The sequence below is a fragment of the Cotesia glomerata genome, linkage group LG6 (genome assembly GCF_020080835.1).
Source record: "Cotesia glomerata isolate CgM1 linkage group LG6, MPM_Cglom_v2.3, whole genome shotgun sequence".
Taxonomy (NCBI): Eukaryota; Metazoa; Arthropoda; class Insecta; order Hymenoptera; family Braconidae; genus Cotesia; species Cotesia glomerata.
The window spans coordinates 6,947,869-7,019,957 of record NC_058163.1 but is presented as its reverse complement, the minus strand read 5'-3'; the positions used below and the strand labels follow the sequence as shown (position 1 = coordinate 7,019,957).

Sequence of the window (72,089 nt, the reverse complement as noted above, 5' to 3'; positions counted from 1 at the left end):
TTTAAGTTAGATTTAAGTACTTAATTGTTGTGGCGGTACTAACGACGTCGGCCACGAACCCGCGAAGAGAAACAACGAGGATCATCGACGTGGGTAACCTGCAAGATCATCAACGACGGGAGGATGGCTGTCTCGAGAGCGAGCGAAACGACGGACTGGTCGGAACTCGAAGTGAGCAATCGACGCATGCGTGAAGGTGTAAAGCTAGCTGTCGAGTGCGCCAATGCTCCAGCCAATACATCATTCAAAACGTCGATATTGGAAAATTGGACTTACGGCGCCATCTCTGGAGTTCACAGCTAACGACGGACCCAGCAGAGAGGGGAGAGACGAAGAATGCGACATGTGCTGATGTTTCCTATTTCCACGTTTTCGACTTGCCGTGTGCGGACACGTTTTTTTTATGATACTTAGTTTTTTTTGGTTATTTTTGGGAAAAATCCTTGAGTAATTCTTGCGTTTGAAATCTAACGTATATTTTAATTAGCCACGACGTAGTGTGCTGATTTTGGGTTGCCGAAAAATAAAGGCAGTGCGACGATAATTAGCTGTTGCTAATTAGTTACGCGACGAAAGCGTCATAAAGTACGACGCGTGTTTTGGTGTGATTGTTAGTCGACGTGTACGTGTTCCGAAGAATCAGCAAGTATCCTCGCCGAGGAATCCATTATCCAAGAGTCCGACGTGGAAGCCGAGAGTGACTTGGTGGCAGAAACAACTCAGGAATAACTTCAGGTCGACGCTGTGACCAGGGTGAGTGGCTTTGTCTCAATTGAAGTAGCTCGTGGGATTCGATTTTGTTAATTAAACAGTTGGATTGGGTTCATTAAATAATTAATTTATTTATTACTAATTGTACTCGACACTAGTCGAGTCATAGTGTAAAAACGTCAAGGCTAAGTTGAGTCAGTCAGCAGAGATAATCCCACGAGGTATTTAGGTACCGCCATATTTTTTTTTTGTGTGTGTTTACGGTTGTATAATTATTATTGTTCGTTATAAGAACCCTGATAGCCACAGTTTCAAACCAACCAAGTTGGTGTCAGATAGTTGCCACCAACTTAGCGACAACTTGCGGTCAACTTCCGAATTTGTAACTGTTGGCGCCAAGTTGGCTACAAGTTTCTGAGAAAAAAGAGACCAATCTACTGCCGCAATATGTCGCCAAATTTCTTGAGAAACTTATCGTCAACTTGGTGTGAAAAAGTTTCAGAGCAACTTTTGCCGACAACTTGGTGACAACTTGGTGAACAAGTTGACACCAACCGAGTTACTTTCCAAGAGTTGCCGCCAAGTTGGTGACAAGTTGCGGCAGTAGATTGACAGAAAGTTGCGGCCAACTTGGCTATCAGGGAATTACGCTGGTTGATTTTGTACTCCCGGGGTAATCAATGAGTTCGATTCCCCATTGATCGAGCTTCGGGTTCGTGCGATTTACCGACGTTGAGTAAGAGGTTCGCCTACGGAGAGGGAACCCGAGAAACGGCTGCCGCGTCCGAGACAGGCAATCGGACGTAAGTTGCCCACTCTCAGCGGAGCGTTTGGGACTTAGAATAGAATTTGAACTGTGTGAGACTCAGTGACAGAGAACTGAGTGATTATTTAATTTTCTTTTACTTAAGTATTTAATTTAATTATTGAGTAAATTCGACGATTGAATTTTATTATTAAAGTTTAATTAAATTCGGTGACTAGATTATTTAAATCTTGAAATTTAATTTAGCTATTCTTAATTGAATTTTGGCGCATCGATTATCGAGTTTACTCATTTAATTAATCGTTATTAATGAAAGCAAGCGGAGATTTATTTTTTTTTGTGTTGTTATTAATTTTAATTAATCATCATTAAATAAAGCCGGCGATTCGACTTATTTCTTTGAGTTAATAAATTGTTATTAACTGAATTTAGCGAAGATTAATTTTTTTTTGTTAATTTACTGAAATTAACTGAATTGATGCAACGATTTATGTTTTATTATCTTGCTTAACTGTATTTACTTGAGTTCAGCGAAGATTATTGTTTTATTTAGTTAATTAATTGCCCTTAATTAATTTGAGCGAAGATTGATTGTTCTAATTCGATGGTTATTAATTTAGCTGAGCGAAGGTTCATTATTTTTTTTTGGTATTTAGCGAGTGATTATTGAGTGGATTATTATGATTAACTCATTGTTATTATTGCGGCGACTTTGGACTTTTCCTTGTTCGGATTGCGAACTGCGAATCGACGACAGCGTCGAAGATTATTGTTATTAATTTTCTTTGCGTTTACCTTCTTGATTTGTCAATATTAACCAATCGTTGTCGGTTATTGTTAATAAATTTATAATTTAATTTTTTTTTATTAATTTTTTTAATTAATTGCGAATTAATGCGAGCAATCCCGAGTACTTTCCTCGTTTCTCTATAATTAAGTCGTACCCTTAAGGCCCGCCACCCGACGAAGAGAGTCCCGGACCGGAATAGCCGGAAATCGACGTGATCGGAGCAAAGCTCCTGGCGCCCAACAACAGGTAAAGCAGGTAGGCCAGATTATTTATTTCGGACTTCGTCCTCGCTAACGCACGGGGACGAAAATACCCGTTATATAGTATACAAAATATCTTAATTCCGTGAACTAACAAGGCTACAATAATAAAAATAGTTGCCGAAATGAGGCGAAATAGTTATTTACGATACATATGCGTAAAGGTAGGGATTTTGACGGCTTGAAGTGACGTTACAAGTTTGAGGCTACGAGCGCATTATTATCAAGACCAAGTTATTTCGCTCACTACGCTTGTCCGGATGTAGTAGGAGGTCTTGATGAGATCGTATCCATAGTATCAAACGTGTGCCTTCACTTCAAGTTTGTCAGGGTTCGTACCTTTGAGCATAAAGTATCGAACATAATTTTTTGTCATATCAATTGCGGAAGTCGGATTTGAAAGAACAGTCAACAATGTTCAGTTACTGTTTATTTTATTTAAAGGCACAATAATTATGTCACACGAGATTAAATAGCGATGGATTAAACGCACGTATATGTTGAAGTTGTTTACAAGATTCGACTGTCGCTAAGATTCTTTTTGCGATTCTTACTCCACCCAGCGGACGTTTATCGAATTAAAAGATAATTTAACTCATCTATAGTGTACTAGCTGTTACCCGTCCGCTTCGCTGGGCACTTAAAATTGTATGTAGAATTGAATAGAATGGTATTTTACACGCTTTATATTAGCTTCACTTGTATGTCAGTTTGTCAGTATGTCAATATGTAACTCTCCGTGGGTAATCTGCGCGCCTGCGGCCTTCCTTGGTCTGGTAGCCGTTTCTCAGGCTCGCTCTCCGAAATCGAACTCTGATTCCCCGTATTTATAATATTTATAAATAATTATTTTTTATTAGCTTCACTTGTATGTCAGTATGTCAGTATGTAACTCTCCGTGGGTAATTTGCGCGCCTGAATATTTTTGATAATCAACAAATAATAGTTTAAAAAAACTAAAAAATCACGCTTTTATAAATAAACCAAACTTAATAGTAAACAATAAATAATAGTTTAAAAAAACTAAAGACGCGCTTTTTATAGAAAACCGAGCTAAAAAATAGAAAATAAATTTAAATTAAGAATAGTGTTAAAAATTTCAATAAATATAAATTAATAATAGTGTAAATAAAAAAAAATGTATTTTATTTTAAAAAAAGCGTGGGGTGCTTTTTAAGATATTATCAAAATGATAATCACTCTACTCATATCTGTCAATAAAATATTTATAACTATTGACACCATGCACCTCACGCTTTTTTTAGAATAAAATACATTTTTTTTATTTACACTATTATTAATTTATATTTATTGAAATTTTTAACACTATTCTTAATTTAAATTTATTTTCTATTTTTTAGTTTGGTTTTCTATAAAAAGCGTGTTTTTAGTTTTTTTAAACTATTATTTATTTAGATCTAGACTTGAAATTTAATTGGAGTATTGTTTTGACTTGCACAGATTCCAAATTCCATCGGATTGACCTGTACCTTTTATTCATGTGACTATTCTAGCTAATATTTATTGTAGCTTTCAATGTGCAATCACCATAACATTCCCGTAGCTATCTTCCAAAAATGAATAATAATTGACATGGAGAAAAAAATATTTAAATCGGTTGACCTTGAAGGCCATCCCTGTAATTTCCTGTTTCTCTTAAGATTCTATCAAATTTTATATCTGTTGGAACTGAAGAATATGAATTTTTTAACAATTATCACTCTCGCACTCCTATGTTAGGGAGGAATTTCGTAAGATCCTATTCACAAGATGATTTATACATTATAAATAAAAGGTTCCAACAAAATTTCGAGTCCATAGAAACTATTGTTTGTAAATGAGAAATTTTCATTGTTAACGCCCCCGCAATCCCTTTTGAGGTTAGAATTCGAGAAAATCCATTTTCAGCTGAACTTGACATTATTCACGAAGATTCTTACTAAATTTGGAGACTGTAGAAGTTACAGTTTAGAAATGAAAATTTCAGATTTTACCACCTACCCCCGCAATCCCTGTCAGAAGTAGAATTTTTTTAAATCCGTTTTGAGATGATCTCCTGGTGAAAAATAAAAGATTCCTACTAAATTTACAGCTTTTAGAAGCTATGTTTTAGAAATTAAGATTTTTTATTGTTAACCCACCTCCGCGATCCTTATTAGGGGTGGTTCGTCGTAAAATCCGCTCTTAGATCATTTCTATATCATATATAGAAAAGAGAAAACTCCTACCAAATTTGGCGACTATAGGAGCTATAGCTTGGAAATTAAAAATATTAATAGTTAACACCCACCCCTGCAAACCCCTGTAAGGTAAGCTATCGTAAAATTCGTTCGTATATTATTTCTACATCTCTCACAGAAAATTCCTACCCAATTTGGAGTCTATAGAGCTATAGTTTAAAATCGAGAATTTTTTATTGTTAACGCCCCCGCAATCCTTTTCGGGGTGAGATATCGTAAACTTCGTTCATAGATTATTTCTACATCTCTTACAGAAGATTTCTACCAAATTTGGAGTCGATAGGAGCTATAGTTTAAAAACGTGAATTTTTCATTTTTAACGCTCCCGCAAATCCCTTTGGGGGTAGAATTTCTTAAAATCCGTTCTTAGCTAACCTCTACATGGCAAAAGTAATATTCCTACCAAATTTCAAGTTTCTAGGTCTGATGGCTCCCGAGGATTCGTGATGAGTCAATCTATCTATAGAACAGCTCCTATATAGATATAGAATTTAGCGTAGTTGTGCAGTAATGTAGAGACAGATAGAGAGAGAGAGAGAAGTTACTTTTTGATACTAGTGTGAGGTAAATTAACTAAACTATAGATTACCAGAAATCTTATTCTCTGCTCCCTCTGTATGTTGCTCGAGAATCCAACTTCCTCGGTTGATATGTGAATAATTACTGAAAGAGCGGAAAAGCGGGGATCAAGTTTAGGTCTGGATATCTCAATTAAAACGCGTAAATTATTATCAAAAATAACACTAGGAATTTATTTACATTAAATACACTCAATATTTAATATGTTTAATAGCGGATTGTTAAGATAAAAGCGGATTTATAAATTACAGCGTGGTTTGCAAAAGCGAAGCCGGTTGACACGTGGTTGAACACTTTGCCGGCACTGAAAAAGCGGTGAAAATAATGCACAAATAACACAACTTATCTGAAACAAACTAAAGCAAATTATTAACAATTAATTTAAGCAAATTAAATTATTAAATAAGCGAAATGCGGTTTATTAACGAAAAGCGAAAGTAAAGAAAAACTAATGGCGACTTGATGCAGCGAAAGCGTAGAAGCGAAAGAAAATAACAATAGTTCGTCTTCTTCCTCGTTGAGTTGGGGAAGAAGGCTATTGCGCATGTCTAGCGGGAGCGATCAGCCAATAAAGCGGTCGATTCATGGCGTGATCGAGAGGCTGATTTTCTATTGGCGGTTCGATTTTTGCGGGAACTAGCGGTGGACAGGTGCGTCTCTTGAATTTAGGAGTCCCCCAGGAGCGAGTTAATCGCTACTGGGCCTTGTTCACCGAACAATATGACAATAGAAATATTTTGATCGTAAAGCACTCTCTGATGCTTCGTATCATGAGTCATGCAATAATTATATTTTTTCAAATGATACTTTGAGCATCCTAAAATGTGATCTCGAGAACGAAACATGAAATATAATTATATGATCGAGCGAGCCCGCCGAAGGCAAGCCATGCTCGATCGTAATTATATTGATTGTTTCGTTCGAAGAGATCACACCCCACTCTCTATTTGTTATTATTCAAAAATCATTGCATTATCCATCCCGTGATTACTTTTAGAAACAACTACTTTAAACTGCATGATGTTGAATATATGACAGCGTTACAACGGAGCTAACTTCATCAACAGACTCGATAGAGTCTGGCGCCAAGTTCCGTTCTCAAGCCAGACTACCGAGTGTGTATATACCGTAAGCAGAACGGTTTTTTGAGGTTACAAATTTTTTTTCAAATTTATTTTGATTTTTTTTTTTATATGATATTTTATAATAGTAGTTCATACTTTTTATTACGCGTATTACTTGATTATTATCAATTATCTTTATAATTTCTATTTAAAATTATTAAAAATAATCAGCACAAACTATAGCGACCCAGATTTTTAGATTTTAACTTTTTTCTTATGTAAAAAGCGGACGGCCAGAGACTAAATAATATAAGGATGCATGCTAATCTTATAATAGATGGGAAACTACAGTGAAAAAAAGATATTTGACAGCTTGCAATTACACACGCCAGGCGGCGTAAGAATAACTTTTGCATGAATTATAGCTTAAAGAGGATAGTTTGCCACCGGAAATGTATTAAATTAAAATTGTCAATTTTTATTATAATTACAAAAAATACTGAAATCCGAACAAAAACAGTTTCACTGTAAAAAAATCACGCCAGGTCCACGTTCATAAGACTATTAAGAAAAAAAAAATTTTATTTCTTTAAAAAAGATATAAAATAAAAAATAAAAAAATCCAAGTAACCGATATGGTTGTATATGATTTTCGGAAATTAAAAAAAATTTTGTTGTAAATTTAAAAATTAAAAGAAACAATTTTGGAACGTACTTGGTGTGCATCATTGTGTACTTCAATTTTTTTTAAAAGTCCTAGTAGATAGATTTTAGGAATTTCATAAAAAGTGAAATTTTTCGTAACCACGCACACTAAATACGTTCCAAAATTGTTTCTTTTAATTTTTAAATTTACAACAAAATTTTTTTCAATTTCCGAAAATCATATACAACCATATCGGTTACTAGGATTTTTTAATTTTTTATTTTATATCTTTTTGTAAAGAAATAAAATTTTTTTTTCTTAATCGTCTTATGAACGTGGACTTGGCGTGATTTTTTTTACAGTGAAACTGTTTTTGTTCGGATTTTATTTACAGCTTAAGGGCGGGGTAAGGGTTTTCACTTTCGAAAAATCGATTTTTTTTGTTTTATCTTATTGTTTAACATTTCAAGAATATGTCCTTAAAATTTTAATCCGATCTAAGCAATATTCTTGAAGTTATTGTTTAATTAGTCTCGGGGCCTTTAACGCTCTAACTCTAACAGCTACGGGCGGTTGGGATTGCAGTGCAGCTGTCGAGCAGGTATACAGGTTATTCATTACTATTGTCCTGATCCCATATCCAGTTTTAGAAATATTTCATTTAGTAAAGCCAGGTAACTAAAACCATATAGATATATTTTATATTTGTATGTTTACTATACACTACATTATTTTAAAAAAAGAAACGAGCTTCAGTTAGTGGTTAGACGTTCGACCGTGCACTTGTAATTTTATTTTTTCAAAAAATTTCCTGAGCAAAAATGCCGAGAGTAAGTAAAATTTCGCGAGAAGACCGTCAAAGTGGAAGGACCTATTTGTGTCGATCAAAAAAAAGATCAAACCCGAATAAAAAAATAAAAGATGAGGCTACCACCAAAAGTGCTTCGGCGAAGAAAATAAAACTAAATACGAGTGCTAGTGTACCGGAAGATGTTGAAAAACATTTTAGAATCATAGATTTTTTGCTTGTGTTTTCAACCATCGCAAGTGTAGTAAAATGTGCTCAGTGTGATGGTTCAATCGTGTTCAAGAGCTGTAAAAAAGAAGGACTTGGCTTCCAAATCCAAGTCAAATGTACAAATTGTGATCCACGCTTTATACCGTCGAGTGAGAAAACTGGTCATCGCTATGAAATCAACACTCGTTTTGCCTTTGTAATGCGTACATTAGGTTTGGGTTTAGTAGGCTGCAATAAATTTTGCGGGCTCGTGGACATAGCAAGTAGTTTTCTATCAAAACAATCTTATTTGGATCTCATGAAATCTATTTGCTGCAGCATCGAAACGACTGCTGAGAAATTTCTTGTCTCCGCCGCAGACGAAGAAAAACAGCTAACACGTGCAAATTCGGAGTCAGACACTTTGACCGTTTCTGGTGACGGCACGTGGCAGAAGCAAGGCTTTAGCTCTTCCTTTGGCGTCACTTCCTTGATTGGATATTGGTCTGGAAAAGTTATCGATATTTCCGTAAGTAGTTCGCACTGCCAGGCTTGCAAATTATGGAGAAATCAATTAAATACTTATGAATTTCAAGATTGGTACGAAGAACATGTTGGGAAAGATGAATGCCAAGCAAATCACACTGGACCATCAGGTAACATGGAAGTAAATGCTGTCATCGAACTGTTTCGCCGATCAGAAGAAAAATACGGAGCGAGATCAGCAACTATATTGGAGACGGAGATAGTAAAACTTACGGCAATTTAGTAAAAGCTAAACCTTATGGTGAAAATGTTATTATACATAAAAAAGAATGTGTAGGTCACGTGCAAAAAAGAATGGGTAAACGTCTACGTGATCTAGTAAATAAAACTGTTGAACATAAAGTTGTAAAAACCGGAAAAAATGCTGGTAAAACAAGACAAAGTAAATTACTCGGTGGCAAAGGAAAGCCCACTGGAAAAGTCCTTGATAATTTGAGTCGATATTACAGAGCAGCAATCAGACATAATTGCGATTCTTCAGAAGGAATGAAAAATGCAGTCTGGGCAACGTTCTACCACCAGGAGTTAACAGACGATTACCCTCAACACCATAAGTACATGAGCGGTGAGAACTCGTGGTGTTCGTATCAAAAAGCTTTGGCCACAACAGGAGTGGAAAATTTCAATCATGACTACACTCCACTTCCACAAGATGTCATAGAAGCGATTAAACCGATTTATGAAGGTTTGAGTAAAGACGAACTTCTAGAAAGGTGTCTTGGAGGTTTTACTCAAAATGCCAACGAAAGTTTGAACCAGCTGATTTGGAGAATTGCACCGAAAAAATTATCTGGCAGCAGACAAATTGTTAAATTTGCATCTTATGTAGCTGCATGCACATTCAATGAAGGTGCTGGTGCTCTTCTAACTTTTCTGTCTGACATGGACGTCAGTGTCGGCCCAAGTGCTCACGAGTATGCATCATCTACAGACAGCAATCGCGTTGATAGGGCCGAGTTCCAAGCTGTGCAGCAGAGCAAAGAAGCCAGAATAAAACAAAGACTTGAAAAAAAACAGGCTGAAGACATCGACAATGCTGAAGGATGTGTGCTGTATGGAGCTGGAATTGATGATTCTGTGTAAGTTTAAAAAAAAATTTTTTTTCTTCACTTTTTTGCTTCATAAACTTTAAACGCGTTTTTCTCAAAACTACTTTTTCAAAGTCCGTGTTCACTGCCATTTGAAAACTACTCGACCGATTCATTTCAAACTTTGTACACATTTTCTTCATATAAAATACCTCCCCCCTACGTTTAGTAAAAATTTTTTTTTTAACATTAAGGGTGTTTCCCACCCACAAAATGGCGGAAATTTTAGTCGAAAATAACGGTTCACACTTTAGATGGCCGCCAAAAATTTTTAAATAAAAAAAAAATAATCAGAGAACGTTGGGGGGAAGATTTGTTTATAATTTAACTAAATTTTTATGGTTTTTCATTTTCAGATAATTTCCGGCTGAGTTACAGTGAACACCGCAAATTGTTTTTTTTTCAAGACGTCCTGGGGGAAGCTCTGTCACGGGCTAATGGTTTAATATTTTTCCATGAAAAATTTACTGAACATAGTCAAAACTATGCTCAATAATGTATAGAAGGTTTGAATAAAATTGCTCAATCGATATTTGAGATAAAAAATCACAAAAAAAGTGTTTTTTTTTACGTTGAAACCCTTACCCCTCCCTTAACTTTGTGGTGATAATTGGTGTGCGGGGCAGTACTACAATGTGATCTTTAAATAGGAAAATCTAATTAAATAGATTTAATAGATCCAATTGAAAAAACTTATTAAATTAAAAGATTGATAGTTGTATTATTTAAAACTATAATGTTTGTAACGGGTAAAATTCGTGATAAAAGGGATTTTAACCCCTTTTATTATCTAAACAGTTAAATTAAACCGAGTCTAGTTTTCATGATCCGAAAGTCCTGGAATAGACCGTACTAGACAATATCAATAAAATCCCCGGCTCGAATTTAGAGCTCGCCGATGTCCAGGGTCAACAGGGGATTGTCCGAATAAACCAGAACTAAACGTAATAGAAGAAACAATAGAAATCTTTTATTTAGTAACAATAATTAAACATTGTGGTGAAAAGAACACCCTCCTATCACCTTTACAAAATGGTAGTCACACTCATTCGTCCAAATCCGCGCTTTCCGGTATTTTTCTGTTTTACCGACTGATGGTAAAACAGGACTCTGCTTACCAACTTTTTAGTATGATAGTTTTCTGTTTTACCGACTGATGGTAAAACAGGAACCTGCTTACCGACTTTTTAGTATGATCGTTTTCTGTTTTACCGACCGTCTGGGAGTTTCCAAAATTCGCGTTATCCAGTTCGCGGCGCTAGTGGGTCAGTTTCCTACTCGGGATTCCCCCGGAGAAACGAGAGGATAGTCTCCAGCTCCCTTCTCCCGCGGTGCTGCCCCCCAGGTCCCCGAAGTCGAGGTATCTAGCCGACTTCCTCGACCTCCTAATCGCCGTTCCCAAGGATCGAGAGGATAGCCTCCAGCTCGATCCCTCCTACTCGACTATGATCACCTGCCGCACCCTGACAGAAGGTCGGAGTACGGGGAGTCCGTAGTACCCCCAAGAGATGAGCTCCACTTACCTTGGTACAGTCGTACTCGGGGTAACTTGAGGTCCTTAGCGTTTTCCCTTCTGGATAGCCTCCACAGGGAAAATCGTCTCAGTGGTACTCGATGATTCTTCCGCGATAGGTTTGGGACTTTATCATTTTTCCAAAAAGTCACTTGCAACGAAACGGAAGGATCGTTTTAGACACCTATCGCCAGGTTTGGAAGCTCGATAAACGTCAATTAATTCTAAGTTTTTAATTTTCACTTTGAAAATTAAATATCAAATGCATTCAATCAATTCAACAGATTACTTCAATTTTCAACAGAATACGTTTCCATACAAATTTTTGCCCGGGACTTAGAATAATTTTGGGCGTTCTTACAGCTATTCTACGGCGCACTAAAATAATTTACACAGCGTTCTCCAGGCCAATTCTTATGATTTTGGATTCTCCAAAATTCGAGCCTATCCGGGCGGACATTTAGCGCATACCAAAATTAAACATAAATAATCGTTACTTAACAATAATTATAGTAAACAATCCTCGTTGTGCCCAAAAAAACGAAACACCCGAGGCAAAATAATTTTCCCTCATCGGATTTTATCGGCAAAATTCCGAATTCCGTATCAGTTTATATCAATATATGGTCTTTAATTAAACAATTAAAAAAAATGACAAAAGATATAAATAAACAATAAAATTTCGGCTCTTTAATGCCCTCTCGTGCCGGCTCAGCCGGCAGAATATACCCAATTCGCCGGGTGCGTCACACAAATAACAAAAATAATAAAACATACTTTAAACAAAATTAACTAACGAAACACATTAAATAATACATATAATAATTAACTAAAATCTGGATATAGTGTTGGGTTCCTGGGGTCGCCACGACGGTATCTATGTTGCATGTTTGCTTCATCTGGAAAATAATGTCATATTTACAATTTCGGAGTTAAACATCATTTTCTGCTATCTAAAACTGTAATGAATACTCAGTATGAGCTTACTTCTTCAACTATCTTTATTTCTATGTCCTATGAATGGTAAGTTTCTGTCCTTTATTTTTATCAGAAGGGCAAGCTTCATAATTGGGTTCCTGCATTACTAAAATAGAACTAAACTTTCTATTGAATTGGGAAACTATTGAGAGCTCTTTCAATTCAGTCTTTCATTTATTCGCAGAAACCGGATACTCATGAAAGTATATTGCACACTCTGAGTATGGTTTACACATAGCATTCTCTCTATAATTGGATTGGAAATCAATCTGACGGCAATTCAGATTGTTTCGAGAACTTTAATATGAGAAAAAGTCTCCGAACTTCAGGATTTTCTATTTTTTAGCGTTATCACGATCATCTGTAGTTTTCATTATCTCAAATATCCCAGTCATATTTTATGGCTTTGATCCATCAAAATTAATATACTATTTGCTTTTTATTGCTTCCATGAGGGTTTACATGGGTTTGGAAGCTTCATGAAATCGGGTTTTTTTTTTATCTTATTAAATGCTACAAGATGTCTAGAATATTGTCTTAAATGTTCAAGTCGATCGAAGTGAAAATTTAAGAGATAGAGCCTTGATAAGTTTAGCTCTTAAGGCCAGTTTGCCTTTAAATGCTTAAAACTTAAAACTTTAAACGCTTTTTTTCTTGAAACGGTATTTTCAAAGTCAGTTTAGCAAGAGTTTTCGCGATACTATTGACAAAAACTTGGACAAAGGGTTTTTTTTAATTGTAACTAATTAAAAAAAATCAAAATTAAGTGCAAATTTGAGCAAAATTTGATTTTTTTTTTAAACTGACAAAAATCTAAATTTCAATTTTTTTTTTAACTTTCAGATTCTAGTTTTAGATATTAAATAAAAGACCCAATTTGATTTTTTCCGGAAGAGATATCCCAATAACTGAGTTTTAAATATTTTCCTACGAAAATTTCAGAAGATATTAATCAAATATGTATCTTCAATTTTAAAAAAGTTTAGATTAAAAATTTATTTATTTATATAAAAAAAAAATTATTGAATATATGCTTCTATTCTTGGAGTAAACCCATGTAACTTCTTAAATCAGCTCGTGGAAAAATTTTCACACATTTTAGAAATCCTCGAAGTTTCCGATGTTTAACAAATACTTAATTGTTTTTTTTTATCGTTTGATAAAATGTCAATTAAAAATTTTAGTTCATTAAATAGTTTTGTTGGCTCAAGATAAGTTGCTATCATTTTTAATAAATAAAAAAATTGCGGTAAAAATATGTTTTGAAAATTTACTTTAATTCGATTCTTATCGCTAGATTCCAATGCAAAGAATGATAATTGCTAACATTAAATTAATACTGCGGAGGCACGGAAAAATCCGTCCAACTAGAATTCGGAAAAAAAAATTTCTGGTGAATTGGTTTGTTTTTTTGAAGATTCTAACACATGATAAATTTTATAGTTGTTTTATTATTTTTTTATCAAATACATACATAATCAAAAGTAATGATATCAAAAACTTATTAAGATAACTAGTAACGATAATAAAAAAAAAAAAACTTATGTGCAGAATAATATCATTAAATTTATAATTAAAAATTAACTGTCGGTGTTAAGTTCTAGCTTCAACATTAAAAATATTTCACACGCTTTTAATTAGCTTCACCTGTATGTTTGTAACCAACTTCTTTGGATTTCATTTTGACTCTCTTCATTAACTTTTCAGTTTAGTTTTCTATAAAAGCGTGTTTTTCGTTTTTTAAACTATTGTTATTATTATAATATACAATTATATAATTTGAAAATGGCTAATAAATGACTATTTACATAAATTTGATAATTTCTAACTAACGAATCTTCCATTTGATTGAATATCTTATCAAGTTTGATTGGAAGCATTCTTTGTACGATTATTCATGTCTTTCCATGCTCAGTGCCCTGTAAACAATCGAAAATAATTATAATAAGAACAAAAATAATTTCACATGTAATATTGTAATGATTAAGAATCCGGGTCGAAAAAAAAATCTTAATTTTGACTTAGTTTGTCTTAATTTCCTTTGAAGCTGTCAGTTTGCCGATGATTTTACCTCATATGTTGACTTTTTCAACTAAAGTTATTTCATTGCCTTAAATTCGACTTATTTTTGCCTTTATTTGACTTAAATTTAATGGAAGACTAACAATGAAAATTAAATATTTGAAAGATGAAATAAATACAGATCTTTCAACTACTTCAATTGTAGGGCAGATGACTTCAATGCTGGCATTTAAGAAATCCAATGTTAGCGTCTTACAGAAACCAGGAATTTTTTTATTAATAATATGTGATTCGATTAGCTATCTAAGCTATCTAACATGATTAATTACTACTATGATTAAAATAATAATACCTATACTATTATAATATAGATAAAGATGACCGCTGAAATGCCCATATACAAAAAATCGACGATTACATGATTATTAATTTATTATTTTTTAACATACATGAGAAACAAACTGTAGGAAAAATTACAATGGTATCATGGTAATACCCTGGTGTCGGTATTATCGGTTATGCGATAGTTTTCTTTCATTTGGAGGGGAGTTATTAAAATTAAAAAATGGTAATATAGAACCAAACTTTCAATATCTTTCCTTTGATAATTTTACATTTTAAAATTTACGATGTTACAGCGTAAAAATTCGGACATTTACTAATTTTATAGAGATTTTTACGATGTAACATCTCAAATTTCCGAATGTAAAATTATCAAAGTGACCGTACTGAAAGTTTGGTACTGAATTGCGATGTTATCATTGTAATTTTTCCTACAACTTTCTGTTCCGTGCACTGAAAAAAAAAAAAAAAACTGTAGCTGCTATAGGTCTTAGGCCTGTAGCGTGTTCCTGTAGCAGCAATAGGTTAGGCCAGTTGCAGCTACAGAATAGCCTGTAGCAACTACAGAATAGCCTGTGGCAGCTACAGACCTAGTTTTGTAGCTGCAACAGGAAAAGCCTGTTGCTACTACAGGCCTAGTTTTCTAGCTGCAACAGGACAAGCTCCATTACAAGTTTAAAATTTAATTTAATTATTAGGAATCAACAACATATTAACATCAATTATTAGTTTTTTTACATAGATCGGCTGATACCCTAGTAGAAATGTAATCAAGTATCTGGCCAGTAACTGGCTAGTTTAACTAGACTTAAACTAGGAACTGGCTGGTATAATATCCAGTAACTGTCTAGTTATTATCCAGTTTTACTAGACATCAAATAAAACATGGTGACACTTGTAGATTTTGAGGTTATTTAAAATTAACTATGGATAAGTTTGTTACAATTCAAAAGAGTAATAATATTAATAATAAAAATAGTAATAATTAATAAACGGAATAATTATAAAATTTATTTATGAATTTAACATTTAACTGGTATATAAAAGTTTCATTTATAAAAGTATTAAGAACTATGAAATAAGTTATTAATTTATTATATTATATTCTTAAATATAAAACTAAAAACATTAATAATATAAAAAAATAAAAATAACAGTTATTTTTAAAAGTGTTTTTGTATTCGGTTATTATGTCAATTTTTAAAATTTCATCCATTTTTTTAAATATATTAAAAACTATTTTTATATTGAAATACTCAATTTTTTTTTAATTATTTACACTGTTTCTGAATATTATTATTATTATTTTGAATTGTAACAAACTTATCCATATTTAATTTTAAATAACCTCCAAATCTACAAGTGTCACCATGTTTTATTTGATATCTAGTGAAACTGGCCAGTAACTAGACAGTTACTGGATATTATACTAGCCAGTTACTAGACATGATCGCTAGCCAGATACTAGATTTAATCGAGTAAAAACTTGATCATTTCTACTAGGGTAGTTAATTTGTTAATATGATAAAACTCATCGTACAACTAAGTTTCATAATCTTGTAAACAATTTATCGGGTATTTTAGTTCACTGCAATATTGATCTTGGACTAAAAGACGTGATTGCATGTATTTGGAATTTTGAAAAATTTTCAAGGAATAATAAATAAGCATAAAGGGTCACAGTGATAAACAATTAAAGTTTTTATCGAAATACAAATGTTAAGTTTGTAATGCACAATACGACTAATTACTTTAATACGAATAATTACTTTTTAATGTAACTATCAGTTTTTCAAGTTGTGCGACAAATTTATTTTATTATTATCAATAATTCCACTTTGTGATAATGAATAGCAAAACAATCGTTATTTAAATATTGGATTGATTTGCATTTGTTAAACAATTGAATAAAAAAAATATCATTTGTTTAATAATTTCAATAATAGTTTGGTGGAAAATTATTTAACATATTAAAAATTATCAATCTCCTACTGTTCGGTGAACAAGGCCCAGTAGCGATTAACTCGCTCCTGGGGGACTCCCAAATTAAAGAGACGCACCTGTCCACCGCTAGTTCCCGCAAAATCGAACCGCCAATGGAAAATCAGCCTCTCGATCACGCCATGGATCGACCGCTTTATTGGCTGATCGCTCCCGCTAGACGTGCGCTATAGCCTTCTTCCCCAAGTCAACGAGGAAGAAGACGAACTATTATTATTATCTTTCGCTTCCACGCTTTCGTTGCAACAAGTCGCCATTAATTCCACTTTACTTTCGCTTATTGTTAATTAACCGCATTTCGCTATTTTTATAATTTAAATTGCTTAAATTAACCGCTAATAATTCGCTTTAGTTTGTTATAGATAAATTGTGTTATTTGTGCTTTTATTTCACCGCTTTTACAGTGCCGGCAGAGTGTTCACCCACGTGTCAACCGGCATCGCTTGTGCTACCCACGCTGTATATTATAAATCCGCTTTTATTTAAACAATCCGCTATTTAACATATTGAATATTTAGTGTATTTATTATAAATAAATTTATAGTGTTAATTTTGATGATAATTTAAGCGTTTTAATTGAGATATCCAGACCTAAACCTGATCCCCGCTTTTCCGCTCTTTCAGCATTTTACATTTGGTCCCTCGAGCCGGATCAGGCGGGCTCTATCTCAATTAATTTAAATTAATTATACCGCTAATAATTGTGTTGTGAGAGTGAAGTTTATTACCGCTAGGAAGGGTCGAGTGTCAGGAGCATCGCAGAGCACATCGGGTGCTGCTCCTGATAGTCATTCGTACACCGGTACGCTGAACTTTCCGTTTATTAAGACTGAAAACTCGACTTCGGGCCTTAAATAACCTCGCTATGGAGAATTACACAAGATAGTTAAAAAATGCAATTTGTGCTTCAACTTTCGTGTTCCGCACCGCGCCGTAAATTGCAAGACCGCTCAAGATTGCCGAAAATGTGGTCAACGTCACCACATGTCCATCCATTTTGGATGCACCAACGAAACCAGCTTCACCGCAGTCTACATCTTCCGCACAGGCAACTAATCGTTCCCTTTAGACCGTTTACAACTTGAAATTAACTGTTGATTATTTCAGATTCGCTTTCCGCTCAAGTTTTGCTAGCTACCGCTTTAGTCCAGGTCAGTCCGCATCATGGTAATCCAATCACCGCTAGAGTTTTGATTGATCAAGGCTCAGAGCTCTCATTTATGAGACAGACGCTCTTCAAGAAGCTTGGACAACCGCTACAACGCGACATGGTCATGCTCAAGGGCATTGGCAATGTCTCCGCAGGAAGTTCACTAGGTGTGAGCACAATTGAACTTCATTTGCAGTGTACACCCGCTTCAATGCATGTCAGCATGCATATTCTACTAACACTGACTGTAGATCTTCCATCGCTCGTGATCGCTGATCCGAAATGGCCGCATCTGGAGAATCTCCAACTAGCTGACCCGCATTATCTACAGCCACGACCTGTAGATATTATTCTAGGTGCATCACCAACCGCACAAATCATGAACGCAGAGATTAAACGGGGACCTCGCAATGCTCCTATTGCACAATCCACCACGCTTGGTTGGATTGTCTATGGAGCCGTCACCGCTTAATACGCTTCCACGTCACACGCAGCATTATATGCGTCATTAGATACAGAATTACAAGACGCTATCGCTAAGTTTTGGAAACAGAAAGAGGTTCCATCAGGAAATTCACCGCTCAACACCGCTGAAGAAGACGAATGTGAAATTCACTTTCGTCAAACGCATTATCGACAGCCTGATGGACGCTACGTAGTGAGATTACCGCTTAAAGCCCCCGAGAGTCATCTTGGCGACTCTATCAACGCAGCCATGGGGTCACTCCGCAGATTAATAACTCGCTTGTCGCGAGAAAGAGAATATTCTGATATGTATCGTGCATTCATGGCAGAATACATTCAACTAGGACACATGGTACGAGTACCAGTCAACGAATTGCCCGCAAACGCTTACTTCTTGCCTCACCATGGGGTATTGAAGCTTGATAGTGCCACTACGAAGCTCCGCACAGTGTTCAATGGTTTCTGTGCAACATCTACAGGAATTTCATTGAACGACATTATCCACGCAGGACCCAAAACGCAAATTGACATTTTTGACGTGATGTTGAGAATCCGCTGCAACAAAATTCTATTCGCTACTGACATCACCAAGATGTTCAGACAGATTGAGGTCGACTCGCTTGATTGGCCGCTTCAGTGCATTCTCTGGATAGATGAAAATGACTTAATAGACGCTTACTGTCTCAAGACAGTCACATATGAAACCGCTAGTGCACCTTTTGACGCAGTACGTGTGCTTATCCAACTAGTAAAGGATGAAGGACACCGCTTTCCGCTAGCTGTTGCTCCAATGTTGAAAACACGCTACGTAGATGACATCTACGGTGGAGCAGACAATGAAGAAGACGCTATCAAGGCTGCAGTACAAACAAAAGCTCTGTGTGCAGCAGGCTGCTTCCCGCTTGCCAAATGGGCTAGCAATAGCCCACGGTTACTCGCTGAAGTCGCTCCAGAAAATCAGCTGGATACACCGCTTAAAGAAATCAGTGATGCACCAGTAAAAGTCCTGGGCATATACTGGAATTCACGCACTGACGCTCTCCAGTTCAAGTACACGCTACCGCCAGAGACGCCTAAGACAAAAAGAGCTATTTTGTCTGAAATCGCTAAGCTGTATGATGCTAGGACTTCTCGCACCAATAGTCGTCAAAGCCAAGATCTTCATGCAAGATCTGTGGCTAGATAGAGTGTCATGGGACGAACAATTGTCACCATCACTCATTCACAAATGGACTGGATACCGCGAGGATCTTCGAAACATCGAATCCATCCGCATTCCACGCTGGAATAATATAGCACCTGGAGCAACTATGGAATTGCACGGGTTCTCAGATGCTTTGAAAAACGCTATGGCTGCCGCTGTTTATTTGAGAGTCACTGACGCTGATGGGAACACTTTTGTGTTCAAAAACGCAAGTAGCACCGCTGAAGACCATGACAATTCCACGCTTGGAATTATCTGCTGCATGGCTGCTTACACAACTGATACATCATGTCAAGGAAGTTCAGTCGCTTAAAAATGTCAGGATAAATCTCTGGACTGACTCCGCTGTGACTCTCGCATGGATTAAAAGTCCAGCAATCCAATAGAAGACATTCGTCCGCAATAGAGTGGGAAAAATCCAAGAAACGCTTCGAGGTGTCTCCTGGAAATTTATTCCAGGAAAACAAAACCCCGCTGACTGCGCTTCAAGAGGTATACCTACGCTAAAACTGAAACAACACGCTCTCTGGTGGCATGGACCAACTTGGCTTCATGAACCAGAATCCTCTTGGCCCACTCTGGAGCCTCCAACCGACAACGCAACGCATCGAGAAGAACGCCAAGGTCTGACACTAGTAACTTGGAAAGCAGAAAATTGCCTGCTCCAACAATTAGTGTCGCATTACACGCAGCTGTTTCCACTGCTACGGAAACTCAGCATCTGGCATCGCGCCATCGACCGCTTTAAAAGAGTTCCACAATCTTCGCTGGCCTACCCGCTTACTCCATCAGACCTGGAGCGCGCTAAATTGACCTTGATAAAGTTCACTCAAGGACATTACTTCGCTAAAGAGATTCACACGCTGCAAGATGGTGATGGTCTGCCTAAAAATAACAGCATCACTAAGCTGACTCCGTTCATCGACCATCAGGGGGTCCTGAGAGTCGGTGGTCGCTTGAAAAACGCATTGCTGGACCCAGAAGAGAGGCATCCAGCGATTCTACCGCGACAATCACCGCTTACTTCAATTTTGATTGATGATTCGCACCGCAAAACGCTTCACGGAGGTACTCAGCTTACACTCGCTGATTTACGTAAGAGTGTCTGGATCATTGGAGGCCGTGTTCCAGTCAGATCATTTATTTTACGCTGCGTTATCTGCACGAGACACCGTGGAGAACGCGCTCAACAGTTGATGGGTCAACTACCCGCCGCACGACTACAGCCAACTCGAGCCTTCTTGCATACAGGACTCGACTACGCTGGACCTATCACGCTGAAAACGTTTCAAGGACATGGAGCAAAAACATACAAAGGCTGGATTGCAGTCTTTGTATGCATGTTCAGTTCAGCTGTACATCTAGAGCTAGTAACTGACTACACCGCTGCCGCTTTCATCGCCGCTTCACTAGTCGCCGAGGTATCTGCCACACGATATATTCAGACTGTGGAACCAATTTTGTAGGAGCAGATAAAGAGCTGAAACGACTATTCGCTGCAGGATCCCGCACATTACGAGAATTATCAACCTTGATCGCTCAAGATAGCACGAACTGGAAATTCAGGATGGTAACTACTACAATTCAAATGGCTTACATATTTATTCAAATAATATTTACTACTATCGAATTCAGTTAATAGATTTTACCATAACTAGATAATAAACTCTACCATAAAATTTTCTCCGTGCAGAAAGTTAGAAAGTTCATATTCGCTCAAATTTGCACCACATTCTAATCTTTTAAAATTAGTTAAGATTTGAAAAAAAAAATACTTCCTCCAAGTTCTTGTCAATAATATTTTAAAGACTCGTGCTGAATTTCACCAAAATCGGTTCAGTATTTTTCGATAAATCTTGACAACAGACTATAAAAATACCATTTCCAAAAAAACGCGTTTAAATTTTGAGTTTTGGGCGTTTAAAGGAAAACCGATCTTGAGAGCCAAATTTTCCAAAACTCTATCTCCTAAATCCTTACTCCAATCGTCTTGAAAATTTAGGACAATATTTTAAACATTTTGTAAAATTTAATCAGATAATAAAAACCGATTTCTTGAAGCTCTAAAACTCATGTAACCCCTTAATCATGACTTTTTTTGTTTTAAAATAAGCTAACTCTAAAAGAAATCCAAGTAAAGTTAAATTAATTATGACTTTTTTCATCTTAAAACAAGCCGACTCTGTTACAAAATCAAGTGATATTGAATTTTTTTCTGTCTTAAATTTATCCAAAACTAAGCCGGAAAAAGTCAAAAGTAAATCATATGTTATGGAAATTTTATACTTACAAAAGAAAATATCTTAGTTAAAATTGAAGGAATTTTAACTTAAATTTCAAGTCAAAATTGAGATTTTTTTTACAGCCCCGTAAGGTACTAATAAAATGTATAACTTACCATAATCCTTATTTACAATTATGGGCAATAGGACAATAAAGTATTAATTGAACATGAATTTAAACAACATTCGTTTGCAATACCAGTGGGTTTTATATTATTTTGATTGTCAGCTCCTGGATTTTTTTGTTCTAAATTCGATTCAAATGAATCGTAATTAGGCTCAAATAAAGAACATACTGAGATTAGATACGATGATAATCTCCGGCCACAAATTTGAACATGAGTAGGCGGATTAACTTCTTCCGTATTAACTAGTGATTCCTTCATCATTAAAATTAACAAAATACAACATAAATTAAACATTTTTAGACGACTAATTGATAACTTTTAAGCTTCTTCTCACTTTGAATCAAAATTGGTTATTTTATATATTGTTCATACCGCTCTACTTAAGAGTACACACTGGAATAACTTTGAGCTCTCAGTGTAATTATTTCTAACGCAAACATCTAACAAACCTAGCCACGTTGAAATTTATCAACATTAATTGATAAATTTTCTCTTATCTAAATTACGTTTAATAGCTCAATGAAATCTTTAGCAAAACCACAATTCCATTGTTAAAAACTGTTTGAAGTAAAGACTTTGACTGCTTCGGTTTTGTTAAAAAATCATATCTAATTAGTTATAAATCTCAAGATAAAATTTATTTTAATAGTTAAATTCTAAAATTAATAGCTGTTCATCGTTAATCTAAAATAGACATAAAATCCGCTTTAATAATTTCAGTCTTTTGAAATTTTTTAGCCGTAGGCGATTATTAGCTAACAGAACATCTGTGTCAATAAAGTATTTATAGATTGATTACCCTTCTGATGGATTGATGGAATGATGGGAAAAGCCCATTTTTAGTAGTAAAACTTATTAATAACTCGATAAAAATATACTTGTTGATAATTCTCGGTGCCCAATGAGTCGTTTTACTTAAATTAATGGCTATCAAGTTAAGTAATATGTGGGTCGTTCCATTTATAACTGCCTAATCTAAAAATTATATCATTTTACTAAGCTGATTCTCACTTTTCACATTACAGAAAAATAAAAATTTTTTTTAAAACATCAATTTTTTTTTCTTCAACATTTTAATAGTATTTATCTTATTTCTCAAAAATATTTTTTTATGCTTAGAATTAATTAAAAGAATGTGAAAAAATTAAAAAGAATTTTTTTGGGGAAAAAATTTATTAAAAAAACTAAGAATTTAAAGAAAATGCAGTGCCATCTGTTGACAATCCATACAACAATATTGAAAGGTTGAAAAAGATGCCATCTATTAAGAGTCAGTTCAACGTACATACACAAAAAAAATTAACTTAACTGCATGCACCCATACAAAGTTGCCGTTGATGGCGACAAAGCTATACATCGGCCGATGTTAGGCGACGAACGGTCGGCCAAGCGTTGGCAATTTTTAATGGCCCATATCTGGCAAACTGTCATTAGCCATTCAATTGTAAATAAAAATAGCATGCGATCAACAGCCGTTCATCGGCCGATAATCAAATCCATACGTCCTTGCGCATGCGCCAAAAATCTGTTTCTTAGTTCTCAGAGCACATTTATTTCATTTACATGTCTTATGTTGTAGGTTGTATTGACCAATTAATTTTGTTTTCACAATGTCACAAGCATATCAGCGATTAAAAAAATTTAGAGAATTAAAAAAAATGTAAATAATGATGAACAATGCGATGTAAATATTTCTGTACATAACTCAAGTAACCTAAGTGTCAATAATAGTGTAAATGATAACAGTGTAAATAGTGATGATATTTGCATTCATTCTGATATTAGTTGTGACAATGATATTGATAATGATGAGAATGATACAAGTAATAAATTAAGCGACAAAAATAATGAAAGTGATGACATTGAAGATAAAACTGGTTCAAATAAAAGTTTTCAAGAAAAACTTCGACAGTGGACCTTAAAAAATTTAAACAGTCTTCAATTAAATGTAATTGCTGAACTTTTATTACTACTAAGAGAAGAAGGACATCCTGAGTTACCAAAAACGACACAAGCTTTGTTAAAGACCAAATCCGCGTGCACCAAGTTTTCTCAGTCAACGTATGTGTGTGAGTCGCTGTATTAGACCGATAGTCGGGTACTATGCCTAGCTACAAAAAACAATAAAGCAGCGCCACGCGTATCATGTACCCAGATAGCAAAATGACGTATTAAGTTATTCCGAATGAGCTTAGATTTCTGATTTAGACGTCAGAGTCTACGTCTAAAAGACGTCTAAGACCTTCTGAAGAGGTTGAATGCGCCGCTTATTGCAGACTTTAAGAACTCATCAAAACGAGCTCTTTTTTCTGAACTCGCACAAATGAATGATTTTTTATCTCTATACACTATTATAATGATAACAATAATAAGAACACAACAAAAATAGTATTAATAATAATAATTATAATAATAAAAGTAAATTATGAAAAATAATTCAGAGTTTCATGAAGCACCGATGCTGATTTCGAATGTTTATTATTTTAGTTAGACCTAATATTGTCGGTTTAAAGAGAGAAAGTGAAAATCGCAATTGCCGTAACTAAAATTTGAACCCGAGTCGCGCGCGTGCTAGATCGATACCTAACCCCCTACACTGTTCAAACGATATGTCGTTACACATCTCATTATTCTTATAAGCTAAGTTTATATAGTGATGAAATGTTGCGATCATTGTCTATATTATTTATTCTATTTGATACTCTGTATCGATAGAGAAAAAGTAACTTTTACGAATATTTATATACTAAAAAATATTCAAAAGTCTACCTGTAATATTTTTTTAAATAGTCTATATAAATTTTGTTTACTTTTCACAATATAAAATCTAATAGATAAATTAATGAATATTAAAAATTCAACAATAATTAATAAGTATATAGTTATAAGATATCGTTAAATTCGAATAAAATGTTTAAAATTGATACATGCAAACTACTCCTTAAATGTAGAAAGTTCACATAATTTTTTCAGATTAGAATCCAATTTTATTATTTTATCTAAATTAGTTTGATTACGAACCAGATTTTAACATTATTGCCTATTACTTCATAATATAATTTAAAATTTTTTAAAAATTTAATTAACCTGAATTAAGAGAAATGAGTTAACCTATGCCAAGTGTATATCTATATATTAATCTATTCAAATTGTTTTAAATCATTTAATTCAAATTATTTTTAATCATTTTCAATTTAATTTCTCAATCAGGAAAGTAATAAATGAAAAATGAATAAGATTTTGACAGCTTTATATTAAAAAGAAATTTGTGTTTTTGTTTATAATGTCTATAAGCTCATTATACGCAACTCAAAAAGAAGTCCAAAAAAGGGACTCAGTTAGATGTCAGAAAATTGACTCCAAACTTATGAGTTCATTAAGAGCTCTTAGTTCTGACCTCGTAAAAAAGAGCTCCTTAAGACGTCACATTAGGACTTCTATAAGAAGTTTTTTAAAAGACTTCATACTGAAATCTTTCTGACTTGGATGCTGACTGGGTATGTGTAAGTGTGTATTTCTTATTTCAGTTTATTTGTGACATCGTGACTGACCGGTTCGTACGTATTTAAATTCGTTTGTTTAAATATTGACTATTATAATAAATGTAATAAATAATTTTTATTATAATAATTATTATCTTCATTATATCCATTATTATTAAGTGTGAAAGTAAAACTTGGTTTATTGAATGAACTAATAAAGTAAAAAAAGTAAGTAAATTAAAAAAAATAATTTTAATACTGATAGTTATATTAAAAATAACAGGTACCTAACAATTGCAAATATTTTACAAAATAAAACATACAATCATTTAAAAAATGTACAAAGACAAAAGGTTTATAAAATTGATTCAAGCTTTTGTTCTAGTGAAAATGATTTAAATACTGGGAGAAAATTATTATAAACTATTATAATTATTTCCAGCTTGCATTTTTCCGGATCAAAATTTTTGGCGAAAAAACAGCGAAAGGATGCATTTGTAAAATGGCATCTGCACTGATGACCAAAAATGTTGAAAAAAATTACTCTGGTACTGAGAAAAGAATAAAAGGCGTGGGAAAACTTAATTTTAGCGCAACAGAAACATTTAAGTGTATGGAAGGTATGAAAATGATTTTTATATAATTGTGTTTTTTAATGTATCGAATTATTTATTTATTTTTTTATTGCAGATGTAGTAAATGAGAAACTTGGTGACTGTGAAGATTGCAAAAATTTTGCCGGAAAAGTTGGCCGGTGGTTGTCACGGCAAGGAGATCGAGAACAGGGTCGAAAACAAAGATCCTTATCTTTATAATCTATTTAATATAATAATCCTTATCTTTATAATCTATTTAATATAATAATATTACAATAATATTATTATTAAAATAATTAATAGTAATATAATTATAATTATTAATTATAATTAATATAAAATTAATATTAAAATTAACATTAAAATTATTAATACATAATAATCCTTATAAAAATAATGAAGCAATAATAATAATTTCAAAGTGAAATATAAAGTGTAAGTGATTAATTAATTATAATTAATCAGGGCCTGGAAGTTGAGGTAAAACAATTAAAAATAAAAAAAGAGCGAAATTCACACGACAATGCCTAGCAATAAAACAATAGCGAGCAAATTCACACGCATAATTCATGTCATAGCCTAGAAATTAAATGTCAAAACAAAATAAGTTTGGCAACAAAAACACGTGTGTTTATGTTGAAGAACTCTGAAATTAGCTGTAAAATGAAATATAAATAAATTTATTACTTGGTGCGTTTGCAGACAAAAAGTAAGACAAAAAATAATACAAAAAATAAGACAAAAAGTAAGACAAAAAATAATACAAAAAATAAGACATGAAATAAGACAAAAAGTAAGACAACAAGTAAGACAAAGAATAAAACAGAAAATAAGACAAAAAATCTGGAAATCGGTTGACCGCGCAGGCCAACCCTAGAATTTTCCGCTAAGTTTGGATTTCAAGCGCCTTAGAATGAGTTTTTTGGTTAATATTTGAGCTTTTTAAGCTTAAAGCACCGTTTTTCATATATTGAACTCTTTGAGCTCAAAATATATTTATTAAACTATAACTTTTGAATGCGTCGTTCGATTTTCATTTTTTAAAAAGTATTCGACGCAGTTTTTAAAGCACAAAAAGAAAATTTATAGGTTCATATTGATTGGCTGAGGAATCTCAGATATTTTTTAAAAATACCGAAAAATAATTTTGTGAATTTTTAAACAACTAAAACATTTGAATGCGTTGTTCTATTTTAATTTTCAAAAATGCATTCGAAGCAGTTTTTCAAGCACAAAAAATGTATGTATAACACAAAATATTTATAGTATAAATTTATATTATAATATTTATAGCTTAAAGAGCTCAATATATGAAAAACGGTGCTTTATGCTTAAAAAGCTCAAATATTAACCAAAAAACTCATTCTAAGGCGCTTGAAATCCAAACTTAGCGGGAAATTCTAGGGTTGGCCTGCGCGGTCAACCGATTTCCAGATTTTTTGTCTTATTTTCTGTTTTATTCTTTGTCTTACTTGTTGTCTTACTTTTTGTCTTATTTCATGTCTTATTTTTTGTATTATTTGTTGTCTTACTTTTGTCTTATTTTTGTATTATTTTGTGTCTTACTTTTTGTCTGCAAACGCACCAAGTAATAAATTTATTTATATTTCATTTTACAGCTAATTTCAGAGTTCTTCAACATAAACACACGTGTTTTTGCTGCCAAACTTATTTTGTTTTGACATTTAATTTCCAGGCTATGACATGAATTATGCGTGTGAATTTGCTCGCTATTGTTTTATTGCTAGGCATTGTCGTGTGAATTTCACTCTTTTTTTATTTTTAATTGTTTTGCCCCAACTTCCAGGCCCTGATTATAATAATAACTGTTATTACAGCAATCAGCGATTGAAGGACAAACGATTAAAATCATAATTGGCGCATTACTGTTTGCCGTTAATGGGCCGATAGTTCAAATGATGTCTGGCGCATTACTGTTTGCCGTTAATGGGCCGATAGTTCAAATGATGTCTGGCGCATTACTGTTTACCGTTAATGGGCCGATAATTCAAATTATGTCTAGCCCATTGCTGGTTGCCATCAATGGCCCAATAGTTTAATGCCATTAATGGGCCGTGGTTATCATGCCAACTGTAAGCCGTTTATTGGCCATTGAAAATTGCCATTACTGTGCCATTAATCGACATTTTTGGCCCAGCAATGGCCCAGTCTAGGGCCGATTTCCAAACTTTGTATCGGCAGTTAACAATTTCATGAAGAATTCATGATTAAAAAAAATGTGCGTGTGCAAGTCACACACGGTAGAAGTGAAACTTTCGAAAAGTCCCTGATTAAATATACTCATTGAAAAGTATTGAAAAAATAAACAGTCCTTTCATGTAAACTGTATATTAAAAATACATAAAAAAAAGAATTAGGATTATTGAAAACAATTCAAATCTCATCATTTTCAATTAGTATTTTCAATCAAGGGTAGGCTACGAGAAATTGGGATAGATATAGTGTCAGGAGTATTAGGATAAATGTACGATAAATGTAGGGTTTATTATTTTTCACCGAGGCTAAAAATTATTTAATATTTTAATGGGCTTGTTCAAGTTTACTTTTTATCAAGATAAAAAAAATAGTTCCCTTGAGAAGATTCTAATTTTTGGATCTCCCGGTGAAAAATTTTTTAGACATAGTTCTCACACAATTCCAAGCAATAGCACGAAAAAACACATTCGTAATTTTTTTGTACTCTCTTTCTTGGTTTAGGGATTCAGGAAAATTTTTTCAAGTTGAATGATCTTGTAGGCCTGAAGATCTTACTTTTTAAATTAAATATCTCACAAACCCACCAAATTATTTTGAAGAAATTAGCGGCCTCTGACATAGTTTTCTGAGCATTGATAGTTAAATTATGACATCAAAAATTCTCCGAGAATAAATTTCGAAGTTATTTGAAAGACATTCTTTTAGAATGGTTAGTTTACACAGAAAAAAAGGTTCACTTGAGCCAAGAAAATATGTATCTTTATCCAAGAAAATTTATTTAAGTCAAGAAAATCTTCTTGTTTTGAGAAAATTCTGCCTCTTGCCCCAAAAAATTAAATATAAAGATAGAAGTAAATTTTCATTAATATTTTTATTGATTAACATATCAAATGGGAAGATCAAATAATGTTGAATCATTTTTTTTTCATTCAATATGTATAATTGCACGCTAAAATAATATAAAATGGGTATCAAATATTCAAGCGAAAAATTTTCTCAAGATGAGAAAATTTTTTTCTCAGCTGAAGTAGGTGGCACTGCTTCCCTAAAGTATCTAAAAATCTTGATCAAATGTAAAAATTTATTGCATCAAGTATTTATGATAATTTGAATTAAGAAAAAATTACTTCCACCAAGAATAGAATTTCAAGAAAAATTTTTATTTCGGGCAACACAACTTTAGTCTTCCTTCAGGCACCTGAAAATTTTCTTGAGCCAAGAATTTTGTTCTCCAGTCAAGAAATTTTTCTTTCTGTGTAAGATTTTTCTTCGACACATTAGAGGTTTACACTCACATACACTCACGCCGACAGATATCCTCGTAGGAATATTAAGAACTAGTTCCTAGGACCTTAAAAATGTGATGATCAGATTAGAACTTGATTTTCGAAAACTGGCATGGAACCAATGACTCCCCGATTTTTTTTTTTTTTTAATTATTCATTTGTAAAGCGAGAACTTAAAAATTTAGAAAAAGTAATCGTAGATGTGAAAAAAAATTTATTACGATGCACAATGACGATAAAAATTACTGTAAGAAAAGTTAAAAAAAAAAAATTTTTTTTTTTTTTAATTAAAAAATTTTTTTTTCTTTTAAATTGTAGGAAATGACGTTAAAATAATTTTCTTACTAAAATTTTGGGGGTACCCCATTTTGCCCCCCCCCCTCTCCCCTATATTACATTAAGTCTCTATATTTTCACATTGAACAAATGACACGAGAGGTTTATAGTAACTGAAATAGGGAACAAATGCTCTAGATTCAATTTGATTTATATATCTTTGGGGTCATAATTTACAAGTAGGGTCAACCCCATTTTGGGCCATAACTAAGTGAAAAATTAAAACCTTTTAATTTTTTTTACTCTGCTTATTTTTACGGCGCATTTAAGATAAAAATGTCGTGAAAGAAAAAAAAATGATTTCGATAGCTTTTTTGCCTTCGAAAGGAAAAAATTTTGGCTTTCATTTGTTTTGATAAAATTTTCATTTGATCTTTTTTTGATGTTTTAGATATATTTTTTTTTAAAAAGTACATAAAAAAATGAACAATTTGAAATGAAAAAATTGTTCAATTTGATAAGAAAAAAAAAATTAACATGGCTAAGCTTGGATTGATCCTACTTGTAAATAATAACCATCTTTGGAAAACAGCGTCAATTACTGTTTTTGATCTGGTAGTTTTTGGCATAATTGAAAAATTAAGAAAATTAAAATATTCACACAAATAAAAATGCATCAACAATCAACACGCTTGCTTTTTATTAAAGCTTACTCAACGCAGGCGCAAACACATGTATTAAACACATACTAACATAACACGTAGAACGCTCGGACCTGGAGCAAGATATAGATATAGATATACTGACTATCCCACTACACAGGAGCATACATATGGACAATGTTTAGTAGACGATAGTGGGGATGCTACGAAGAGTCGCGCAAAGAGGAGACCGAGAACGTCTAATGTGTTCTATCTCATTCTCTCGTCGGCTGAATCCTATACATTTATGTGTTTGTGTCTCTATGGACTTATTTTTTTGTTTCATTGAGTTTGAAATCACAACGATTCTAAAGAAGTTTCACTTCAAAAATATAAAATCATTTTAAAAATAAAAATTTTTATATTAATTTCATCTATTTTTAACTTCCCGCTAAGTAAATCGAAGATTTTCAAAAATCGGGAAGTTATTGTTTTCACCCCGTTTTACGAAAATCCACAGATTCGGTAGAATCTGGCGCCAAGTTCCGTTCAAATCCGTTGTAAACGGAGCGCCAGACTACCGAGTGTGTTTACTGTAAGCAGAACGGTATTTCGAGGTTGCAAAATTTTATTTAATTCTACGGTACTTCTTGTTCCTAAATTTTATATTATAACAGTAATTCATACTTTATTTTACTGATATCAATTAATTATATTCAATTATAACAATTAATCTACTTGAAATTATTAAATTTTATCAGCACAAACTATAGCAAGCTCAAAAATTTCGATCCTGACTTTTTTTCGATGTAAAAAGTGACATGCCACAGACTAAGTAATTCGAGAATGCATGGTGATAGTCCAATAGATGGGAAACTACAGTTAAAAAAATAAATTTCACAGCTTGCATCTACACCCGCCAGGGTGCGCTGCAATTATTTTTACATAAACTGTAGCTTCAAGGGGATAGTTTGCTATAAAAAATGCAGCCAACTTGAGATTTAAGTTGGTACCAATTGCAAATTTTTATTATAATTACAAAAAATACTGAAATCCGAACGAAAACAGTTTCACTGTAAAAAAATCGCGCCAAGTCCACGTTCATAAGACTATTAAGAAAAAAAATTTTTATTTCTTTACAAAAAGATATAAAATAAAAAATAAAAAAATCCAAGTAACCGATATGGTTGTATATGATTTTGGACCATCCCTGCAACTTCCCGCTCATTCCATTCCTGGGCGCTTAAAATTGTACTTATGACATTTTTGAGATTTTTGAGCTCAAAATATAATTTATCTGATATTTTAAGCTCGCTGAGTTCAAAGAAATAATATTTCTATGCATTTGAGCTCTCCCAGCTCAAAAGTCTGATAGAAGTTTCATAGAACACTATTTTTGGAATTTTGAAACCGCAATAACTTTTGAATGGATCAACCACTTTCACACGGTTGGTGGCATTCGACGCAGTTTTTTCATCCTCATGAGTGATTTTCAGGTTTTAATTGATCGAACCAAAAATTTCGGAGTAATCCCGAAAAAACACTTTTTTCGGTTTTCTTTCGTTCACGATATCTCTCAAATGAATCAACCGATTTCGACCAGCTTGGTGGCGATCGACGTGGTTTTTCGAGCTTAAAGGCGGATGAGTTTTTGAAATTGATCGATATGGCCGTTTAAAAGTTATTCCAAAAAAACCACTTTTGAAAAATTTCAAAAAAATAAGAAAAAAATTTTTTTTGAAATTTTTCAAAATTTCTCAAAATCTATCGGTCCGAATCGGTTCAAATTCACAGGAAATCTAAGTTTGAGGGAACTCTTTAGAACGCCGTTTAGTAGATTCCGATCGGTTTAGTCGTTCAAAAGTTATAAGCGAGTCACATAGTCACACACACACGGAAAAAAATTTATTGTTGCTGCAACAGGAAAAAATCCTGTTGCAGCAACAGGATTTTCCTATACTTGCAACAGGAGGCAGCCATGTTCCAACGACAGGAAAAAATCCTGTTGCAGCAACAGGATTTTCCTATACTTGCAACAGGAGGCAGCCATGTTCCAACGACAGGAAAAAATCCTGTTGTAGCAACAGGATTACTACTGTTGTTTCGACTTGATAGTAAAATACACTGATAGAAAATCAATCTTGATTCAAGAAACTTTTTTTCTTCAAAACTTGAACTCTTGAAACTAGATATAGATATATTTCTTTCAAGAATTTTTGTCTCTTGGTTCAAGATAGGCGATAACATTGATTCAAGATGTTACCGACTTGTGTTAAGAATGCCTTTTTTTTTAGTCATTATTTAATTTACTTATTTCCAAGAAATAATTTTTATTTGGTATAACAATTAAAGACTATTTAGTTTTTGAAATATACTTTGATGAATTATTTTAAGTTTTTTAAACGATAATGTTATTTTGATTGAAAAACTTAAATGTATCGATTGAAGATAATATAGCTCTTAAGCCAAGAAAATCTAAATCAAGACAAGAAATTCTTAAAGCAAAATAATCATTTGTCTTCCAAAATAAATTCTTAGATCAAGAAAATATCTCTTGAGTCAACATAAATTTTCTATCAGTGTATAGTTGGGTCAATCCATGTTAAATCGACCAATAGTTGGAATCGACCCCTTTCGATTTGGATAAATTATGGTCAGAAGTTTTCTTTTATCATACAACGAACTGCTGCCAGAGGAAAAAAATAAAAAAATTTTTTTCAAAAGATATGCTAATTCAAAATTTTGCGATTTTTCCAGTTTTTCAATTTTGTTTTTGGAATATCTCGAACGCTATTATAGATACAGGAATGGCCTTTTATTTATTTGAAAGGGGACACTTAGGGCTATTGAAAAAAAACTATTTTAATGCCAAATTTGTTAAATTTTGAATTTTTGAAAATAGAAAAATGACGATCTATATTGAAATTTCGACTCAATTTTTTTTGTATAATACCTTGTACTGATCTTAAAAGATCGTGAAATTTTTAGAACTGTGATTTTTTTTTTTACTTTACTTCATTGAAAGTTGTCGACGCCACTTATCGTCTTATTAACATGGAAATGATTTGAAATTTGAGATTGAGCAACATTAATGTTTATTTCCTAGCTACAATTTACTGGAGCGAAGATATTTCAATTAAATTGTTGATTTTAAACACACAAAAGTAAATTTTTACTCTTAACGATTTATTGATAAATACTTCTTAATAATGTAAAATTACATACTTTTTGATATGTTTAAATTAATTACTGATTAATAGAAAATTGATGTTGTCGATAGATATATAGATTGTCGATATATAGTCGATGAATAGATAGATGCAATTGTCTTGTGAGTAGATGACTGACTGACGAATTTTGTTTGAAGTGATACAGTCAGAGGTTACAGTTTGAGGCAATCAGAAAAGGGTCGATAGGTGTGGTAACGTTATTTGTGCAAAATTATTGGTAGATGAAAATTGTAGGCGTAAAGAAATAATTTGAAGGTAGAGAGAGTAAGTTAGAGAACAGCTGTTATGCACATGGTTGACAGAAAAATTTTCTTACAGATTGCAATAAAAAGTCAGATGCAATAAAAAGATAATAAAAAATAAACTCAAGAATACTCAATCCCAAAATTTACGATAGTATTTAAAATTTTAAACTGAAAGGTTTAGCTTTAAATGATGTACAGCAAATTCTAAAGAGAAAACTATTTAAAAGAATATTCAATAGCTTAAAGAAAAGAAAATAGGCTTATGACCATAAACGGCCTAAAATTATTTTCTGATGCTAAAGTTTTTCTAATAATAAAAGTTTTAGTTAACAAATGTTCTTATAAATAAAATATGTTTAAAAATTAACAAATTATTTTTACTGCTAGACGAAACAATTAATATGCAGAAATTTGTAAGTAAACAAATACTCAAAAGAACAAAAAAAAATTGATATACTCACCACATTATTTCTGATTGTTATTATAAATTAACATCTGTTTGAGTTATTTGACGTTAAAAACTATTATTGAAGTGAAAAAACGGACAAAATATATCATGCGTTAAAAAAATAAGAAATTATATCATTCGTTAAGCCTGACTTTAAGATTACGTTCAAAAAATGGAAAAAAAAGTTGAAATTAATTTATTATTTAATATTTCCACATCGTGCATTTAACTTTTTAATGCTCAAAATTACAATACTATGTATCTGCATAACTTTACGTTATTTAAAAGTTGCGAAAAACAAAAGAAAAATTTTTTTTGAAATTGAAAAATTCATATTAAAAAAAAAAAACACAGTTCTAAAAATTTCAGGATCTTTTAAGATCAGTACAAGGTATTATACAAAAAAAATTGAGCCAAAATTTTAATATAGATCGTCATTTTTGACGATTTTCAAAAATTCGAAATTTAACAAATTTGGCATTTTTCAAAATATTTTTTTTTTTCAATAGCCCCAAGTGTCCCCTTTCAAACAAACGAAAGGCCATTCCTGTATCTATAATAGCGTTCGAGATATAACAAAAACAAAATTGAAAAACTGGAAAAATCGCGCAATTTTGAATTAATTTGCATATCTTTTGAAAAAAATTTTTTTATTTTTTTCCTTTGACAGAAGTTCGTTGTATAATAAAAGAAAACTTCTGACCAAAATTTATCCAAATCGATAGGGGTCGATTCCAACTATTGGTCGATTTGACATGAATTGACCCAACTATATTTTACTATCAAGTCGCAACAACAGTAGTAATCCTGTTGCTACAACAGGATTTTTTCCTGTTGTTGCAACATGGCTGCCTCCTGTTGCAGCAACAATAATTTTTTTTCCGTGCACACACACACACACACACACACACACACACACACATACATAGTGACAACATCGCGGGGGTAGTCAGGGAAGCTTCCTATGACCTTAAAACGTCGAGATCTGATGAAAACTCGATTTTTGCAAAACGGGGTGAAAACAATAACTTCCCGATTTTCGAAAATCTTCGATTTTCTTAGCAGGAAGTTAAAAATTAGAAAAACGGTTGATCCGAAAGGCTATTCCTGTAACTTCCCGCTCATTCCATACTTAAGCGCCCAAAATTGCACTTATTACGATTTTGAGCTCGTCGAGCTCAAAAATATAATTTTCTGCCCTCCAGGCGGAAAGTGGCAACTTTCGGCCCGCTGCGCTAAACGAAATTGCCGCTTTCCGCCTCTGTCGGACAGAAAAATAGTATACAAACCTATGGCAGGAAAATAATAAATATCTCAGATCACATATATGTCGACCTCGGCTTCGCCTCGGGCAACATATATGTGTTCTGAGACATTTCTCATTTTCTTGCCACAGGTGTGTAATATACTATTTAGTGTCATTTTGAGCTCTCCGAGCTCAAAAGTCTGATAGAAGTTTAATAAATCACTATTTTTGAATTTTTAAACCGCAATAACTTTTGAATAAATGTACCGATTTTTACGCGGTCCGCGGCATTCTACGCAGTTTTTAACCCGAGTCAAAATTAAAAACATATTTTGAGCCTCCACAACCTACTCGAGGAGTTATAGGCTGAAATTATGGTTTTAGATTTTTTCGACTACGATGACGCGTATATCAGAACCGTAATTTCAGCCTACAAGTGGTATTTTTGTCCGCTTTTACCAAAGTTAGGCCAAAATCACTGTTTTAGAACCATAAATTGAGCCTACTGAGCCTACATCTCTACCGTAAAAAAGATCCTTATTGGTTAATACGATGTAGGCGAGGGGAAAGAAAGGAAAAGGGAAGGGATTCAGATAAAAATGGCTGCTGTTAGCGGCATGCTATTCCGGCGCATGCCATTTGATAAAAAATGATAAAAAAAGGATTTTGCCAATGTCATATCTATATTTTATTTATTTTGTAGAGCTATCGCAAATTCAGACTGTGACTCTTAATTTAAACCTAACATTTGATAATTATAGACATAACATGAAAATCCGTTCTAACCGAGATTCGAACCCGAGCCGCGCGCTTGCCAGACTGATAACTAACCCCTACACCGTACGACCGATGAGTTGGTATACATCTCATCATTCTCATAAGCTAAATTTATATGGTGACGATTTTTCTAAAATTTTTGTATCTTTCTCTACCCTATTGAAAAAAATTTTCAAAATTTTTTCAAATTTTCTTACCCCACCAAAAAAAAGTTACGAGTTATTTGAAGAAAAATATGTTTTTTTTTTTTTGTTAAATAACCATAACTTTTTTGAAAATTGATTTATTGGGATGTTTTTTTTTGAAAATTTTTGTTTTTAAATGTACTTTTTAGAAAAAAAATAAAAATAATAATTTGGATCCATATTCAACGTTTTTTTTTAAACTTTCGGAAAAAAACGAAAATTTCGGGATGAATGCCATTTTTGATTTTCGATTTTTTTTTTATAAAATATTTCAGCATTTTCTGCGAATTTCCTGAAATTTTAAGAGTGGCATTTTTTTTCTTACTATTTTTTTTTTGAAATGAAAAAAAAATTTTTTTTTTAAATGTTTGTTTTTCGTTATAGCACTAAAAATTTGTCAGCAGATTTAGAAAACTTCAAAATCTGAGAAAAAAAAATAAAAACAAAAATTAAAAATAACAATTATCGAAAAGATTTGATTATTATTTTTCAATGAAGTCAGATCAAAAATTAAAAGAAGCATTCAACTTTTTTTTTGTATTTTTTTTCCAAAACTACATGCAACAACAAAAAAATGAAATTGTTGTTTGATCCATTTTGGAGCAACGCATGAATTTTCAAAAATTTTGAGGCAATTAATTTCAAACAAAATTTGTTTGAAATTATTTTCATTTACACAGCAAAAAATATTTTTGTTGAATGATTTATAAACAGTAGACTTGAATGGAATGTGATTTCATTTTTTTACACGTTTAAATATTTTACATATCCTAAATTCAGAAGAATTTGAGTATTTTCTCACTATCAGACTATAGTTTTGAAAAAAACAAAAAAATAATCCAATTTTATCGATGATTGTCATTTAAAATTTTTTTTCTCGGATTTTGAAGTTTTCTAAATCTGCTGAAAAATTTTCAGTGGTATAACAAAAAACAAACATTGAAAAAAAAATTTTTTTTTTCATTTCTAAAAAAGATAACAGAAAGAAAAAAAATGCCACTCTAAAAATTTTAGGAAATTCGCAGAAAATACTAGTTTTTTATAAAAAAAATAAATCGGAAATCAAAAATGAGCATCATCCCCAAATTTTCGTTTTTTCCAAAAGTTAAAAAAAAACGTAGAATATGAATCCAAATTATTATTTGGATTTTTTTTTCTAAAAAGTACATTTTAAAACAAAAATTTAAAAAAGAAAACATCCCAATAAGTCAATTTTCAAAAAAGTTATGGTTATTTAACAAAAAAAAAACATATTTTTCTTTAAATAACTCGTAACTTTTTTTTTGGTTGGGTAAAAAAATTTGAAAAAATTTTTAAAATTGTTTTCAGTAGGGTAGAGAAAGATACAAAAATTTCAGGAAATCGAAAATCGTCGAGGTCAAGAGTGGTCGATTTGGCATGAAATGCCCCATATATAAACCCGAATATGCTAACGATAAACATTAGAAAAAGTTTAAGTTGAGATGTTATTGCTTATTACCGTCCGTATATTTTATGGATTATTGATCAATTGTTGCAACATTAATTACAATAGTCATAATTTTTATTTCAACTCTACACTTAAAAGATTTTTTGCAACGATAAAAGTTAAAAATTTTTTAAGTCCAGTTTTTTAATTATAAAATTTTTGCTATTATAAAAATATTATATGTTCTAAAAAATAAAAAGATGGAAACAACCTACAGACCCTCGAGGTAGGATCTTTAGGCTCAAAATACAGTTTGAAACTGTGATTTCGACTTCAACAGTCTATTTTTAGGCCGATGAGGGTGAAAATACAGTTTTAAATTTCCATGCAAACTCAACAACAAAAGAAAGGAGGCTCAAGAGGCTCAAATCATTTCTTTAATTTTGACTCGGGAAGCCTCATAAATAATGTCTAAGTTTCAATGGGTCAAACTATAAATTTCGGAGTAACTCTAAAAAAAACACTTTTTTCGGTTTTCTTTCGTTCACGATATCTCTCGAACGAATCAACCGATTTTGACCAGATTGGCGGTGATCGACGTGGTTTTTCAAGGTTAAGAGCTGATTAGTTTTTGGAATCGATCGGTAGAGCCGTTTGAAAGTTATTCCAAGCAAACGACTTTTGAAAAAATTTTTTTTGTAGTTTTTTTTAGATTCCTCACAATCTATCGGTTCGAATCGGTCCAAATTGTATTCAAAATCTAAATTTGGTCAAGCCCTTTCGAATGGCACCTACCGCGATGTAATCGGTCGAGCCGTTCAAAAGTTATGAGAGGTTTACATACGGCCACACACACACACACACACACACACACACACACACACACACACACACACACACACACACACACACACACACACACACACTAGGACCCCAAAACGTCAACATCCTTCGAAAACTCGATTTTCGAAAAACGAGGTGAAACTAATGACTTCCCAATTTTTGAAAATTTTCAATTTTCTTAGCAGGAAGTTAAAAAATCTTACCAAAATTTACTTGAGCTTTCGCTCAAAGCAGTTAAAACATCCCCAAGAATCTTAGATACATGTAGCTTCGAAAAATGTAAAAAAATCGAGTTTTCGTAAGTGACCAACTAGACTACATTCTCAAACTAAAAATTTTTTCTTGGCTTAAGTAAATTTTACTTGATTAAAGAGTTTATCCCTTAATTCAGGGAATAAAATTCTTCAAAATAATTTCCGTGGTCCAACAATTTTTCTCTTGATTTATTTTGTTTTTAGAAAAAATCAGTCGTTTTGTTAATTTTATATAGTTAAATTTTGGAGTTCTTATTTTTTCTTGAAATAAAAAAAAATAGATTATACGGGCTGAACAGTGCTTTGTTTAAATATGCATTTCCATCTTTTCTCGAAGCACGTTATTGATTTCTCTACCTATTAAAAGTTGAAAAAAAAAAAACATAACAGAAATGGCTTTGAATTTTTACAATATCAACGAAAATAATAAGCAATCTAAAAATGTAATACTCCATATACGTTTTTTATTAAGTTTAAATTGAGATTGAAAGAGAGTGTATTCCATCGAGTACATGAAAATACGCTCAGAAAATCTATTTTTTAGTGACGATAAATTTTGTGAAATTCCCTCGATAGGAACTGACTGATACATTGCTTTTTACATAAGCATTAAAAAAAAAAGAAAAACATGTCACTGCATTAGAACTGAAGCATAATGTTCATTTTTATTCCACCCAGACTATGGATTTTTGTGATTAAATATTAATTAAATAAATTTAATATTTTTTTATAACTTATTTTCAGCTCGGAGAAAGTTCCTAGTTCTTTCCTCTATAATTTTTGCACGTGAGCAGAAAAGTATTTTATTGCTTGCGATACCAAGTACGAGAAAAACTGCAAGTTGGTCGTACGTTAAGTGACTCATAATTAGGGGTAATGAGGTGATAATTAAAGATAAAATTATTGCTTTGTCAACCTACTTTTGTTCAAAGGGAGATTTTATTATTATTATCTTATTATTTCAATTATCATAAATTGGGCCTTAATCCCTTCCAACGCACTTGTCATGCGCAGTATTCCCTCCCTCTGTTTAGGGACCAATCAGGTAGCTCCAAGTGTACTGAAGGTTAGAACCGGACAATGACTCATCGAAAGCATGTGACTACGTGACTAACCTCAATTCTAAAGTATCTGCCAAACTAAACGGACGTGTGTCACTAAACTATTTTTAATATTTTCACTTACTTAAATTTTTTTGACAAAATGGACGGACAAAAATCAATTATTGACCACGTGACTGACTTTACTATTCGCCAAGACCTGGAGGATGACGATGACTGCCTCGTTTTGATGACATCATATAACGACGAATTTTTCGGGGAAAACGACAGCAAAGACTTGATTATTTTTGATAAAATGCACAGACAAAAATCAATTATTGACCACATGACTGACTTTACTATTCGAAAAGACCTAGAGGATGACGATGACTGCCTTGTCTTGACGACTTCATCTGACGACGAATTTTTCGGGGAAAACGACAACAAAGACAAGTGTTTTAACGATGAATCGAACGGCGTGGATGAAAATAACGACACTGAAGAAAAGACATTTTTGGCTCCGTTACCTGTTTCTTTTGACAGAAATGACGATAGTTTAATATTTAATAAGCCGTGGATCATGACATGTGAATTCGGTTCGTGCCGTGAAAGACTATTGACCAAAACTCACGCTCGACGACACCTGATGTGGCATTTTAGCAAGATCTTAACTTGCACGAAGTGTAAACGGAAACCGATGTTTAAAAGAATCTTATGTCAACATATAGATAAAGGTTATTATTATCGCCAGAAATATCTTCTGAGATAATAAATTTTTAGGTTATACAAAAACGGTCCTTTTTAGGACCACAAATTTTTCATTACGTAAGAGAACTTCCTGAACACTAATTTTTTATTTACAGGAAAATATTTTGTATTTTTAACACACTTTTACTTGCTCGCAATAATTTCACTTACTTAAATTTTTTTGATAAAATGGACGGACCAAAATCAATTATTGACCACGTGACTGACTTTACTACCTGCTTAGTGCCGGAAGATGACGACGACTGCCTTTTTTAACTCCTTCAATAGACGATCTCTTATCTCTCTTCGGAGCCAAATATTTTATCAACAAGTGCGACGTGGACATCTTCATCTATGGCAAGGAAGATTATATTGTCTTAGATGTGTATGTCGACGACGAACTTAAGCAGATAACGGACAAAAACAACAACAACATAGACGAAACATTTTCAATGTCACCGCCATCTGTGAAAATCTAGTAAATAGAAAAGATGATTCTCTGTTTATCAAACCGACGGACATACCCTTTGGGACGATGTGCATTTGATTCATGCCATAAACGGTTATTTACGACTGAAGACATTCGACGGCACAGAGTTTGGCATTTTAAAAAACTTTCTCAATGCAAAAACTGTAAAAGAAAAACCTTGTCACTAAAAAAAAAGTATGCCCTCATTTTTTAATTATAATGATTACTTTCAGCTGCTCTGAAGGGACCAAAATCCAGAGTAAAACTGATCGATACTTTTCAGGGCAAACAATTTTTTCAATACATTATAAAACTTATTCAATGTTTATCTTTTATTCACCGTTACAAATTTTTCTAATCAATATCATTCATTTCAGTTGCGAAAAAACTTTTTTTTCTCTTCATAGAAATTAAGACTAAATTATTATTATTAATCGGGTGAACTTTCGTTATGATAAAAGATTGATTAAAATTTTCAGAAACATTCATCCTGCCCTAACTTCCAGTAATTATTTTACGACACACAAATGAGTAAAAGTAATTGCTGTAGTATACAATAAAGATATAATATTCCATTTTATTTTCGCCGTAACTTATACAATATTTTTTTTTAGCAATACTAACTTTAATCTCTGACATTATCTTAATGAAATCACTATTTATGCTTGTCATTTAAAGTAATTAAATTTTAAATAAAAATTAATGCGAACTCACGGTAGGGTTAGCTTTTGTAGGCAACCCGAAGAGGATAAAGGACAATTATTTTACTGAATTAAAGTATTTAAAAAGTTTTCGCAAAACTGTTGATATTTTTATATAAATCCGCGTTTTATTCCATAAGTTATTTTCTGTAGACATTTGATTTAATTTAATGTTATTTATGTAATTTTTTTAATATTTTAAAGTGCCCTTCCGATTGCCTACTCTTACGTACCCTATTTTTCATACATAAATTTAAATGTCGTTAGCTTAAACAATTGATCATTTTGCGTATATCTCTAAATGATCACTTTGTTTTCGAACTGCATTATTTACTTTACTAAGTAAGCAACCGAGATACTAGTGGCATCTCGAAGTAGATACAAGAATAATTCATCCAACTCACGTTGTATACTCCTTGCTCTCAAGGTACTATTTTCAAGTACAGTTTTTCATCATTTTTCAGCTAAGAATATTTTGACTTACCATCAATCAAAATTCATTAATAGATCTCTTATTTATTCAAAAAATGATTTAAATTAATAAAAATTCTTTGATATCAAGTTAAAGCTTTTTGTAAAAATTTTGACTTATTATTTTTGTTTAGGTTGAGATTAAAAAATTTTTTTATCAAGGACAAAGCAAAGTAGCCAAAAATTTGGTGTAAAATTTTGTTCTATTGCTTTTAAAATAGAAACGAAAATGATTGTGTAAAATTTGAAATTTTTGAAATATTATTTTGAATGTGGAAAAAATTTTTTTTCAATTTTTGCTGATAAAAAACAATTTTTCACGTATATTTGTAAACGCGGTAAAAAAAGGCAGCTTACGGTCATTTAAAATAATCCACAAATTTTTTTTTCAAAAATTCAATATAAATTTTTTTTGTTTTTTTAAACAAAAAAAAATTTACGTATTGCTAATTCGATAAAAAATTGAGTTTATGACTATTTAAAAAGTAAAAAAATTTTTTTTTCAAAATTTATCGATCTTTTTTTTCGTTGTTAAAAAATCGAGGGTATGATTACTTTGCATGATTTGGAATTTTCAAAAAAAAATTGAAATGAGATCAAAAGCCGTTTTTCAGTGTGAAGAATTATGAAAAAAAAAAAAAAAAAAAAAAATGGTGCCGCAAAAAAAATTGACGTCACTGTCAAATCGAAAAAAATTTTTTTTTAGTAATTAACGAAATTGTGTATGACCAAATATTATGAATGTTATTGAAGAATATTTAAACTAATATACAATTTAACCTTTAAAGGTTGTGAATTTACAAAAACAAATTTCTCATCTATGAAGTTTATCATAATGAAAGAACACTTATAAATATCTAAAAATAGTAAAATAAATTTTTTGTGACAAACCTACTAACAAATATATCTATTTCTCTCAACAATGTATTTATATATATTTATTTGTATATACAGTAGCATAAACACGTGTGGTTTCTTCTTACATCGTTTTAAAGTAAGTCGAACATTAAAATAACTCAACGGGGTATGAGGAAAGGGGACATCTAATAATAAAGTCTCCAACAAACTCGAGCGACTCTCTGGTATCTTTGTCGTGACTTCAGTATAAACCATCGTACATTGAAAAAGTTATCAAGAATTTAAAAGCTACTCATTCGGTATTTTAATTACAAAACAGCCGTGCGGTTACTGATCAACCTAGCCAAGTGATTAATTAAAACCATCCTTACGTAATCAATAAACAACAAAAAAAGCTAAAGTTCCAATAAAAAATCAAGAATCAAAGTGTGAAAAAAGTTATTCTATATAAAGATCAATCTAAAAAGGATAAAACAGTTGCCGGTGGATGATGGTGGGGTTGTCCAAGCAAAGCACGAACAAAGAATAGCAAGAGAATGGTAGAACACAGTGGATCCGGTTGTGAGGAAGCACAAAGTCCTAAAAGACAAGATGTCATCAATAATAATTCACCGAAACCAAATCACTACAGCAATGAAACAATAAAAAACCCAAACCGTTTTTCGCTGTTTAAGTGGTTCAAGCCAAAAACCAGTGAAAAACAAGAACCACAGAATTTAAGTGCGTATTCTAGTACATCAAGTGTTGACACGCTTTACAGTACCACAACAGTAAGGAGTTTTGCATTCCATTCAGGGAAAATTCAAAAAAATGACGAAATAGTGACACTTGATCTTCTGAAGCACAACCAGGACCTAGGACCTTTTGGTTCCGGTGCAGCTAAGATAATCCACAAGAATGACACTCCAGATTCGCTAGATGTCACCAGGACATTGCCAGCTCACGTTTTGTCCCAAAAGCGCGACATAACGACTCGTTACTCCTTGCAGAACTGCTCAACGAATTTCGGCTCCTGCGACAATCTGACCAGGTTGAACTCAGCCGGGACCAATTCTAATGGAAAGTTTGAACAAAGACGTCTGCATGTGAGGGGCAAAAGACGCGCACCTCAGCCACCTAGACCTATAAGTGTTTGTGAAAGTGTCAGCAGTGTCGAAAGACGCAAACGTCAGGCTCCGAAGCCGCCCGGCTGGAATCAGAACCATAATATGAACAAAGGAATCCATTCAGAAAAGGTTCATTCGAACACTAAGTTTGATATGATGAACCAAAAGCAGAAAACTAGCACAAAATCTCAGCAGAATCCGATCAGCAATGATACGTTGGTGCTCCGTGGTGGTATTTTGGTGCCGAAGGTTGATAGTCCGTTGAAGAAAGCAAGTAGTCCAGTGAAAATTAGTGCTACTCCGCGACCTTGGTATAAGAGAAGTGTTTTTGAAAACAGCAAGAAGATTGATAAGGAATGTGGTGAAGAAAGTGATGTTCTAGCGACAAAAGTTAATTTCTTTCGGGAAAAAAGTGACGTAAAAGATGACAAGCGAAACACTAAGAGGAAGTCGGGTTTGTGTATTTTGACGAATATCAGTGAGCTGGACAAAGAAGCTGCGGCTATTGTTCAAGAAGAGCAGGCTAAGACACGTGCAGCGATGAGTGAACAGCACAATTCGTCTGTTAAAATAGAAAATATCGATAAGTACAATGACAATCAAGAAGAAGTTGTTCAAGACATTGTGACGTCGTCTATCGAAAGCTCCCCGAAACGGGGAACACGTGCGTTGATTTCCAAGTTCAATGCTATCGGTAACATAACTAAAGTGACCGTGAATTCAAATTTCTTTAACAAAAACATGTCGCCGAAGTTGGAACGTCAATGGAACCCTGGAACGTCATCGAATAAAGAGCAGGTGGGAGAAACTCCTGATTTGTCAAGGTACTTTCCAGGAAATTCTAACAAAAGTCCTCGAAGTGCCATCAACGCTTCAAGGTCTTCATTTCTGCAGAGCACTTTGACGGGCAGTACTGTTGATAAAAGTGATAAGAAAGTGATAGAACCTCAGAAGATGATCAATGACGTGACGAATCGGCTGACCGCGTTGCAAAGTATCGTTTCAACGGGTTCGAAGGACAGTGAAGTGAAAATCAATAGCCCGATTGTGTTTCGCCGGGAAAAAACGGTTCTGGATGAGCAGATAATTGAGTACAAAAAATCCCCGAGAGTCTACCGGGCTCAGGACAAGAGTAACAAGGACATTCAAAAGGAGTTTACCGATTTGTTTAAAGAAATCGACCGTCAATTGAATTTGGATTTGAAAAATGAGGAACCGAAAATAAAATCTAATTCATCAGCGGAAAAAGTTAGCAGAGTTTTGGATATTTTGGTAGAAAAGGAGGGAATTAAAAATAAATCAGATGGTGATATAAAGAAGTTTGATAAAAATAGCAAAGCTACGGGTGTTAGTGATGACAAAGTGACTGCTGATTTGAAAGAGATGCTTAAAGAGATGAAGCATTCGTTACCTAAGCGGCCTAAAGTAAACAAGCGGAGCCGAGAATCGTTGAAAGAATCTATGAAAGGTTCTGAGGCGGGTAATTTATGCGAGTCTGTTGTTATTTCTAGTCCGCCTGTGATCCATGTGGCTCCGACGACATCATCAATAGCTTCGTCGTTTGTGGTAAAAGATAACAAGTATCGCGAAGCTGATAAAAGCAAGGTATCATCAGCAGTTCAGACTTCTGGGAACTTAAGAAAGGTGCTGAACAATCCTACATCATTTGCGGGGCCATCGACTTCTCAACAATGGAAGGATGATGTCATCTATCGGACCAGTGGCAGGTCTGCTAAAAAAGGACTTGTCAAAAACACTTTTCAGCTGATGCGCCCAAGAGAGTTCGCAGCTATCGAAGCTATCAAGACAATGAAGATCACTAATCACCCTAATGATGATGATAATGATAACAATACGTATGCTAATGTGATGGAACAATCACTTTACGCCAATGCGCTGGTGCTCCCGTCTAGAAATCATCAGATCATATCTAATAATAGAGTTGTTATTAATGATAATGAGGATGATTTGAGAAAGAAGAAGCACAAAATTCTAGTACCTGATGCTAAAAGTGATGATAATAAATATCCAGTGGAATTTATAAAAGCCTCTGGTGAGTTCGTTGTACGTTTTTAAAGTGATTCACAGTCTTGGGCTATTTATAGTGTTTATGAATAAGTTTCTTGAGCTTTTTCAACGTTGCTAGTCGTACTTTTTGTTACGGTTTGTAGTTGATACTCCATATGTTGGGGCGTAGAATATTTTAAAATTCAAGGATAATTGTATTTATTTTCACAGGGATGGTAGTGTTTATCTATTTACTATTTTGCATGCTACCAGCGTGACCGCTGGCAGTTTTAATCTCGACTTAAAATTTTACGAGATTTCTCACAAAAATACTCATCATTACTGCTTTCAGTCTACAACAATAGACAAACGAATATACAAACATGTAGATAATTTATGTGTGATTTTTTCTAGCATTATTTACATATAATTTATTAATGAACAACGTTATATTCTAAATAAACAGCCGTCAATGATTGATTTGCTTTACAAAAAACACAATAACTGTCGACAATCATTATTAATTAGCCCGTTTTTTTTTATAAGTTCATAATTATTTTAGATGTATTAAAAATGGTTATTTAAGTCTTTCGCGGTTTACTGCAATAAATAAATCTTAAAATTGACATTGTACCCCAAATAACACAAATTATAAAAGTGGTGGTTATGTCCTTGCTTATACGGCGAGTATTCTTATTCACTTCTCTCTCTAATCGATGAAAATAAATAACTACAGTATATGGCGTTCGTAGTGCTAGTGTTAGAAATCCCAAATTAAATAAAGTCCCAAGTAAAATATCAATCAGTTTAAAACTGTACACCTATTTTTTGTTAAAAATTATCAATTTTTTTTATTAATTCTTGATGATTTTTAATTTAAAAAAAAATTTTTTTTCAATTATGCAAGACAATTTTTTCTTTTTTGCAAAAATTTTAGTTTTTTGATTACACTACCATCTTATTTCCAAATTTTCAATTTTTCTAAACGTTAGGCAATAAGAGGTGTTTACAAGAAAGAAGCTATGTTGAAAATTATTCGTTTTTTTCATAGATAAAAAAAATTGGAATCCGAAAAACACAATTTTGGAAATTTTAAAGAAATTCCAAAAAGTTTGAATATTTTCTATAAAAAAACTTAAAATGATACTGATCAAACGATTGACTTTTTTTTAAAAATTTTAATAAAAAAGAAATGTAGTTCTGAATAATTTTTTTTTGACATATCAACCGCGAAAGTTGGATTTTCGAGCAACACACAGAGGGCGCAAAGAATAATATTTCTGGCAATCTATAGTTTAGTTAATTTACTTCGCACTAGTATCGAAAAGTAAATTCTCTCTCGCTATCTGTTTCGACCTTTCTGCACGACTCGCTACGCTCGTCCGGATAAATAACTCGGTCTTGATAATAATGCGCCCATAGCCTCAAACTTGTGACGTCACCCACACTGAAAAAATATATAAGCGCATATATGCTGACAAAAATACATATACGTCGCACATATAAAATGTATACGCCACATACTTTTTTTTTTTTGCCCCAGCATATATTTTTTTTCAGTACGGGCACTTCAAGCCGTCAAAATCCCTACCTTTGCGCATATGTATCGAAAATAAATATTTTTAATTTATAAAAATAATATTATAAAATGCTTCATTTAATAGTAAAAACAAGTTTCATAATTTTACAAAAATTGTATTGTAGTAAGTAAATTGAAATTGAAAAAAAAAAAAAAATATTCTTTTAGAGTTTCATAAAGCTATAAAAATGCAATTATTTTTTTAAATTTTATCAATTATAAAATTGTATTGAATTTTTAAAAAATTTTTCAAAGTAAATTATGAGAAAATTCTTTTTACAAATAAAAAATTTTGAAAATTGTGAAAATGGCAGAAAATTTATAATTAATAATTAATAAAGTTACGTTTATTTTAGAAAGTACAGACAATATAGAAGACCAAACTCAAAATATGAATACTCTGGCTGTGAATCGTTTACTCAGAAAACTAGAAGGCGCCATAGCTTCAGGAAACCACCAAAAAGCCGCGGGTCTTGCTAAAGATTTGGCCCGACTTAAAATTCAATGCTCAGTAGTTCGACAACGCCCAAAGGTGGATAATTTATTGAATGTTGATATGTATATCGAAGACAGATTAGCGCATCAAGGACCAATACCACTTCAGGTAATGTAATGAAAACCAAACATTTTACGGCGAGAAGAGAAAAGTTCGATGACATCCAGAATTGATGTGTTTTATATTGGTTTTCAGCTACCGATAACAATGACGGTAAAACAATTGAAAGTTAAAATTTTTAATGAGTTTGAAATACCGGGTAATGTACAGAGATGGATTATTGGAAAAACTTTAGCGGAAAATGATGACGCTACTCTTGAGGATCTTAATGCTATTGAAGGAACGCCTGTTTTTCTCTACCTCGTTGCACCAGGTGATTTTTCATTCATTTTAAGTATCTTTATTATTATTATTTTTAACTTCCCGCTAAGAAAATCGAAGATTTTAAAAAATCGGGAAGTTATTGTTTTCACCCCGTTTTACGAAAATCGAGTTTTCATCGAATCTCGACGTTTCGAGGTCCTAGGAAGCTTCCCTAACTATTCCCGTGATGGTGTCTGTATGTCTTTTTTTTTTTTTTTTTTTTTTTTTTTCTTCATAGAGGAGGTCAAATACATTTACGTATACCAGGACGAGATGTTTGTCCTGGGTATGTCGGACTCGGAAGTCAATATTATTGACAACAATACCGACTAAACATCCTCCTCTCTCTTTCCCCATAGATGTTACGGGGAAGACTGAATGGGGACCGCGTTAGCATTACTTCAATCCAGTCCGTATCTGTATGTTTGTCTGTATGTGTGTGTGTGTGTGTGTGTGTGTGTGTGTGTGTGTGTGTGTGTGTGTGTGTGTGTGTGTGTGTGTGTGTGTGTGTGTGTGTAAACTTCTTATAACTTTTGAACGGCTTGACCGATCGGATCGAAATAGGTGGCGATCCAAAGAGTATCATTGCCATTAAATTTCGTGAAAATTTGAATCAATTCGGTGCGCTAGATTTTGAGAAATCTCAAAAATAAAATTTTCAAAAAATCGTTTTTTTGCAATAATTTCTAAACGGTTGCATCGATCAATTCCAAAAACTATTCCGCTCTTAAATTAAAATTTAAAAATATGTTATGAGGTTTCAAAAATTGCGTCGAATGCCACCAACTGCGTAAAAATCGGTTCATTCATTCAAAAGTTATTGCGGTTTGAAAATTCAAAAAATAGTATTTTATCAAACTTCCATCTGACTTTTGAGCTCGAAGAGCTTAAATGCATAAAGAAGCTATCTCTTTGAGCTCGGTGAACTCAAAATAACACAGAAATTGTACTTTTGAGCTCGAAGAGCTCAAAAATAAAATAAGTGAAATGTTGAGCGTTTAGGTATGGAGTTAGCGGGAAGTTGCAGGGATGGCCTTTAGGGTCAACCGTTTTCTTAATTTTTTTTTTTTTTGTAATAAACTTTAACTATTCTAAACAATAATTGAAGTGATTCAAAAATTAGACGATTCCCGTTCAAAAATCATCTGATATCATGATGAGGTTCACTATGAATATCATAATGAATCCTATATTTTGACACAAATATAAGATTCATATAAAAGCCATCTCAATATTCATTTAAAACTCGAAATAAGTCAAATACTTAGGGGAACGAATTTTTTTCAAGTAGATGAGTAAAATTTCCATTTTCTCTGTTAATCAGAGGAAAAGTATAATAATTGAGAAAATCAGTATTTTTATCATGCACTATACTGTTGAACTACTTTACTTTTATTCTTGATTTTCTTAACTTAAAAGAATATTTAGAAAAACACTTTCTTGGTTTAAAAAAAATTTTTGAGTGACAAAATTTTTTCGTCTTAAGATAATTATTTTTTATTTTGAAAAAAATTTAAATCCTCCTAAAAATTTCTTTAATTTAATTAATTTTCATTATTTCCTGTATAGTTATAACTCAATAATTTTATATCATGATTTAAAAAGGCTAACAATATCACTATGAAATCATTATGATTTTATGCAGATATGACCATCACTTAATTATGAATGCATGTTAATATCACAATAATTTCATAATCAAATTACTAAAAATTTTCTTTATTCAACAAGAAAAATAAAAATTTTATAATCTAGTTAAAAAAAGAATTTGTTCCCATAAATATTTTACTTATTACGGGTATCAAATGTATATTAATATGGACTTTATATGAATCTCATATTTGTGTCAAAATATGAGATTCATTATGATATTTATAAGGAACCTCATCATGATATCAGATGATTTTTACACGGGTTTATGAATCAATTGATACTTTCTTTCATATGATTTTTTGTTATATTAAGAGAAAAATAAGCGGCATCAACAACTGAAGATGAAGTTAAAAAAAAAATTTACGCTGTTAAAAATCGGAAGTAAATTCGGAGTTAATTTTTACTACCATAAAATCAAATTTAATTAGCTGAAACAAGTTTCATATGTCTGAATTTTAAGATTATAAAAATTACACTGAGAAAAAAAAATATTTTTACTCAGTTAACAATTTTTTGGTAGAAGAAACTCGCTGACGATCAAATATTCTATTATTATTAATTATTAATTTCTGAAGAGAAGAACATCAATACTTATCTTTGGATAATAGATAAACAAAAGAATAGCTTTATTTAAATTAAGTAAAAATTATTTCAATGAATTTAACAATATAAATTTAAACAATTAAAAAAGAAACCATTATCGAAAAAATTTATCAAAAAAAAAGTATTAATAGAAATGAAAAAAAATATGGTTGCTTAATTTATTGTCAAAGGCATTTTTTATAATTTTTTGTCTATAGATTTAAATTATGCAAGCTGACGAAACGAAAAAAACTTCTTACAGACCTCAAAATCCTCTAAAATCAGTTCCTACAAAATTTTTCAAAAAAAAGTTCAAGTTTATGTTTTTTTTTTTTCAAGATGCCAACCCGACCCTTTTCCTCGCATATTTTATTACATTTACGACATTATCAAAGTAAATATCTTTCATGACGTAAACTGCCAAGTTTAATATCTTAGAGTATAAAATAAGCACTTGCTGGTATAAAGGCCGTCCTAATTAATTACCAACGCGGAACTTTCAAAGTGGCTTTTCTCATAAAAAAATTGTTGTTTTTATAATCCTTTCTCGAACAAATGTTTCAATTAGATCATTAAAATTATAATATCATACTATACATTTTTTTTAATGATAACCATTATTATACTCAGCCGAAAACTGAATGGATTATATTGCACGTGAAGTACATTTCAGTTATTAACAAAATCAATGTAACGAAATCTGGTTTGGATGTCCAAAAATAATTAATTTATCCTATAATGCATCGAAGCTCAAATGAACGCATCAATCAATGATAAATACTGATAATAATTAAATCCTTTCATTTAAGGGAGTATTTTGGTCTAGGGTTTTACGAAAAATATATTTTTTACATATTTTTAAAGTTCAAATTCTCAAAAATATTTTTTTATAAAGAGTTTTCAAAACTTCATGTAATAAAAATAAAAGGCTATCTTGACTCAAGGACAATATTATTGACTGAAAACCCTAAAAACATTAAAAAATTTTACGTCATTGCGTTAAAAAAATTAATGTTAAATATTTAATACTTTTATGTGTAAATTGAACATTTATTCTGTTAAATCTACACAAAAAAGTGTTAAATATTTAACATAAAAATTTTTAACACCAAATTTTTTGACGCAATGACGCAAAATTTTTTACTGTGCACTTATAAGATGACCCAAATTTTGAGTGAAAAATATTTTATTTTTAATTTTGAACATTTAACGTCATTTTTTAAGTCCCCCAATTTTACCAATCTGTAACTTTTTAGATTTTTTTGTTTGGGTTTAAATATTTTGTACACCTCATAACGCGAAGCAGTTGAAGTAGTACTGTACTCTCAACACGTCAAGGTCAATCAATTTTGTAGTCTTCAAATGCCTCTATTACATATTGCACTTATACACATTTTCTGAAAAATCCATGATACAATCTCTAACTCAAAAATGGATTATCTAAAACAAAAAAACGAAAGAGCGTTGTAATCTGCATGCATGTGGTTATCGTTGCACGTAGGGGATTTTGAAAATTTAAATTTAAAAAAAAATGGCGACATATTAAAAATTTTTTCGTTTTTTTTCCTCATTTTTTTGGATTCAAACAGCCCTAAAAAATCTTATAAATCAAAATTTCCAAAATCCTCTACGTGCAACTATAGCTACTGAATAGACGAATACGGGGAAAAAAATAAGTTGCAAATCGGTTCATATTTATGGAAATTACAGTTCTCATCAGTTCAAAAAAAGCAGTTTCGAGAAAAACGCGTTGGCGTCGGAGTGCCACGCTTGTAAAGTCATTTGACGCGCTGTCACAAAAATGACTATAACTCGGAAAATATTCGGAATTTTGATACCGAACTCTAGATATATATTTTTGAATCTATAAACTTGGATTTAATAAAATAAAAAAATTTTTTTTTTCGAAATTTCACAGTGGCCATCCCCCTTAAAATTAATGCCTCTGTACCAGAACGCTCCCTTATTTATAAAGCATGATTGAGTAATTGATAGGTAATAAATTTATAGAATTACAGATCGGCGATATAAATAACAAACAATTTACCAAGGTATTGGATCAAATTCAGCTGCCGGAAAAAATTTCAACTAACAAAGAACCAGAAATCAAAAAAACAATTTATTATCCGGAAAATCCGAACAAAAAAGTAATTAAAGAAGATCATGGGAAATATTTATTGAGATTAAATGATTCAGTACCTAAAAGTTCATTATTTCCAAACGGAAATAAAGGTGACACGGTAGGATTGAAATTCTTCATCAATGCATATCAATTTTAACTGAACGAATGCTAACACACTGCAATTTGGTTTGCGTTTAGGCTGTGAATAAATATAATCAGATTTTGTTAGAGAACAATGACTTAAAGATTAAGGACTTAGATGCTAAAAAAACTGTAAATAGTGATTTGACTAACGAACGAGAGGAAAATGGAAATTTTGACAATGCACTGGATCAAGGAGCTGTTGCTCTCCCGAAAAATGATGATGTCAACAAAATGGAACAGTATAAGCAATTAATGATGCTTGAAAATTGTGATATTGTTTTGAATGTTGAACCCATCGAGTGCCCGATTTGCTTCGTTGTTTACGATCCACTTGAGGGTGTTTTACTCAGGGATTGTTTGCACTCATTTTGCAGGTATGTTTGTTTAAGTTGTTTTTGATTTTTTGTAAGCTAGAAATTTCAATGATTTTGTTCTTAAACGAAACACGAAATTGGGTAATTGTGTACATGGAAAGAAATATTCTTTAAAAATTATTGTTAAGTTCATGAGAAAAATCACTGGATCGTTTCTTACTCTAAAATACTACTGTATCATTTATTAGTCACAGGAATACTTTTTAAAATTTATGATAGTTAAATTTACTGGAATCTTCAGTAAAATAAAAAAATTTTAATACATATCACCGCAAACATAGAAGAGAATTATTATGATATTTGGCGTATTGTTATCATTGGAATATTATTATAAATTTTATATTTTTGAAAATTATTCTATTTTAATAAGATGAAATGTTTAATTAATTTTTTCTATATAATTTATTTTTTATAATTTTTTAACATTACAACATATCTATAATATAATGGATCATAGTATAGAAAATTATAAATGTCATTAAAGTATATTTTTACAAATAATATTTAACTAATTACATAAAACTTTGTTACAATTAATTGTAATTTAGCAACAAATATTTTCAAAAATAATTTTTCTCCATTTAGAAAAGAATAATATTTAATTTTTCGATATAATATAATTAAAAAAATGTTACAAAATAATGAAATATAAAAATAAAATTGACATTTTTGAAATTTTTCTCTAAATTTTTGCCTAAAATTTTTTTACTAGAAAAAATTATCATTCAAAGAGAAAAATTAATTTTTAGCGACCAGCCTGATTTATTTATTTTCGCTTTAATAAGAAAATATACTCAATAAAAATTATAAATATATTTATTCATTTAATTAATATTGGCTTTATTTTTATATTCTACTTTAGGGGATGTATAGAAAACACAATTAAATATTGCAATGAAGCGGAAGTGAAATGTCCATATCGAGATTCAGACTATACCTGTGAATCAACACTGCAGGAGCGTGAGATAAAAGCTGTAATAAATATTTTTTTATTATTATTATTATTTTATTATATGACAAAAAAAAATAAATAGGAGAGTGAACGTAGGTGTTGCTTGGCTACAGCTTGGTTGTCAATTTTTTATTTTTATTCCTCGAACAATGATAATAATAATAATAATAACAGTATAATAAAATAACGGCTTTATTTATCGGCTTTCATCATCTTTTTTATCAATAATTAAAAATATTTGGAAAAATAATTTTTTATAATCCCATTTTTTCGAGCGGAATGTTTTATTATTGCATTTTTGAAGGACAATTTTTTTTTTTTATTGTCATTAATCCATTGAGCAAGCTAATGTTTTTGTAACAAAAAAGTATTGTTGCATTTTTCAGTAAATTCATGCATGAATTTCATTTTTAATCAGATTTTTGAATATTGCAAGCATTGTTTGACATTGATATCGTGATTACTAGAACATAAATTGCATTGCTGACTTATGAAGTAAAACGGAAGAAAAAATTATTTTCCTGCTGACAAAAAAGAAGAAAAAAAATTAGTAAAAATCAAAAAATGTGTTTTAGCTTGTCGAGTGTTGTATGAAAATTTGTGATTTAAATAAATAGTGACGTAATTTTAATTTCCAATGTTTCGAAATTGTGTTCTAGATGAGATATATAAGGCACTTGCGTTAATTATGAATCAGCTGACTTTGTTAAGACAACTAATTGATTTAGTGGTATGACAAATTGATTTTTTATTGCAACTTGGCTAACTTATATAAAAGAACTGATAAATTTATTACCTTAAGTAAACTTAATTGCTACTAAGATAGTGTTACGGGAGGTTACTGTGCGCAGCGAGTAAGTGTACGTAACCTCTTTATTTATGAATGAATAGGGGGAAGTTTGTGATAAGTGTAAGTAAATTAAAGGTTTTAATTTTGCCGGTGGAAAATTAGCTAACGTAAGAAAGACTCATATGATATCATTCGTTTACTTAAAAAAGAAAATATTAAGAATCTTGTGCCATAAAGTGAAATTTGCTGTCATGGTAAAAATTTTCATACTGTACTGCGGATAGTAACGAAAGTTTGTTACAATACTTTTTCCCAAAATTTAACTTAATTCGACCGATGGCGGAGATATCGGCTGGGTAGGGTATTTTACGCTCGCCCTTTTTAATAAATAATAAAATTAACCCGGAAACCCCTCAGGCTGGGTTAGTGCACATTTGGACGCCAGGTAATTTTTTATGAAAATTACCAAAAATAATAAAAATTCCAGGGGCCGCGCCGGACGATCAATTAACGATTTAAATTAATGAGAATGGAAAATAAATCACGAAATAATCAAAGTCGAGATTAGGATATTATTTGGAATCAAAAACAATAACTAAATAATTATAAATTAATATCTTAGATTATTTAGCTAAGATAGGAAGATGAGTCATAGGAAAAGAATCCGGGAATCAGCTTTCATACAGTAATTATTAATGGATCAGAAAATTTCAATAAAAATAAATAAATTATTTATTCAAAAACGAAGTTACTTAAAACTAAATTTATCCTTTAAATAACAAAATAAATCCTTTATGGAATTCTTGATTAACATATAAATTTTTCTCCAACTTATTTTACAATATTGCGTTCGAGAATAATAATAACCGCAATCAAAACAATAATCGTAACAGTAATTAAAATTTAAGAATATTAAATCTGAATTGCGCTTGAAAATAATACTTGTAATAATAATTAATGTTTGACAATAATAATTGTCAATGACGCAAAATAATAAACCCAATTTGACAATAATAATTATAAACATTGCTGACCGTATCGAGGACCCAACACGCGGCTTTCGGGACAGGTACAAATATTCCCTTATGATAATCCTTACTCGCTACGGGATCGACCCGATCAATCGATAGTGATTTTAATTAAACAGTAAAAGAATAATTTATTTAAGCCAGGAGACAGCGGTGTGCGGATATTAATTGATCTCAACTTGTGAGTACTCACCAGAAAAAGGAAACTCAAACCAAGGCACCAAATCCACACTCCTTACAATAGCGGAGGTCCCGCGTGTCTACCTCACACCAAGCGGGCCACCGCGTGTCTGCTCAATTTTTGTCACCGTAAACCGTTCGAGGCCTCGTGTTCGACAACAAGGGCCTCTCTAGCCATTTTCCCTAATTCAATGAACTCTTTGCTCGCGATCGATATTGTAGGGCCTCACCCGTGCGAGTAAAGGCTATGATTTATCACTCATAGTAAAATTAGGTACTATATGCCAATGATTTACGGCAATGCACACAAATAATAATAATAATAATAAATTATAAATAATTCATTATAAATGTCTGGAATAAAGATAAAATTAATTCTTAAATTAATAACCATAATATTAGAAATTTCAAATATAAATAATACTAATAATATTAAATTCAATAAATAAATTAATGAATAAATATAAAATAATAAATTCAGAGACACACCGAGTGTGGATCTGTTGCCAAATTTAGGCGCAGGGAGGGACGCACACAGGGAATAAAAACCCTGTGACAAGTTAATTCATTCTTTTTCTTTCATTAATGTATTTGAACTTCTCATTTAGCATAACATTTGAAGTTATGTTATGTCTCAATAAAGTTATGTTAGTATAATCAAAATTAGTCTGCTTAGGGCATTAACAATCCACGAACTTTTCTTAGTTGCGCAAATTTACCCCACACGAGTATGTGCACTTTCCCGCAGTACGGGGTAAGTTTGCACAGAAAAAAAGGTTCATTTGAGCCAAGAAAATATTTTTCTTCCTAATTATTTTCTTGAGCGAAAAAAAAATTTTTTTTTGACACAAGAAATTTCACTTATTCCAACAAAATTAATTCTCTTGCTTTAAGAAATACGTATCTTGATCCAAGAAAATTTATTTAAGTCAAGAAAATCTTGTTGTTTTGAGAAAATTCAGACTCTTGCTCCAAAATATTTAGTTCTTGATAAAATTAAATTTTTTTGTCTTGAGAAAATTTCTCTCTTGCTCCAAAAAATTAAATATATCGATAGAAGTAAATTTTCATTAATATTTTTATTGATTAACATGTCAAATGAGAAGATCAAATGATATTGAATCATTTTTTTTCATTCAATATGTATAATTGGACGCTAAAATAATATAAAATTGGTATCAAATATTCAATTTTCTCAGCTGAAGTAGGTGACACTTCTTCCCTAAAGTATCTAAAAATCTTGATAAAATATAGAAATTTATTGTATCAAGTATTTATGATAATTTGAATTAAGAAAAAATTACTTCCACCAAGAATAGAATTTAAAGAAAAATTTTTATTTCGGCCAACACAACTTCGGTCTTCCTTCAGGCACCCGAAAATTTTCTTGAGCCAAGAATTTTGTTCTCCAGTCAAGAAATTTTTCTTTCTGTGTGAGCATTTTGAATCATTTAGATTGGTCTGTTTTTTTTTTTCTGAACTCGTGAAAAAATATTCTGATCAGGCTTGATATGAGCTGATAAGGCCATATAAAAATTTTTGATATGTTCATATCTGGCCTGATATGATCTGATATGTCCACATTTAATTTTTGATATGTCCTGATATGGCCTGATATGAAAATTGGCCATATCAGGCCTGATCAAGCCTTATCAATTTGATATGTCTATATCAGACTTGATATAGCTTGATATGCTTATATCTAATTTTACATTATTTTTTAATAGGTCCTGATATAACCTTATAAAGTTATATATACTTTGATAAACTTGAAGAAGAAATCCCTGATCAGGGTTGATATAACTTGTTATGGATTCATATAGTCTGATATACTCATACCCTTACCAGCACATAAGTAGTCTTATGTACTCATATAAAAGCATACCCGAGTAAAAAAAACTATATATCATTTTATATGATTCATATCTAACTATATAGAAGCATATGTGATTCATTTATAATTATATAAATGTATATATAATTCATATAAAATTATATGTGAATCATATAGAATTCTATATAATTTTTTTTACTCCAGTGGGTATTTTGTGATTACCATAAAACATGCTCTTTTTCTATCTAAGAGTCTGTTACTCCAATGATTAACTATCTTTTAATATATAGTATTTTTCGGATAAAATAATAGGAACTTAAAAAAAAATTTAATTTCACAAAAATTATTAGTTTTGCCAAGTTCAAAAATTGTTAGCCAGGCCCTCCAGCAATATATAGTTCCATATACTAAACAAATAATTCTATCAAAATTTAAGCTTTCAATTCTGATTTTAACTCCATTATTTTTTTAATTTCAAAGAAATTATAAATTCTAAAGCAACGAAGTACCTTAACAATATATCGTAGAATCATTTTTGCGATTTCATGTATGCATAGATAATTTTATAAATCCCATATAGATACCATTAATATATATAAATATTGACAGTTAATAATTAATAAATTAGATAAAAAATTTTGTTCACTACGAATCAATCATGTATACGATTTGCATTACTTGTAGTTATAATAAACTTCGTTCTCCAAGTAAGTCTCTTAGGTAAACGGGTAGTGAATTAGTCTTTCAAGCGGTAGGTCCACGGTTCGATTCCCACTCACGCCGATTTTTTTTTCCTATGGAAATAATTATATATAATTATACATAATTATATAGGGCCATTTTTCATTTATAATTATGTAATATAATGATATATAATTTTTTTACCGTGGTGGGTACATAGTCTGATATACTTATGTCAAGTCATATATAGTCTGATATGGCCAATTTCCATATCAGGCCTGATATGGACGGTTTATATCAGACCTGATATAGTCTGATCAGAAAATTTTTTCACGGGAAGTGTTAAGGTTTTAGACTTAATTCCTCAATTTAATTATTATCTAAAGAAACACTCTATTAGAAACATATTTTTACTTTCCTTTCATGCTTACTGTTCAATTTTGACACTAGTTTGAATGCTTAAGGAGGTTCATTGGCAAGAAAAAGACACCAATAGAGGTTATGGCTGTTGGTTTCTTTCTCACGTACTAGTGCTGCCTCTCTTTAAAGACTATCGCTCACTTACTTCTACTCACGTAAAATATCGAAAGTCGCTAACTTCAAACATTTTTTATAAAAAAATGAATACCACTCGTTTATGTTATTTTTAATAAAAAATACTTTTTATAACTTCATTTAAATATTCTCAGTTTTTCAAAAGAATCCTAAGAAAAGCATGGTTGATATTCAATAAAATGTTCACTCTAACTACGGTCAGGATAGGGAATACATGTTATATGGACAATTTTCAATTGCTAATATTTCGAAAATCAGCACCGAAAGGACTATTAAAAAAAAATTTATTCGTATAGAGGACACTTAAAAGTACGCTTATTCAAAAATTAAAGAATATTGTGAGAAAATTGATTTCTCACTGAACCTCCTTAAATGCGCAGACTTACCTCACAGAATTCTATATTTTTCAGTAATTCCGTTTTTTTTTTTTTAATCTAACGAAATCATTTTTACGAGTAATACAATTGCAATATAAAAGTGAGGATTCAAATTAGAAAAAAAGCTTTACCTTGATAAAGCTACGCGTTATGTGACGTGCGAAAAAATCACCTCATAAGCTTGTATAAAAACAAATGAATTAATTCCTCATCTAATATGTAAAGTAACAGTGGATAAACACGAGTCAAATGAGATACAAAAACTCGAAATGTATGTTCCTATACAGTAATAAGTTCATTAATTATCTCCGCGTAAATATAACAGACTAGCGTATTTACCGCGAATCATTATAATTTAATGCAACATTTCATTTCCCTCTGCGACGGCACTTTTAATCTCCTAGCTTATCATTCGACAGTAGTTATACACAAAAAACCAAATATACTGTTTCATTACTAATTTATTGTTCGGTTGATGAATAATTTAAAGGTAGCTTATTTATTTACTGAAATTTTATGGGAAATAATTCCGTAAATTTAATGATTTATTCAGTGTTGAGTCTCAATGGTTAGCAATTCCGGTTTCCATTAACATTAAAAATTCTATTAAAATATCGAGTGAGTATTTGTGTTTGTACACCAACAAAAGAATTGCAGAAGAAGATAATTTAATAGTTTTATCACCATTGTGCAGGGCTGCAATTAATTAAATTTATTTTTACAATTTATTTATTGCAAATGCTAATAAAAAATAATTTGTTGTTTATTTTTTAAATACTAATCATATTTATTGTATTACAGTTGGTGAATCCGCAAATTTATGAACAACATCTAGCGAAATCAGTTGCGCAAGCTGAAAATAATGCTGGTCATAATGCATTTCATTGTAAGACACCAGATTGTCCGGGGTGGTGCATCTACGATGATAACGTTAATAACTTTTTGTGTCCTGTCTGCAACAAAAATAATTGCTTGACATGTCGGGTAATAAAATATTTTAATTTATAATTTTTAATAGTATAAAGTTTCTTCATACACTATAAAAAGAATTGGGACTGCAAATTCTCTTTACAAATTTTTTACAGTTTAATATCTAGTTTTATCATTAAAATAAGGAAACAGTGTTTAATTTAAATCCATAGATTAATTAAAAATAACTTAAAAATACGTAGTTAATATTCAGTTAATATTAATAAATTTGTTTTATTTAAATATAGATCATTTTGAACCAAACACTATTTTTTTTTTTTTTGTTTATTTGATTAAATTTGCTTATTTATTTCATTCAAATAAAATTTGTTAAGGGGGAACATTACTGTGACGATAAAAAAAAAGACGTGATTTTCGGGAATTTTATTGACAGGAAAAATAAAGGAATTTGGGGATCGGATTTTTTTTATTTTATTAAGGGTATATTAAAGATTATTACCCTAAATTTTTATTAAAAAACTTGAGAGGTGTCAAGGGACACCCGGATGGAACGAAGTTCCTTTAGATTAGTGAAGGAATTGTAATAAAATCCACAGACTCGGTAAAATCTGGCGCCAAGTTCCGTTCAAAAATTCCGTTGTAAACGGAGCGCTAGACTACCGACTGTGTTTACTGTAAGCAGACCGGTATTTTGAGGTTGTAAATTTTATTTAATTCTACGGTACTTTTTTTTCCTAAATTGTCTATTATAACAGTAGTTCATAACTTATTTTACTGATATTAATTAATTCTATTCAATTATAACAATTAATCTACTTAAAATTATTAAATTTAATCAGCACAAACTATAGCAACGCAAAAATTTCGATCCTGACTTTTTTTCGATGGGTAAAGTGATCTGCCACAGACTAAATAATCCGAGAATGCATGATAATCCTCCAATAGATGGGAAACTACAGTTAAAAAAAGATATTTCATAGCTTGCATCTACACCCGCCAGAGTGCACTAGAATTATTTATACATAAACTGTAGCTTCAAGGGGATAGTTTGCTATGAAAAATGTAGCCAACGCGAGATTTAAGTTGGTACCAATTGTCAATTTTTATTATTACAAAAAATACTAAAATCCGAACAAAAACAGTTTCACTGTAAAAAATTACACCAAGTCCACGTTCATAATACTATTAAGAAAAAAAATTTTTTTTTCTTTACAAAAAAATATAAAATAAAAAAATCTAATTAACCGATATGATTTTATATAATTTTCAGAAATTAAAAAACATTTTGTTGTAAAATTGAAAATTAAAGAAATAATTTTGGAACGTACTTGGTGTGCGTCATTGTTTATGTCAAATTTTTTCAAGTCCTAGTGAATAGATTTTATGAATTTCATAAAAAGTAAAATATTTTGCAACCACACACACTAAATACGTTTCAAAATTATTTCTTTAATTTTTAATTTTACAACAAAATGTTTTTTAATTTGTAACGTCCACGTTTTCAAAATATAATTATCTAATTAGTCCCCGGCTCGAAATTTGCTCGCCGGAGTCCAGGGTCATAAACGGGGATCACATTATCAATAACAAAATATAAACAAAACACTTCATTTTAAATAAATGAAAGAAAAAGGAAACCTGTTTATTGGCCTGATCATGTTAATAAACGATATAAACAATATAAGCAAATTAAACAATATAAACAATACATTAGAACACTCTTTTCACACATATTCACGGTTCAAAATCATTAACGCGGTTCAAAATCAAGAAACAATATAAGCAATATACACTAATACAATAGAAACTTTCTATCCAAACATACACGACGGTATTCACGGTTCAAACTCAAAAACGCGGTCTACAAAATACTAACTAGTTTCCCAATAACACCCCCTCCCCCCTCAGGGCGACTAGCCGTCATCCCTGTGGGGTCCTAAACTCTACTCTGAGAGCAAGTGGAGAGTATCCTCCTCGCTCCCACCTACACGGCTTATGATCACCTACCGTACCTCAGCTGAAGGCTTCGGCACGGGGAGTAGCACTTTCATCCGGTCGGTGCACGATACTTACCTGAACCTTGGTCAGACTCCAGGTTAAGTATCATCCTCTAGAATTACTTGGTGAAGAGTATTCGTCCGAGTAATTCTCCCGAGAAAGAATTGCATTTCAAAATTATTTTCAAAACGGAACTTAACATATTTTTGAATCATCACTACAAACGAAACATCTTCGCCATCTATCGAGGCTCGCGCAAGCTCAACGATCGTCGAAAATTTTCTAAGTTTTTATTTCCCAAACACAATTCTTCAAAATAATAATCGTCATTTCTTTCATTATCCATTCATTCGTTTCGTCAAATTCACAATTCTTTATTATTTTAATCGTAATTTCTTTCATTCTCTATCCCTTCGTCGATTTCTCATACTAAATCTTGCTTGGGACTTATAAAATTTTCGCTTACCTAAATTATTTCTTACAAAATAATAATCGTCATGTCTTTCATTATATATCCATTCGTCGCTTTCCCATACTAAATCTTGTTCGGAACTTAGAATAATTTTCCCAGTCTTTTAATTTCTTTTACAATTAATTTCTTTTGCTCGATTAATTGGCTCGGCTTCATAATAATTTCTCACACGCTTAATTTCTTAATTTAATCATACCTTCAGTAACAATAATATAATATTATTAACTAAATAAATAAAATAATTAAATAATAATCGCCGCACTAATAACAATAATTGTTTCTATTAATTTTTAGGTAATTAATAAAAATAAACTAAAATACTCAAATACAAAAAGTAAAATCTGGGTCATAAATTTCCGAAAATTATATAAAATCATATCGGTTACTTGGATTTTTTAATTTTTTTTATTTTATATCTTTTTGTGAAGAAAAAATTTTTTTTTTTTAATAGTATTATGAACGTGGACTTGGCGCAATTTTTTACAGTGAAACTGTTTTTGTTCGGATTTTATTTTATTTAGAAAGACGAAACGAAAATAACTGGCTTGCTTTCTATAAGAGAGAGAGAGAGAGAGAGAGAGAGAGATACAGACAGACAAAGAAACACGCGCACGCCGCACGGCTTATAACTATGGCAAAAAATATCGTTACAACTTTTGGTCTTAATTTTTTCTGTCTAGCCCCCTTGCGCAACGCGCGATAAGGAACTTCGTTCCAAAAATATGTAATTATTACAAAGTTATTAACAATCTCGTAGAGCACGAGAAAAAAATTTCCCCCTCCATAGTCAGTTCAATAACTCAAAAACGGATTATCTGAAAATAAAAATCCAAATTGCTTTTTAATCAGTAAGGATGTAGTTACCGTCGCACATACGGAATTTAAAAAAATTTTATTTTAAAGATTTTTTTAGCCGGGTTAAAACAAAAAAAAAAACAGTAAGAATAGTGAAAAAATTTTCAATCAGTCGCCATTTTTTTAAAAATTAAAATTTTTCAAATTCCGTACGTGTGATGATAACTACGTCTCTACTGATTAAAAAGCAATTTGGGTTTTTATTTTCAAATGATCCGTTCTTGAGTTATCGAACCGACCAAGGAGGGGGAAATTTTTTCTAGTGCTCTACGAGATTGTTAATAACTTTGTAATAATTAAATATTTTTTAATAAAAATTCAAGGTAATAGTCTTTAATGTATCCTTAATAAAATAAAAAAAATCCGATCCCCAAATTCCTTTATTTTCCCTGTCAAAAAAATTCCCGAAAATCACATCTTTTTTTCGATCGTCACAGTGGTGTCCCCCCTTAATATTTAAAAAATTTTATTTAAAATCAATTATACGACGTTTGAGTCGCTACTGTCGCTATTTGAATTATCGTAATTTTAATACCTTTATTGTTGCCTGCTATAATTGCGTAATTTAATATCTATAGATATTATATATACATAAATTTCTGATGAATTTAATAGTGAGAAAAAACTTTTAAAATTCAACTCTCACCTAATAATTTTCGTAACCCTAAAAATATGTTATTTAATATATTACAAAGTACACGGAGAAAAAAGTATTGCTATTACCACGATACAGTATAGCGATAATTACGATCCCCACATGACTATACTTTAGATGTGCATATGCCCAATCTAGTGGATCATGATTATCACGATCCACATAGATTTGGATATCGAGTGTCTATATTACTATGGCTTATAGATGATTAGTTGTCTTGAATTGAATATTAATTATATTTTATTGCAGATTATTATTTTTTTGGTATATTATTGTTATTAACATGAATACAAATTCCTTTTGTAGCTTGATTAGTTAAAAATTTTTGTGTAGATTATGACAGTCAAGAATTGAGTTAGGTTTAAAAATGTTTAAATAATGACTTACAGCAGTACTGTTGGAATTTACCTCATATGACTTTTTTTTTTATTTTAACAAATATTATTATTATTAGTCTAGAAATTTGTATTATCGAAGTATTCATTTAAAAGCGGCAAATATTTTTATCACAAGAAAAAAATTTTTTAATGGAATTTTCACTCCTTTATTACTGTACATATTTCATACAATAACATATGTTTGTATAAATTAGTATGGGATCAAATCATTTATGCTAAAAAAGACTTTTATGAAAAAAAAAATTTTATTTGTTTAATACAATATATAATATACATTGTTTTTTCTTATCAACGCAGTAGAATTATATACAATAACCACGGACACAGCATTAACACAGTTAACATAGGAAGATTTATTTCTTTACTAGCCTTCAAAAATCGACACAAGTTTTTCAAGATTTCACTCGAGTAATTTATCAACAACCCAATCATCTATATCGCTATTATTATTAATTCACTAATTTATGTAATTATCACTATTTCATCACCAAAATTGTAAACAAATCCACTCATAAGTTTCAGACTTGGTTATGCGTGGTGGCGCTGAAGGCGTCGTGGATCGTGATAAGCACGATCCGTTTCGCCGTAGTAAGGAAACGTTTCTTTAGAATCACAATACGTTTTGACATATTCACATACTACGGCAAGTGAATATATGTATCCGAAGTATTGAGTATATCAGGTTATAATATTGTGAAAATGACAATACTGTTTTGAGCTAATCACAATACTACGTTCACGATCCACTGGATCGCTACAATAGCAATACTTTTTTCTCCGTGTATGATTTCTTTACAGACATTTAAATATCATATTTGATTATAGTTACCAATTCTGATTTGACTGACATATATGATTTTAGAGTATTAAAGAAAGATTTGTTAACTATAAACAAATCACTATTTCATTCAAATAATTACACTGAATAAACCATAGGGGACGGACGGGCAAGACGGAGAGGGCGGGTAAAATGAATAATCATTTTAAATCGCTGGTCGATCGATAGAAACATTTTAGACTGCAATCTATCAATCTATTATGTAACTACACTTACCGTTATCGATAAAACATTGGTTTTGCACACTTGTGAGATTTTTTAAAAATAAATATTGAAATTTAGGAAAAAAATTAAAATTTTAAATTGTAAGTATACAGTGATTATTTTAATGTTGTTAAGGATGATGCAGATTTGATTTTTTTTTTCATGTTCTGGACGCTGTTCATATTTTTGCGACGATTGTTTTGATTAACATGTATTTTCCAATCAATATTCGTTTTGCGCGACCTGAGTTTTTATTTTGCCCGCCCTGGTAGGGCAAAACGGATAATGTTGCCTTTTTTTTTTTTTTAATTTCGAAGAAGAATTTCTTTGTTTTTATTTTTATTTTACTTTAATTATAAACTTCAATTACCCAAAAAATTAATAGCCAAAGTTAAGAATAGATATGATTATAATATATATTTGTTATTTCATTTTTAAATTAACATATCCTTTTTGCCCGTCCTTCCCCTATCTTTGTCTCAAATAAATTCATTTATTTGTGTCAAATAAGTATTAGTTGATCGTATTTAAATAAGAGATTTATCTATCTATGCTAATAAATGGAGAGCCAGTTTTTTTGTTCGGTTATACTGTGAAAACTACTGAACCGATCAGAATAATACTTATACTATAAAATGCAGCGTGTTTCGGAGAAGGTTTTAATATATGATATGTTGGTGATTACTTATCTGAAACCTATTTTTTTTTTTTACTTAAAAATAATGAATTTTTATTGTAACTAAATTTATTCTATTCGATTGTCATTTGTTTAAAATACATTTTTTAATTCTATTAGTTATGTTAATATACTAGGCAGATTTCTTGACTTATGAGACCTGCAATTTCTTTAACTGCAACTTTCAATGCTCATTATGAATCTTTTTTTTTCATATCAATTATTATTCAGTTTTGTAAGAAAGACACAGATATGTTATAATGATTGCACATTGAAAGTTACAATGAATATTAGCTAGAATAATTACATGGATAAAAGGTACATGCCAATTCGATAGAATTGGGAATCTGTGCAAGTTAAAACAATACTCTAATTAAATTTCAAGTCTAGATTTAAAAATGCAATTCTATAAAGCGCCCAGCGGAGCGGGCGAGTAATAGCGAGTGTATAATAAACAAGTCTTATTTGATTTAAATAAACTGTTCTCTCAGTGTAGAAAAATTGTATAGAATGGTCTTGTGTGATAGTTCAAATTTGAGATTTTTTAATTTATTTTCTTGTATTTAAAGGTAATTCATGAAGGCAAGAATTGTTTTGAATACCAAGATGACGTGAGGATATCCAAAGAAAGTGATCAAGAATCTAAGCGCACCGCAGCTATGTTAGCTGAAATGTTGAGGCGCGGCGAAGCAATGGCGTGTCCTACTTGTGATGTTGTTTTAATGAAGAAAATGGGGTGTGACTGGTTGAGGTGCTCAATGTGCAAAACTGAAATATGCTGGGTCACCAAAGGACCACGCTGGGGACCTGGGGTAATTATTAATTCTTTAGTTTTACTTTTTTTTTTATTTAAGGAAGAATTATGATGCGATTTGATACACGGTGAGAAATTTCCATTATTTTTTATTCTGCATGGATTTTAGATATTACAATGGTGCATATTAGTAGTGAACCTTATTGACTCAGAATAAAATTTTACAATGGCCCATAGTAATTTCCGAAACAAATGAAATCAGACATAGTAAATGGTAGAAATTGAAATGTACCATAGTAAAATGAAATATGCAATAATTTAAATTTTCGAATGTACTATAGCAAAAAAAAATGAGAAAACGTCTGTAAAAAATAAAAAATTTTAGAGTAAAAAATGTTTTTAGCAATCAAAAAAAATATCAAACCAAACAAGATTTTTTTTGTTTGCAATAATTTTTAAAAATATTTTTTTAAAATATAGTTTTTTTTTATTTTTTTTTTTTTCATTTTTAACAATGAACGTAGGATTTATTTTGGCAGTTAATTTTATTATGAATAATTATAAACACAATATATAACTTTTAAATTATTTTTTATTATTATTAGAAGTGTCGGTTGCAGGTTAACCATCAAATGTTTGTTTTCATTTTAATTTTTCACGGTAAATTATTAAATATTTTATTATTTATGAATCTTACAAATTTTTATTAACTATTCATGTGTTGATGGATTTATAAACTAATATTTATTTAAAACTTAATGTTTATTGCAATTTTCATAACACCGTTAACCACTACTGATAGCGTCTGTAGACTTATGTTGACAAAACAAAGCAGCACGAAAAAATGAAAGAGCGCGCGTCGCGACTGACGCGCATACGTTTACTATGGGACATTTGAAAATTTCATAGTCACAATTTTAAATTTAAACCGAGTACACGTGACTAAATGTGAAGCTTTTTTATAAATTTTTATTGTCGACTGAGCAACAGAAATTTTACTATGGAACTATAATGAAAAGTTTTAAGCACACTAACAGTTTTTGTTCTGTCAGTTTACGAAAATTTTTTATATATGTTTATGTAACAGTTGCATGGTCAAATTTACTATGGTCCCTAGTAAATATTGATTGGTACAATATGATATTCTTAAATTTTTATGGTAATATTTTGAATTGAGTCATTAAGGTTCAGTCTTATTATGTATGCATAGTAAATTTCTACAGAAATTTCTCACCGTGTACAAGAGAATGATAACTGGGTCAAACATTAATCGTTGTAATGATTATAAAGAATAATGATCATTGCACTGTAAAAAAAGCGGTGTTAAAATGGACTCATTTTAACACCGCTATGTAACACCTGTGTATTAACACCGGTGTAGCGGTGCTCTTTTGCAGTGCTAAAAATCCGGTGTTAAACCGGTGTAATATCGGTGTTAAACCGGTGTAATACCGGTTTAACATCGGATTTTTAACACCGCAAAAGAGCACCGCTACACCGGTGTTAATACACAGGTGTTACATAGCGGTGTTAAAATGAGTCCATTTTAACACCGCTTTTTTTACAGTGTGCGATTATTGTTGTTGTGATCATAATCGCGATTTTTATTATGGTCATCAATACTAATTGTCTTCACATATAAATTCTTCTTTTAAATAAATTTTTCTTTGTTCAAAAATTTTTTAGCTTATAACCCAAGATGACCATACTTATAAAATTATATTTTTGATTAAAGATTTTTCTTTGAGAATCAAATTATTTTTCTCATCACTTTAAATTAGATAATTTTTAAAACATTTTTAGTAAAAAATTTCTCATTAAATTTGGAAAATCCTTAAATATTTAGAGAGAAATTTTACATTTCTTTTCAATTTTAAGAGAAAAAAATTGATAAACAAATTTTTTTAATTATTTTTCAAAATTGAGTGATTTTTCATTTACAAATTATTAAAAATATAAATTTTGGAGTTTTAAATAAAAATTAATAAACTTGAAACTTCTTGCACATAAAATTTATTAAATAAATTCTTTAATTTCCATAAAAATACCGAAATCCATTAATAATTCTCCTCAATTAATGTATTTAAAGTCCATAAATAAATATATCAATTATACTTTTTATTTCAGGGTAACGGTGATACCTCAGGCGGATGTCGATGTGGCCAAAACGGAGTAAAATGCCACCCTTGCTGCAATTACTGTCATTGAGCGATCAATTCATTCTTCCTTAATGATTAAATGATTAATTAACATATAATTCATTACTATTACTATAACTATTAAATTTCTGCTTAAAAGTAATGTTGATCTAATGATGATAGTGTCAGGATGGGACAATGCAATAACAATAAATAGAATAAGTTTTTTTTACAATTATTAATTATTATTACTGAAAACAATACAGTGGAATGATTTTATATTCTTTAAGTTGGTGTTACATTACAATAAATATTTGTTTATAAATTATTATCTTCTTATTTGTATTTTTAAATTTTGAAATCTTATATTACAGGTGGGATCAATAAAAATTTTAATTAGAATTCTAATTAAAAGATTTAAATAATAATTTAACGTTTCTGGTTAAATTTAAACTTGATTGGTAGAAAATGGTTCTGAGATAAAAACTTAACACCTTACGATAATTAAATGTTTACACATTTCTTCTTTAACAGCAATTGTTATCTTACCACGCAAAGAAACAAGTGCGGATTTTCATATTTAATAATGGTAAGGCAGATCAAAAATATAAAAAAAAATTTACCCTGATAGACACCTTAGCTGAAACTTGATGTCAATCTACATCCGCAATTTGAAGCCAATTTAACTGAAAGAGTTGGAAAAGCAAGCGATTTCAATTATTCAGTTAGATTACCTATATGTTGCTCTACAGTTTGACGTCAAGACCTGCTTATGCTATATAAGTATTTCGGTCAAGTTGTGGTAAAATTGACAAAAAATATATAAATACACTGCCGACAGAAAGTTTCCGGATAAGATGAAAATTTATTAAAACAATTATTAAAAGTAAAACAACTCAAGAAGGAAGTCAAAGACACGATCGTACACACTTTGTAAAATAACATAGCATTTTCTTTATAGATCAAGTTAATGTGTTAATGTATCATATTTAAATTAAAAAATAAACAAGAAGCTTGTCCGGAAGTTTTCCGTCGGTAGTGTATATAAATTCAACGATATTACTATTATTTTAAATAATCCATATATTTACTAAAAATCTATTATCATCAATATTATTATTGAAAAAAATTTTTTTTTAAGAATTAGTAAATTTAACCCGTCAGCACTCACGTTATGAGTATTTTGCTCACGCAACAAAATCCGACTTATAGAGCGGCGCTGTAGTGCAAGTGAGAAACTAAAATTCACGTGAGTTCTGACGGGTTAAGACGAAATTTATCCTTATATTGTTACTAGCCGTGAACACCCGATTCACTGGGTCATTTTTAATAATGCAGTTATTTGTTGATATTATTAAATTTTTTGGGAAGTTTTAAAAGTTACGAAAACAATCCAGCATATTTTCGACCGATAAGAATACACTTTGAAGCTTTCTATTTTACTCGGAATTATTCTAGATCATTCTAGAATTTTCTAGAACATTCTCATTCGATCAGAATACAAACGTAGATTTTAGAATTTCGCAGATCATTCTAGAATTTTCTAGAACATTCTCAATTGATGATAATCTAAACGTAGAATTTAAAACTTCTCAGATCATTTTAGAATTTCCCAGAACATTCTCATTTGATCAGAATCTAAACGTAGATTTTAGAACTTTTCAGATCATTCTAGACGTTTCTGGATCATTCTAGAATTTTCTAGAACATTCTCATTCGATCAGAATCTAAACGTAGATTTAAGAAATTCTCATATTATTTTAGGATTTCCCAGATCATTCTAAAATTTTCTAGAACAATTTCGATCAATCAGAACATTGATATACATATAAAAGCTTTCTAGATCATTCCAGAAATTTCTAGAACAATCCAGACTATTTTAGACCAATGATAGTCTCACATTTTTAAAGTTAACATCTTTCAACCCCTGTATCTTTTACACCCTTATAATTATCGACTTGCAACCACCATAGTGCACGATGGGAACCTTGTACCTATTGCCACATATAAACACTATTTGTCTGCGATGCGTTGTTTTGGCTGCAAAGTGAAATATAGGGACACACACCTCCAATTTTATATATATATATATATATATTAGGGTGTGCCAAAAAAAGACGATATTTTTTTTTTTCACTCTTAGCCCAAAATATGAT

At 31.4% G+C, this 72,089-nt stretch overlaps 2 protein-coding genes across 3 annotated transcripts; both read left to right on the top strand.

The window, feature by feature from the left end:
* The first annotated feature begins 17,527 nt into the window (after positions 1-17,527).
* On the top strand, positions 17,528-23,858 carry LOC123267321. The gene is made up of 6 exons (XM_044731886.1): positions 17,528-17,591; positions 17,651-18,133; positions 18,206-19,208; positions 19,270-19,661; positions 19,822-20,824; positions 23,558-23,858. Exons 1-6 carry the CDS (start codon positions 17,528-17,530, stop codon positions 23,856-23,858), a joined length of 3,246 nt encoding a protein of 1,081 aa, XP_044587821.1.
* A 19,501-nt stretch (positions 23,859-43,359) lies between these two features.
* LOC123266992 lies at positions 43,360-70,196 on the top strand. Of its 2 annotated transcripts, XM_044731453.1 has the most exons (9): positions 43,364-46,351; positions 48,241-48,488; positions 48,576-48,753; positions 52,989-53,218; positions 53,299-53,618; positions 54,481-54,592; positions 60,817-60,999; positions 67,611-67,853; positions 69,923-70,196. In XM_044731453.1, exons 1-9 carry the CDS (start codon positions 43,729-43,731, stop codon positions 70,001-70,003), a joined length of 4,218 nt encoding a protein of 1,405 aa, XP_044587388.1. In that variant the 5' UTR covers positions 43,364-43,728; the 3' UTR covers positions 70,004-70,196. The 2 variants fall into 2 exon arrangements, with proteins under 2 accessions (XP_044587389.1, XP_044587388.1); XM_044731454.1 differs by lacking the exons at positions 54,481-54,592; positions 67,611-67,853; positions 69,923-70,196 and having other exon boundaries at positions 43,360-46,351; positions 60,817-60,952.
* The last annotated feature ends 1,893 nt before the right edge of the window (positions 70,197-72,089 follow it).

What these genes read in the sequence shown, in the direction of transcription:
- LOC123267321 (XM_044731886.1), top strand. Translation starts at nt 17,528, where the DNA reads ATGTCCATCCATTTTGGATGCACCAACGAAACCAGCTTCACCGCAGTC. An exon ending in TGCACAATCCACCACGCTTG is followed by an intron (nt 18,134 to 18,205) that starts GTTGGATTGTCT and finishes ATGCGTCATTAG; the next exon opens with ATACAGAATTACAAGACGCT. An exon ending in TGATACATCATGTCAAGGAA is followed by an intron (nt 19,662 to 19,821) that starts GTTCAGTCGCTT and finishes AATTTATTCCAG; the next exon opens with GAAAACAAAACCCCGCTGAC.
- LOC123266992 (XM_044731453.1), top strand. Translation starts at nt 43,729, where the DNA reads ATGGTAGAACACAGTGGATCCGGTTGTGAGGAAGCACAAAGTCCTAAA. An exon ending in ACGGAAATAAAGGTGACACG is followed by an intron (nt 53,219 to 53,298) that starts GTAGGATTGAAA and finishes GTTTGCGTTTAG; the next exon opens with GCTGTGAATAAATATAATCA. An exon ending in TGTTTGCACTCATTTTGCAG is followed by an intron (nt 53,619 to 54,480) that starts GTATGTTTGTTT and finishes ATTCTACTTTAG; the next exon opens with GGGATGTATAGAAAACACAA.